Source organism: Suricata suricatta, chromosome 2, assembly GCF_006229205.1.
Source record: "Suricata suricatta isolate VVHF042 chromosome 2, meerkat_22Aug2017_6uvM2_HiC, whole genome shotgun sequence".
NCBI lineage: Eukaryota > Metazoa > Chordata > Mammalia > Carnivora > Herpestidae > Suricata > Suricata suricatta.
Window position 1 is genome coordinate 112,958,438 of NC_043701.1, and position 69,033 is coordinate 113,027,470.

Below are 69,033 nucleotides of genomic sequence, written 5' to 3' on the forward strand. Positions count from 1 at the left end.
TTAATGAAGTCACATCTTACTTCCATGATTTTCTAGTCTTCTGAGCCTCAGTGTTCCTCATCTGGAAAATGGAAAGCATGGCATGCCTACTTCATCTTGTTGGTGTAAAAATCAAATGAGATAGTCCACGTAGAGGTCAATAAATGCTGGCTCTTATTATTAATAATAATGATACTACTACAGGGATTTTGTGAGGATTGATGGAGAGCAGATGTGAAAGTACACAGAACAATGCCTGATATGGAGGAAACATTCCAAACACCTTTCCTTTCCCCTAACTAACAAAGTAAGCCAGTAGCTCTGGAGTTATCTGATGAAGTTTATTAATGGAGAATTCAGGAAAGAGAGAGAAACACTCTAAGTATCAGCACTTCACAATAATTTAGATGAGGCATAACTGAATGCTGTGCCTCTTATTACCATAATTTACTTCTTCCAAATCTAGAGGCTCATGTCTCCTCCTCCCCTTCGCCAACTTTGTCCCCCCACCCTCCCAGCAACCATTAGTTTTTTCTCTGTATTTACAGGTCTGATTCTGCTCATTGTTTGTTTATTTATTTGTTTTTATTTTTAGTTTCCACACACGAGTGGAATCATAGGGTGTTTGTTTTTCTCAGTTTGACTCATTTCACTTAGCTTTGTACCTTCTAGGTTCACCCATGTTGTCTCCATGGCACAATCTTATCCATTTTTTCTGGCTGTGTGATGTTCCACTGTGTGTGTGTGTGTGTGTGTGTGTGTGTGTACACATCTTCCTTATCCATTCATCTGTGATGGATATTTGGGCGTCTTCCATCTCTTGGCTATTGTAAATCATGCTGCAGTAAACATAGGGGTGCAAATATCTTTTCAAATTAGTGTTTTCATTTTATTTGGGCAAATACCCAGTCGTGGACTTATTGGATCACATAGTATTTTTATTTTTAATTTTCTGAGGCAACTTCACCACCTTGGACTAAAATTCCCATGAGATTATATTTTGTCTACCTTCTTTCACATTGTATGTTGTTGAAATCCATCTACGTTGCTTATATTAGTAGCTAGTTCGTTTTTATCACTGAGAAGAAGTCCATGGTATGGAAATATTAGAGCTATTTTTATTCATTAATCAATTGGTAAACATTTGGGTTATTTCCAGTTTGGGGCTATTATGAATAAAGTTACCTTCTGAATATTCATATGCAGTTCCTATGGGATAATATGTTTTGATTTCTCTTGAGTAATTACCTAGGAGTTGAATTGGTGAATTATATGGTAAGTATATTTTTAAAATTAATTTCATTACTATGATTTCAATCAGTAGGGATATTAATATTTCATAGACTTAAAAACATATATAAATGACATCAATTATATGGAGCTGATAAAAGTGTGTGTTTATTTTTATAAGATGTCTTAACTGTTTTCCAAAATACTTGTACCATTTTGCTTATCCACAGTGTGTGAGACATCCACATCCTCACTAAACTTGGAATTATCTGTCTTTTTAATCCTAGCTTTTCTGCGGGCATGTGGTGCTATCTCATTGTGCTTTCAGAATAAAATTCTTTCTTTTAAAAAATTTTTTTATAGTTTATTTATTTTTGAGACAGAGAGAGACAGAGCGTGAGTCGGGGAGGGGCAGAGAGAGAGGGAGACACAGAATCTGAAGAAGGCTCCAGGCTCTGAGCTATAAGCACAGAACCTGATGCAGGGCTCGAACCCACAAACTGCAAGGTCATGACCTGAGCCAAAGTCGGACGCTTAACCGACCGAGCCACCCATGCACCCCATAAAATTTTTTCAAGATAGATTATGTTGAGAATCTTTTTGTGTCTTATGACTTTCCATGATGTTCTTTTGTGAAATGTCTATTTATTTAAATTTTTTTGTATATTCATCATTGGTCTTATCTGTACATTTGTAAAGGTTCTCTTTATATTCACACACTTTTCAGAATAAATATTTTCTACTTGTCTGTAACTTGCCTTTTTGTTTTGTCAACAGTCTCTGTGAAGCAGAAGGTTTGCATTTTGATGAAGTCTGTTTGGTCAATGTTTTCTTTTATGGTTCATGCTGATTGGAAAACCTACCCAAAAAAACCTATCCCAGATTTGCAAAGATTTTCTATTATTTTGATTCAGAAGCTTTATGTTTATAGAAGCTTGAGTTAACTGCTGTGCATGGGGTGATGTAAGAGTTGAAGTTCATTGTTTTTCATGCAGATATTCGATGTTTCCAGCACCATAGTGGGAAAGACTTTCCTTCCTTCAGGTTTCCATTCCCCCATTTGCCTACAAACAATCGACTGTATATGTGTGTGGGTCTATTTCCAGACTTTATATTCTGTTCCACTGATTTGTTTGTCTGTCCTGACACCAACAGCATGCTGTCTTTATGACTGTAGCTTTATAGGAAAGTTTTTAATCAGGGAGCATAAGTCTTCTCACTCAGTCCTTTTTTCCAAATTGGTTTGGCTCTTCCAGAATTGCCATATACATTTTAGAATCAGCTTGTCATTTGCCACAGGCATCTTGTATCAAACATACATGTACATTTGCATTTATTTCTAGGCTATATCTATTCTGTCTCATTGATACTTTTATTTTTTTCTCATGCTAAGAATATACTGTTAATTGTTACAACTTTATAAAAATTTGGGGCATCCAGTAAGAACTGTCACCCCTTCTTGGTTTTGATCTTAAGAGTGTTTTGAGGACCACTCTTTAGCATCTTCATTTTTCACATTATCGTGTCAATTTCTAAAAAAAAAAAGTCTATTGATATTCTGATTGGGAGCACTGAATCCTTAGATGAATTTGGGAAGAATGAATACCTTTATGATAACAAATCTTTTAATCCATTGAGCCTGTTTTTTTATTTCTTCATCCATTTAATTCTTGTTTAATGATTTTGAATAAAAGTTTTAACTTTTCTCCACAAATATCTTACACACATTTGTTAGATTTATTATCCCCTAACCTGTAAACATTTTGGGGAGTTATTGCAAATGGATTTTTTTCCCTTAAAATTCCTGTGTTGTATAGAAATGCAGATGATTTGTTATTTTGATTTTATATTCAATTCAACTCCTATAAGGTCAAAGTCAAATAATTTTAAAGATTCTTTTGAGTTTTCTAAGATTCTTTTATCATATATTTAAAGAGATTTTATTTCATCCTTTCTAGTCTATACCCTTTTCTTTTCTTATTGCATTGGCACTTCTAATACAATGTCAAAAAAACAGTGCTGGAAGGCACCTTTGTCTTGTGTGTTCAGCATTTCACTAGTCAGTATGTTTACATATCCTTAGTGAGGTGCTGATCTAAGCCTGTTTGGTATGCGCAAGGGGTAGGACAGGTTACAGAAGCTGTTTTGAACCCACTTGTAGATAAATATTTGGCTAATAAATGTCTGTAATCATGGTGAAATCTGCTCTGAGACCTGCCTTTTTTTTTTAAGTTTATTTATTTTGCACGTGCACATATGCAAGAGAAAAAGGGGCAGAGAGAGAGGGAGAAAGAGAACCCCAAGCATGCTTCATGCTGTCAGGGTAGAGCCTGATGTGGGGCTCCCACAAACTGTGAGATCTTGAACTGAGCCAAAATCAAGAGTCGACGGCCCAACTAACCGAGCCAATGAGATGCCCCTGAGACCTGCTTTTTTTTTAATGGATATTGATTTTTTTTTCTAGGACTCTTTTTTTAACACTTAATATATACCAAAATTTTAATTAATAGTACATTGTGCTATTAAAAAATGCCATGTCACAAGATGTATCCACACACGCTACCACATTTTTACTTCAGAATAGCACACATGGGAATTCAAAGGGAGGGGAACCAGTATGCTACTCACTTTACAGATGTGGGTTTCTATCTTTTTTTTAAATTTAAATCCAAGTTAGTTAACATATAGTGTAATAATGATTTCAGGAATAGGATTTAGTGATTCATCACCTACATAGGACAGCCAGCACACATCCCAACGAGTGCCCTCCGTAATTCCCATCACCCATCTAGCCCAACCCCCTACCCCATCCAACACCCCTCCAGCAACCCTCAGTTTGTTCTCTGTACTTAAGAGTCTCTTATGGTTACTTCCTTCTCTGTTTTTATACTATTGTTGCTTCCCTTCCCTTATGTTCATCTGTTTGTATCTTAAGTTCCACATATGAGTGAAATCATAAGACATTTGTCCTTCTCTGACTGACTTATTTCATTCTTACTAGTTCCATCCACGTTGTTGCAAACGGCAAGATATCATTCTTTCCCATCACCAAGTAATATTGAATGGATATTGATTTTTATCCAATGGTGTTTCACATGTTCTGATGAGATGATTTTTCTCTTTTAATCTATTAAAGTGTTAAATTACACTAATTGATATTTTAATATTAATTTAATTTTATATTCTTGGGCAAACCTAACTTTGTCATTACATATTACTTGTGATTACTAGATTCAGTTAGATGAGAGCTTGTTTAGGTTTTTTACCTCTGTCCTCACGAGGGACATTAGCCTTTTTAATGCCGTCTTTCTGAAATATCAAAATCTGACTCCTCTAACATTACCAACACATCCTGTTGATGAGGTAAAGCTGACAATCTGATGAGACAACTGTTTATGGCCACAGCAGAGTCCCAGCTGTGCAGAGCTGCAGCAGTGTCCAGGAGAGGGGGAAGGCAAGTCAGGATTCACTGAACTGAAAGTTTTACAGAGAAGTTTTTAATCTGAAAGAAGATCAGCTATCAATGATTTCTTTCATGGATCACGCCTTTGGCGTCCTATCTAAAGAATCATCCCCACACCCAAGGCCATCTGGACTTTCTCCTGTGTTATCTTTCCAAGAATTTCATAGTTTTGCATTTTGCATTTATGTCTATTGTTCATTTTGAGGTGATTTTTGTGAAGAGTGGAAGATCTATGCCTAGATTCAATTCGCTCTTTTGTACATGAATACCCAGTTATGTTAGCACCATCCGTCCTATTTTAAGTTGAACTGTATATTTAAGAGGATGTTGGATATGTCCTGTGTTTTCTAGGTATTTTATAGTGGGAGATTGTTCAGTCTATCTCTTCTATCATGATGTCAGAAAAGGATGCGTCCTATAAATGTTTGTTGAAATAAGTAAATCACATGACTGGGAAAGTATAGAGAAGGTTGAGTCGGCTGGCAAAACAAGAGAGGTGAATTAGGAAATTCAGCAGTTTGTTAGTTTTCTACATAATTTGATTTCAAGATCGCGACAGCATATATTCTGTTTGACATGAAACCAGACTTGGTGTGGTATTACTTAACCTTAGCCAGTGGCATGATTTTCCTGGGTCAGATCCAAGCCCAACATCCGTGGTGAGTTCAGATCCTGTTTGTGGCTGATCTGAGGCAGGTTGCAAGGGTGGTATGGGGTCAGGAAGTGAGTGGCCACTTAGCCACTGAAAAAGAGAATGCAAAAGTTCTAAGGAGAGATTTCTCACTGCTAAAAGTTAATTTAATTTAATTTATTAAAAAATTTTAAATGTTTATTTTAGAGACAGCGAGAGTGAGAGAGCGAGAGCAGGGGAGGGGCATAGAAAGGGGGAGACACAGAATCCGAAGGAAGCTCCAGGCTCTGGAGCTCGACACAGGGCTCCAATCCAGAAACTATGAGACCATGACCTGAGCTGAAGTCTGATGCTTAACTGACGGAGCCACCTAGGCACCAATTTTAAAAAATACCAGAAAGCCATGACTCTCATAAAGATGGAAAAGTGAGCATGTGTGAAATATTTTATTTAACTCCTAGTGAGCGAAACACACTGACATTAGAACTGGTTCAAAGGAGAAGTCACAAAAGTACAAATTAATGTGAAATAAAGGAATGAGGAAATGAATGTACGTGAGGCAACACCACTAGCCTCTTCCAAGTCAGGGAGGGAAACCACCTAAACCTCTCCTGGACAGGACAGAATTTGCATGCCCCTAGACATAGCATTCATCTCTACCAGTTACTTATAATTTTCAGGGTTGAAAATAGCTTCTACAGACTTCCACTAAGATAGTCTGGAAAGGTGAACTATGAACAATGCATAGTCGTCCATTAAAGCATGAATTTCCCTGCACCCCCAACTCTGAGACAGAGACTTTGTCTTGGGACAGTTTGTCAATCCAGGAAATTAGGGTAATTTACTTAAAAAGTTAGCCTGTTCCAGCCCTGAGATTAAAAATTTCTCAAGTATGACTTACACAAACGCAGTGTAAGTAAACTGGAGAAGGGCATGAGAATATTGCCACATCTCCATGTTTCTCCTGCTTCTTCTGCCTGCTGGACTCTTGACCACAGAGTCTCATCCACCCACGTCAATATTCCAATGTTTTGGGCCACAACACAGAGTAAGTATTTTACATTGTAACACAGGGCAAAGACATCCATACACACCCAAAACTGAATCAAAAATTTTCCTACAACAAATCCTACCTTTATTATGCAGAATACCCTCTTGTATTTTCTTCTGCATTCCATTCCTTTTGTAAAATATTGGCTGTGACTGCCAAAATTGATGATAAGACCCACCCACTGACATAGTGGTTTACAACTTTGCACGTTTCCCTTGTAAGGACATAGACCTGAACCTAACAGACTCTGTGACAGGCCTCAAGATTCCCCTCTGAACTAGAAGGTCTAAGGTTCAGTTTCTCCGAAACTATTAGGCGGTTACTCATTACCCGAGGCAGGAGAGACCACCTTGCGGTATCCAATCAGGGAGGCAGGGGACCACCTTGTGGTATCCAATCAGGAAAGGCCAGCTACCTCTCCCCACATTCCTAAAGGTAGGCCTACAATAGAAACTTTAGATAGGACCCTGTTACCTAATGTTAAAGTTAACCCGATAGTCTCCAAACAAGACCCTGGGCTCGCCCTGTAATTGGTTGATTTTAAAGAAACCCTGAATGTTGTGATTGAGTCCTGCCAAAAGTAACGAACACTCTGGACAAAATGTATGGTTAAGGTTGCTGCCAATGTTGTTATACGGTAGTGATTGGGTCACTGTACTTATGTCACAGTTTCTTGTAACTCTCCCTTCCCAAACCCCATAAAAAACCCTGCTCAGCCCTTGTCTTGGTCTCCCTGGTGGTCTCTGGTCATTGAGGATACCGCGTTCTGGGCATTACACCCTCACTCAGAGAACTTTCAGAAATACTGATGCCTGGGTAGCACTTCCAAAGACTGATAGGAATGGGCTGGCCTGTGGCCTGGGCATCTGTGTTACTAAAAATCCCTCAGGTTGGGGTGCCTGGGTGGCTTAGTTGGATTAAGCGTCTGACTTCAGCTCAGGTCATGATCTTGGCTTGTGAGTTTAAGCCCCACATCGGGCTCTGTACTGACAGCTCAGAGCCTGGCGCCTGCTTCAGATTCTGTGTCTCCCTCTCTCTCTGCCCCTCCCATGCTCATGCTCTTTCTCTCTCTCTCAAAAATAAATAAACATTTTTTAAATTAAAAAAACATTTTAATCCTTTTGCTTCATTGCTTTTAGTGGATTGTTGGATAAGACTTTTAAATTATAACGAGACATAAAATAGGTACCAGGACACTTGACCCTCTCCGGAGCTTTCTCCTATAATTTCCAGGTGGTGCACCTTCATGGAACTTCGACTCTGCTTCAGTCACTATTTTAGGAACTTGACACCTCCCTCACCTCCATGATGCTCGTGATGGAACAGTAGAAAGGAAAACACCGGCAGTACAGGATGGAATCTGCCAGACTACAGCCTTGTTTCTGGTGCCAGCGAGCTGAGGGCATGTGGCCCAAGCTTTCTGGGGAGCATCCCTGATGTTTGCTCAGAAGCCTGCTGGGAGGTGGGAAGGACCAATCTGATCACACATGCTGGTTTGAAGACATGCCTGAGTGCTAGAGCCCAGCAGCAGTCAAGAGAATTTTCTTCTTTCTCATCACCTTTCTCTATCTGCTGGTGGAAACTTCTTTCCAGCCACTGTGTTTTCCTCAGAACCACACTGTAGCTTCAAACCACCGCCCAATGGTTCTGAACCACTATCTCCTTTATTTGAGTATAGTCGACACACACTGTCACATTGGTTTCAGAGATACAGTAACGATCCAGCTTCTCTATAGATCGAGTCTTTCAATCTTCGATTCTCTCAACAAACCCGAAATGCCTTTGCTGGCAGGGATAATGACTTCCTAAAGTAGGGGCATAGGGTGCGTGATCAAAATGCTACTTCTTATAAGACCGTTTCATGCCAGATGTTGTCTTTTGGTCTTCTACCCAGTCTAGGAGTGGCATTGAATCAAGCCAGATGTGCTTTCCCATAATAACCAGATTAAGTGTGGCAGACCAAATAGTAACGAAACTTGTTTAGACGGGGCTTTTATTTAAAGATGTAAGCAGTGACGGGGACAATCTATAATTATCCACAGAATGTAGTTCAGTTCTCTTCAGAGTATCTGTATTGGGCATGAGAAGGTTGGTTTTATTTTATTTTTTAAATTTTTTTAATGTTTTATTTATTTTTGATACAGAGACAGAGCATGAGAGGGGGAGCGGCAGAGAGAGAAGGAGACACAGAACCAGAAGCAGGCTCCAGGCTCTGAGCTGTCAGCACAGAGCCTGAAGCAGGGCTCGAACCCACGAACGTGAGATCTGACCTGAGTGAAGTCGGAGGCTTAACTGACTCAGCCACCCAGGCGCCCAGGACGTTGGTTTTAGAAAACTCATCTTTTCTGTATTGATTGGAGATTGGGAACCTTGGGGTGTCATTTGACCAGAGGCCTCAGATATAACTAAATCTTACTAAGTAATGAAGATTAAATTACAGCTGAGTCCCAAGGACAAGAAAAGGACAAATAACACTTATTATGAATCTTATTTCAAAGAGGATGTACAGCACACAATTTACAAAAAAATAAAATGTGCAGGACTCTTTATTGTAAATTCCATACAACTAACTGATTATCTAAGAATTCCATCACTGATTTTGGCCAGCCTCTTGTGTCTCCAGTCAATCTGCAGTTCCAATGACTGAGGAGTGTAGTTCTTTTTTTAAATTACTATAATTTATTGCCAAGCTGGTTTCCATATAACAGCCAGTGCTCGGCCGAACAAGTGTCCTCCTCCATGCCCATCACCCCCCTTCCCCTCTCCCCCACCCCATCAGCCCTCGGTTTGATCTCAGTATTCAAGAGTCTCTCATGATTTGTCTCCCTCCCTCTCCCCATTTTTCCCTTCCCCTCCCCCATGGTCCTCTGCTAAGTTTCTCCTGTTCCACTTATAAGTGAAAACATATGGTATCTGTCCTTCTCTGCCTGACTTATTTCGCTTAGCCTGACACCCTCGAGTTCCATCCGCATTGCTAAAAATGGCCAGATTTCATTCTTTCTCATTGCCATATAGTATTCCGTTGTGTATATATTCCACATCTTCTTGATCCACTCATCAGTTGATGGACATTTAGGCTCTTTCCATGATTTGGCTATTGTAGAAAGTGCCGCTATGAACATTGGGGTACATGTGCCCCTGTGCATCAGCGCTCCTGTATCCCTTGGGTAAATCCCTAGCAGTGCTATTGCTGGGTCATAGCAGAGATCTATTGTTAATTTTTTGAGGAACCTCCACACCTTTTTCCAGAGCGGCTGTACCCTTTTACATTCCTACCAACAGTGTAGGTGAATGCCTGTTTCTCCACATGCTCATAATCTCCTGATTTGTTCGTTTTAGCCATGAGGAGTGTAGTTCTAATAGGAATGCTTACTGATCTTTTCATAAACATTAATAAATAGGTTGAAAGTAAAACAACAAAGATACACTGAGAGCTCCCCCATTCATCAGTTACACGAGTGCCATTACTGAAGGGGATGCTGGTTATAGGATACTAGAAGGATAACTTTCAAGTTTGGTGCTTTTCACAGCAACTGCAACACACTTTTTTATTTTGAGAGAGAGAGTGAGTGAGATGGGGGGAGAGAGAATGAGAGAATCCCTAGCAGGCTATTTGCTGTCAGCACAGAGCTTGATGGGGGTCTCGATCTCACAACGGTGACATCATGATCTGAGCAGAAATCAAGAGTTGGATGCTCAACCGACTGAGCCACCCAGGGGCCCCAAGTTATGATGCACTTTAAGTTTCCTCTGCAGATGAACATCTCTCCGTTGTCTTCCTTAAGTCTAGAGCAAGAGTTGTGAAATTACAATCAAATCTATTCTACTGCTCCAGTCCACTTTGATTTTATAAAAACAAAATGTCTTATTGAAACTCAAACACACTGGTAGGTTTATTTCCATGTTGTGTGTGGCTGCTTTTAAGCTCCAGCTAGGGCTGAGTAGTGGTGATCGGGATGGCTTGAAGTCTCAGATATTTATAATCTGCTTTTTACAGAAAAACCGTCCTGACCTCTGATCTAGACAATCTAACAAAACAATAATAAATTGTACCCTCTTAGGTAGCACTTGCCAATTTCCATGTTGTAAGTCCTTGGCTCATGTCAAGCGAACACCACGACATCACTGAATGTGAAGCTGGGAAAAGAAACCTAGTCGCACACAATTATATAATCTCTACACCAGATTGGTGAAATTGGCATAAAGGATCCCAAGGGCTTGGGCAATAGTAAAATATGGCCAAAAAAAAATTATGAAGTGATGAGTTTTAAGGATTTATTATCTTTATCTTCAATATGGTTTATTTAATCTTATGTAATTTCCTTGACTCAGGTTTAATATCTGACTCACAAAATTCCTGAACATTTGATTATCAGCCCTCACGGTCTGGTGTAAAATGCCTCGGGCTCACCCTTCTGTGTGAGAACTGCTGGTGTGGGAAGTGGGGGGTGCCTGGTGTAGTGGGTGTGTTCTACACTTGTCTTGCTAGTGAGGAGGAAAGACTTCGAAAGGAGCAAGGTGGAATGTGGATTCCTTGAAGCATGGGTAGGAGTCTGAATAAATCGTTTTTATAAACATTTACTGAGGCCCTGCAGGTATTAGCTTAGAGCTGGAGAGACAGCTGAGTAAGACACAGGCTTGTCTGTGGAGTTCACAATGGTGGAACTCATTCATTCATTCAATAATTTTTTGCTGTCCTACCGTTGAGCCCCATGCCACAGATTTAATAGTCAATGAGAAACCACAAGTAAACAATTGTGATGCAGAGTGTTAAATGCCACAATGTAGACAAGGGTGTTTGGGGCGGGTAGGAAATGTTCTGAGAACATAGAGAAGGAAGGGATTAATCCCTCTGGTTAGGATCCTTTAGGGCACATTCTGCATTTGCATAAGACCATTTCCTTCCAAACCCATTGTCTCACTGCCTCTGAAAATGCATGGGTTTCTTACTAGACCATGGAAGACTTGACACTATGAACTAAATGTTTTTTCTGTCCCTGGTGCATGGCACAAATTTGGCTTCCATTATATATCTATTTAAAGAAGCATTGAGTCAGCTGTCAGTAAAATAAATAAATCAACGGACATTTTTCCATCCATGTGACCCAAATTACAACGTACATTGATAACTTCAGAAGGAAAAAAAAAAAAAAAAAAAAAGGAATGTAAAAGGAGAAGTGAAATTGAGCACTCAGTGGATTTTTTAACACGATCCAATGCTTTCCTGTGGTCATTCATTTTAGATACGTCTGTACCATTTCCGAGAGTCTCCGTGTACTTCAGTTTTCCATTCGCTGGGGATCCTTTCCATTTTTATTTCTATTGACTCCACTTCATTTATATTCTCTCTCTGCTGGAAAATAAAGCTAACACAAGGGTTCATCCATCAGGTTCATGCCTCCCATCTGTGAATGTTGGATTTCCAAGAAAATACTGGTGAGATGTAAATAGAGAACACAAAACAATAATACTTGACTTTCAGGGAAGACAGAGAAAAAGAGAGAGAGAGAAAGAGAGAGAGAGAGGAGAAAGAGAGAGAAACAGAAACAGAGACAGAGACAGAAATAGTTATTCATGTCTAAGGGAATTCTCAGGCACCAGATCAATCTGAGTTGCCTGCGGTGAGGGATGGAGGAAAGGGCTTATTCCCTAGAGTCACAGTATTCTTTTCCGTGCTAGTGCTTTCAATTGATGCACACACAGAAGCACAAAAAATGGGGACACCTGCGTGGCTCAGCTGGTTGAGCTTCTGACTCTTGGTTTCAGATCAGTTCGCTATATCATGGTTTATGGGTTTAAGCCCCATGTCAGGCTCAAAGCTGATAGCCTACTTGGGATTTTTGCATTCTCTCTCTCTCTCAAAATAAATAAATAAACTTAAAAAAAAAAAGAAACACAGATGTGTACCAAGAGCAGCCTTTATTAGGAGTGAAGACTTTTATACACTCCTGCTTACCATCTTTACATGGACATCAACTTTTAAAAGCTGACAGTGAGTTACTGATCAGGGCTAGGATTAAGTCACAGTACCACAGGTGGGAGGCAGGACTGTTCCCCTCAAAGTGCTTACATTCAATGCCCAGCACTTAGAAATACATTACCTTTCATGGAGAAGGGGATTCTGCAGATGTGATAAAGTTAAGCGTCTTAACATAGGGAGCGTATTCTGGATTATCCATGTGAGCCCAGGGTAATTACAGCGGTTTTTAAATGATAGAACGGAGGGGCGCCTGGGTGGCTCAGTCGGTTAAACCTCTGACTCTTGATGTCAGCTCAGGTCATGATCTCGCGGTCCTTGAGATCAAGATCCACATTGGGCTCCGTGCTGACAGTGTGCAACCTGCTTGAGATTCTCTCACTCTCTCTCTTTTTTTCTGCTCTCCCCAACTTGCTCTCTCTCTCTCTCTCTCTCTTTCTCAAAATAAATAAACATAAAAAATATATGATAGAACAGAGAAGCAGAAGCTTCAGCAAAGGAGATGGAAGGATGGAAGGAGAGGTTGAGGGATGTGTTTGTCGGCTTGAAGGACAGAAGTCAGGCCAAGGAATGTAGTAAACCCCAGGAAGCTGGAAAAAGCAAAGAAATAGATTCCTTCCTTAGAGCCTTCAGAAAGAACACGGCCCTGCCTAAACTTTGATTTTAGCTTAGTGTGACTCATTTTGGATTACTAATTCCTAGAACAATAAGATAAGGAGTCTTATTTGTGTTTTTAGGCCACTGAGTTTGTGGTAATTTGTTACCGCTGCCATAGGAAAGTACTCTACCACATTTTTGTCTTTCTTGGGGAATTACGATGACTTATTGCTGCTTATCTCCCAAGTACCTACCCTTCTGGCCTGCCTCCCAGAGCCCTGTCATCTGAATCTACTTCTCTGTCAGAGCCTGAGCACTGTTTATTTCTTCCAGTCAAATTGATGCCATTGCTGTCCCTCTAAAACCTCCAGAACACAACATGGGAACACACACACACACACACACACACACACACACACCATTCCAGAAGAGTCTATTTCCTTCTCTCCTCACAGCTACATAACCAAATCCTACCAGTTTTTCCAGCTTTATAGTCATTTGATATTTGATAACAAAATGAATGTGAGAGGGATGACACACATCTTATTTTTCTCTTGCAACTCCTTTGCTACAGAGCTAGATAAATAATCAAACTAAAACAAAACAAAGCAAAACAAACAAACAAAATCCCACCACTAAGCACTTAATCATCCTGACCGTGCTGAGCTGTCAAATTTTGGTACTCAGTTCCTTGTTGAGTCTCAGATCCTATTAAACTGTTACAATCTTAAGTGTTAGAAAGCAAAGTATTATGACTTCTAAATTTATCAGGTGACAAAACTAAGTACAGTATGTGGTTTCTAAAGAGCTTTGATTTTTGTATATAATTCTGAGTCCCAGGCGGTGGGTTTCCAGCTCATGGCAGACCTATTCCCAACATGGCTGTGGTGTTGCTCGGTATCATGGAAGTCCACAGTCACCCACCAATTCTGTGCAGACTGTGCTACCAAAAATGTTCGTTCCCTGTTCTGTCTGGATTGGTTGCATCAGCCTTGCTATCTCCCTAAAATTGACTGGTAATTCTCGTCTCGTTTAGTGTTGCAAAAGAGCACCAACTCGTTTTGCTCCTGAAAATAGCACTTTCCTTATTTGGAATAATGTTCTGATTGCACTCCACAGCTGGTGTTTCTCTCTCCGTCTCTGTTTCTGTTTCCTTCTCTCTCCTCTCTCTCTCTCTGTCCTCCATGAGAGTCAAGTATTATTGTTTTGTGTTCTCTATTTACATGTCACCGGTATTTTGTCTGAAATCCAACGTTTGCAGATGGGAGGCATGAACCTAATAGGTGAATCCTTATATTAGCATTACTTTCCAGCGGACTGAAAATAAGTGAAGTTGAGTCAATCGAAACACTCCCTGCTGACTGCCGCAAAATTATTACAGTAACCACTTCCTCCCTGTGATTTACAGAGCCTCTGTGCCCAACTTCAGCCATCACCATGTGGGATTCTACTGTCTCTTAAAGGGAAAGTAACTCTCCAGCAGTTTGCATCTTGTGATGGAACAAAACCCTGGCTTGATTAGATCACTCATCTTCCCAAAGCATATACCAAGGAAGCCGGGTTTTAATTAAAAGGATTCTGACCTCTTTAAAAGACACCAGATGCAGCAGTTGATTCAAAACAAGTCCTGTGTTTTAACAGGGGGGAGGGGTGGAAAGAAAGGGAGAAAATGAGCAGTCCAACCATATGGAGGTGGCATGGGTCAAAGGCATCTTATTTACTCATCAGCTGGAGAACCTGCTCTCAGGGACAGCAGAGCGAATCTGTCTGTGTCATTGGATGTGAGGGTGGAAGGAAGGGACCAGTTGGGTGTTCCGGAGCTTAACAAGGAATTTTATTAAGCCTCTTGTGCATAAAGTGATAGAAACTCAGTTCAAACTGGGTTCAAGAGGGGCACCTGGGTGGCTCAGTGGGTTGAGCATCTGACTCTTAGTTTTGGCTCAGGTCAAAATCTCATGGTTGTGAGACTGCTTGAAATTCTCTCTCTTCCCCTCCCTTGCCTATGCACACACACACTCTCACTTTCTCTCAGTAAAATAAAATAAAATAAAATAAAACCTGGATTCAAGAAAAATAATTTTAAAAGGGTTTATTTGGTATCTTAGTCAAAAAAATCAAGAGTAGGATTGACCAGACACACCTGAATATAGACACTGAAAGGGTATCACTGAAAAGTAACTCTACCTCTCAGCACTGCTTTCTTATAAGTTGGCTTCATTCTCAAGTGGGCTCTCTCCTCATGCTGACAAAATGGCCGCCCACTGAAAAATGGTTGCCCTCATTCCTATCTTTACAGTTCAGCAATCCTAGTGCAAGGAGAGCTTCTCTTTGTCAAAAGTTCCAGTGATGTTCTGGGATTCGGTCTCACTGAACGAGCATGGCCCCTGTGTCAGTATCTGAACCACTCACTATATGCAGGGAGTGAAATAAGCTTATTTCATTAATTATGACGTTCCATGCTGGGCCATCCTGAATCTCAGATGAGGCCAACTGAGGGTAGAAAGCAGGCCACTGTATCTGGGCCTGTTTGGCTGAGAGGGCTCCGAGCTTCACAGGTGCCATGGCAGCGTCTGGCTCAGTGCTTCCCAAATCTGTTCCTCTTCTTCCTAAACACTCATTCTAATTACAGTTTTTAGTGCCCCTAACAGTGGGAGGTGTCCTCATGACTGAGTTTTAGCCAATGGAATGTGAAAAGTAGTATGTATCCCTTGTGAAGTCCATCAAAACCTCCCAAAGCCAACGTTGGAGACCATGAACATAAGATGGTGAGGAGACAAAATGGGAGGTGTCTGGGTCCCTAAATCTCTACCACTTGGAAGAAAGTTGCCCAGCAAACAGGAACACCCAGTGTGGATAATCCCTTTTTATGTTGTTTTTTAAAAATTCTCTCCTTTTAAAATTGAGACGTATTTGGAGGGCCAGGGTGGCTCAGTTGGTTAAGTGTCTGACTTCGGTTCAGGTCATGATCTCACAGTTTGTGAGTTCAAGCCCCACATTGTGCTCAGTGCTGATAGCTGGGAGTCTGGAGCCTGCTTCAGATTCTGTGTCTCCCTCTTTCTCTCCCTACCCCTTCCCTGCTTGAGCTCGTGCTCTCTCTCTCTCTCTCAGAAATAAACAAACATTAAAAAATAAATAAATAAATAAAATGGAGACATATTTGACACACATTACACTAGTTTTAGGCATACAACACTATGGGGTGTTGGAATAGCAAAATGACCACCGGCATGAGTCTAGTTAACATCCATCATCACAAATAGTTGCACATGTTTTTCTTGTGATGGGAGCTTTTAAGATTTACTCTCTTAGCAACTTTCAAATATAGAATGTTACATTACTAATTAGAGTCACCATGCTATATGTTACATCCACAGGACGTACAGGTTTATAACTGGAAGTCTGAGTCTTCTGACCACCTTCACCCATTTCACCTACTCCACTCACCACCTCTGGCAACCACCAATCTGTTCTTGTATCTGGGAATTCATTTTAGATTATTTTGTTTGCTGGCTTCCTTTTAGGATTTCACATATAAGTAAAGTCATATGGTATTTGTCCTCCTCTGTCTGACTTTTTCACTTAACACAGTACTCTCGGTGTCCATCCACATTGTCACAAATGGCAAGATTTCTTTCCTTTCTATGGCTGAATAATAGTCCAGTGTGTATGTGTGTGTGTGCACACATATACCACATTTTCTTTGTATATTCATCCATCAGTGGACACGTAGGTTGCTTCTATGGCTTTGTTATTGTAAATAATGCTGCAATAAAATTGGGAGTGTCTATATCTTTTAGAGTTAATGTTTTTGTTTTCTTTGGATAAATGTCTAAAAATGGTATTGCTGAATCATACGGTAATTCTATTTTCAGTCCTTTGAGGGGCTGCCATACTGTTTCCACAGTGGCTATGCTAGGCCTCCTACTTCTCCACATCCTCACCAATACTTGTTACTTCTTGTCATTTTGATAACAGGTGTGAGGTAATATCTCACTGTGGTTTTGGTTTGTAATTTCCTGATGGTGAGTGATGTTGAGCACCTTTCATTTATCTGTTGGCCATCTGTATGTCTTCTTTGGAAAAATGTTTGTTCATATTCTCTGCCCACTTTTAAATCAGATTGGTGTGTGTGTGTGTGTGTGTGTGTGTGTGTGTGTTTCTTTTTGCTATTGTTTTATGAGTTCTTTGTATATTTTGGATATAACCCCTTATCAGATGTATCATTTGCAAATATTTTCCTGCTTTTGGCAAGTTGCCTTTTTATTTGGTTGATGGTTTTCTCTGCTGTGCAGAAGCTTTTAGTTGGATGCAGTCCCATTAATTTATTTTTGTTTTTGTTGCCTTTGCTTTTGGTATCAAATCCAAAAATAAAGTCATCACTAAGACAGATGTTCGTTTTAGGAGCTTTATGGTTTCAGTTCTTATATTCAGGTCTTTAATCCATTTTGAGTTAATTTTTGTGTATGGTATAAAATAAGGGTCTAGTTTCATATTTTTTTTGCATGTGGCTGTCCAGTTTTCCTAATACCATTTATTGAAAAGACTCTTTTTCCCCCCCTTGTATATTCTTGGCTCCTTTGTCACAAATTAATTGATCATATAAGCCTGGGATTTTTTCTGGGGTCTCTATTCTGTTCCTTTGATCTATGTGCCTGTTTTTATGCCAATATCATACTGTTTTGGTTACTACAGCTTTGTAATATAATTTGAAATCAGGAAGCAGGATGCTTTGTTTCATTACCTAAGATCCCTTTGGCTATTTGGGGTCTTTTGTGGTTCCATACAAATTTTAGGATTATTCCATTTCCATAAGAAATGCCATTGGAATTTTGATGAGATTGCATTAAATCTGCAGATTGCTTTAGGTATATTGCATTTTAATAATATCAATTCTTCTAACCTATGAACATGGAATATTTTTTCATTTATTTTTATCTTCTTATCTTTCTTTCATCAATACTTTATAGTTTTCAGTGGGCTTGATTTTAAATATTCTAGCAAAAAATATTGGATGGAGGATTAGATGAAAATAAGGCGTCAGGAAGTTAATAAATTTTGGATCTTGGTGATGGGTACATAAAGGTTCATTTTATTAGTTTCTCTACTTTGGAGATCTCAGAACTTTTCTATGATTTTTTCTGACAAAAAAGGTTTGTAGAAGGCCTTCTACTGTTAACTGCCCCTTTCTGAAATTTTACTTTCTCAGAGCTTTCTTCTAGATTTGCTTTTTTTTTTTTAATCCATCTACCTTCTCTGCCTAGGTGACTTGACTTCTATCTACAGCTTCTACCCTTCAGTTCAGTTCCTATCAGGATTATCTTAAGTTTCTCAGCTTGTCTCTTTGTTTTTAATCTGTAGGATTTCTTTTCTGAAGCCAGAAAATTTTTTTCTAAGACACAACTTATCTCATACATGCATTCTGTTCATCAGAAACATGGATTCAGATATGTGATCACAGTCACATTGAATGCATATATTTATGTTTAATTTTCCATCCCCCAAATCACACTATACCTGTGTGCCAACTCCTGGAACACAGAGTCTTACTAATTGTTGCACTTGATGTGGCTATTTCCTTCTTTCTGGCCACTCATCTTTTCTTAGGATATAGCCTTTGTTTGGGTCCCAGGAATTATCTTTTATTCCTGAGTACCACTTTCCTCAAACCAAATTCAGCCCAAATTCTTCTTACTACTTGCTTCTGACTCATTTTCCTTTTCCTCTGACTCCAGACATTTGAGTTTCTTTGCCCTTCACCCCCATTGTTCCTTATTCTTTTGGGGGTCATTAAAATTATTTCCTTTTAGTCTTGACGTGGCTTTTTATTCCCAAGTCCAGAAGATTTCAAGTTATGCCATTATGCTACTATATATGTAGTTAGCAATATGTTTGCTTATCTGTCTTCCCCACTACATGGACCAATTTCCTTGAGGTTGGGAGATGGGCTTTCATCTCCCCTATGTTTAGGGTGCTGGCACAGAAGGAAGAGTTCATTGAATGAATACCTTTTAGAAATATTCAGACACAGCACAGATCTACTTGTCAGATCTCTAAAAATTTGGTGAAACACAGTGGAAGCAATAATGAAATCTTAATATGGGTACACTAGGGTTCAGTGAATTCACAGTACTTACTTCCCAGAAGGTCTTTGTATGCATTATCCCTTAACATCTGACAGTTTCTCTCCAAATATCATCCATTTCTTCAACGCTTAGCTCAAATGCACCTTGGTTCCTCCTTAATCACTTTTCCCACCTAATCACTCTCCCACTGTTTTGAACTCCCATTACTTCTTGTACTACTTTTGTGATAATTTGAAACCTGTCAAGGAATCAAACATATGTCCTAATTCCTGTCTTTGGTGAACTCATTTTATTATAAACTCAAGGTCGCAAACTCCTGGTGTAGCACACAGATCCAGTTAGTTGACTTTTGTGTCCTGTGTCTGCCCAAAGATGGAGCATCAGTCTAGGGTAATGATGCCTGGATATTTGCTGAATAAATATCATCTAGATAGGCAAGTACAGCTATTGTACCTTGTCCAGATGACAAGCAGTGTTGAATTTGAGGACTGCTTCCATTAATTCTTATTCTTTCATTTTGTGAAGATAATAATGTATGTGACTGAGGGTTCTTCATCTCTTGAAATATATATTGTATTCTCTTAGGTAGGACTTCTGTCAGAGTCAGTTGAGGATCCATTAACCAAAGTCTTATAGTCCAATTTGGACATTTAGACAATGTCTCCTGAATGCTTGGCATTCTAACTGAAGGCTGAGTGTCTGATGAGTAGTTGAATGTCCAATATGCCTTGCTAGTTGGGTTTTCTAATGTTCATACCAATGTTTTAGAGTAGACACAGTGGGCTTGGTGGATAGACCCCACTTATGCTCTTCCTCTTCTGTGAAGTCAGCTTTTACTTGGCTACTGAAAGATAGAATGTTAGCTTGGGGGATGGAAGACACTATCTACATTAAGAACACACATTCTGGAGCCAGAGAAATTCAAATTCACAATTCTGTTCTGCCACTTACTAGCTATGTGACCACGGGTAAATGACAAATCTCTACAGGCTTCAAGTTTTTCATCTTTAAAATAGAAATAACCTGATACCCATTTCATAGAGTTTTGGTGAGAATTTATTGAGATAGTATAGGTAAATAGCACTGTGTTCAAATGCAATAATTATCTGCCATAATCTTAGTTCTTTTAGGCAGGGCAGAGAGTTAAGAGTAAAAATTTATTGAATGTCTATCACATTCCAGCCTCTGCACCAAGCACATGCATAGATTACTTCATTTGAATTTTCATTTTCATTTCTTATTTTAATAAAAGTTATCCTCTTTAGGAATATAACAATTCTAGGCCATTGTAATTACATTTTTTTGAACAAAAGTGCTCTCTTCCATTAAAGGTTGCATCCCTTTAGTATCCTCAGCTTACTTCCTGCTTGAGAAATAATATTTCAAATTAAAACCTAAATTTAAATTGGAATGTGTTGGAACTGGTGTCAAAAGATTTCTTTCAGTTTCTGTAACTATAGATGAAAGAGAATTCTCTTAGGACAAAGGCACATGACTCACAGCCAGTTTCCCTTTTGAATTTCAAGATCAGTTCTCACATGTGTGGTTCACTTACATTTAGACATATTTTTTCTTAAAGATTTCAAAGTTTTACAGCTTGGCGGGGGGAGGGAGGGCTTTAAAAACTTGAAAGACGTTGTCCGAGATCAGCAGAAGCCCTACTATACTAGAGATGAGTTTATGGCAGGAAAACAGAACCAAAAGAAACAAAGCATAACTCTTTCTTACAGGAAAGAAAAGGGAGTTGTGAAGCTACTAATTATTCCAAGCAGTTCGTGTGGAAAAGCAGAAGGGAAATAGGAGTACACTATCCTATTAATGTAAAAAATACCAGCCATAGCACGGGATGCATTCATGAGGGTAACTAGCCTACATTAACCAACTTGTGTGTGTGTGTGTGTGTGTGTGTGTGTGTGTGTGTGCGTGTGTATGCTTTAGAAATAAGACACAACTTTTATTTTGAAAAAACCACAGGGACTTAAATTAAATGACTTTGCTATTGATATTATTTTCTTAATTACTTTCAATTCAGGAAAACAAACAAAACAATGGGGCATGAATTTGTGACAGGCATTATACAAAGTTGAGGGTACAAAGTTGAATGAGATATAAACATGAAAGCTTGCAGTCTGGGGGATACGAGGGTCATGTTTCCTCCAGGTTTAGTGGGATAATCATTTTCATAAGATACACACAAAAATTATATCCTAAAGATATACGTAAAATGCTCCATGACTACAGGGAAATCTTCCAGGGAAGGACTTAAAGCTCCCCAATGACAGAAAAAGGTGTGCTATAAATCTTTGTATCTCCCGTTAATGAAGGCCTTCAAAAATGACCCTTAGACTGAAGTGGACACTGGTAGTGAAGAAGGGGGAGTTAAAGGCTTAGGCGCTAGAGATTAACTAGGGTTAAAATAAGATTTCAGTGGATCCTTCCACTTGGCACTCTTCCCCATTGATCCTTGTCAGCAAAATTGAACAAAAGTGTGACTATATTACTTGCTTGATAACCATCTTCTTCAAAGTTCTGTGAATACATGTTTTTAAAAATTTATTTTAAAGAATAGGAGGTCCCTCTGGCAACCCATCTGGCTCGGTTGGTGGAGTATGAGACTCTTGATCTCGGGGTTGTGAGTTCGAGCTCCAGGTTGGGTGCAAAGATTACATAAAAATAAAATCTTTTATAACAAAGAATAGGAAAATGGGTCCCACAGAAGGGAATAAAATTATTATTAAGATCAGACTTTCCATCACACCCCACTCCTACAAACTTAATTTACTCTCCCTCCTGACTGCAACTAACCCTGAAGGCTTACAGAACTTATATTAGAATCAGTGTTCTTGTTGCCTCAGACCGCGTATTCACTTGAACAGCTCAAGTAGACTTCAATTCAGATTTTTAAAAATTGAGATATAATTGACAGTAACATTGCATTAGTTTCAGACATATGACATAATGATTTGATATTTGCATACATTATGAAATGATCACACAATAGATCCAGTTAACATCCATCACTACACATAGATACAATTTTTTTCTCTTGTGATGAGAACTTTTAAAATCTACTGTTCTAGTAATTTTCAAATATACAAGACAGTATGATTAACTAGAGCTGCCATACTGAATGCTCCAACCCCGAGATTTACTTATTTAACAACTGGAAGTTGATACCTTTTGACCACCTTTACTTTAGCTTTGTTTTCAGTTCCAAGAAGATTTTACTTCTTAATTTCTTATTTTTAACTTTATTTTTTTCAAGTTTATTTATTTTGAGAGAGAGTGTGTGCACATGTGAATTGGGAGGGGCAGAGGGAGAGGGAGAGAGAGGATCCCAAGCAGGCTCCACACTGTCAGCATAGAGCCCAATGCAGGGCTTGGACTCACAAGCCATGAGATCATGACCTGAGCCGAAATTATGAGTCAAATGCTTAACCGACTGAGCCACCCAGGTGCCCCATTATTATTTTAAATTCTGAAACATTTAACTATAAACAGAAAATAATATAGTATGCACTGAGTTCAAATCCTTCTTCCTGAAATATATTCATTCATTGCCCTTTTAGCAAGTATATGTAAGTGATAAACTCAGTCTTTGAGAATGTCTATAACTTTCCTTCACTCTGGTACAATAGACAGTTTGGATGGTATTGAAGTCTTGAACACATTCATCAGGTTCTCTCAAAATGAAAGTGACCTTGCAAGTACCTTGACTCACATCCTCAAGCATGTGGACAGCATTTCAAAACACTGGGGTTGGAGTGCTTATTTAAGGAGGTATTTAATTAATTTACAAACCACATTATGTCCTTGCTCCATTGAGTCATTTACTTAAAACACTTGTTAGAGCGTTCTCTCTCATGTTTTCTTTATTTTCTCCAACTCTTATGATACTGACTCATGGACATTCATAAATGATTTGTTTTAGACACAAACAGGCCCCTCACTTAGTGAAATGTCAAAGCAAAATTTCCAGTTAAGTCTTTGTGAGAAGGGAGGATGGTATGGCAGAAAGGATACCAGGTGCAGCCCAGGAAGGCACCTGTTCTGCTATGTACAAGTCATATCAACATCAGCAAGTCTCTCTGGATGCGAGGTCCCATGGCCATGAGACAAGTGATTATGCTAAGTGATTCTGGACTAGTGTTGTATATTTCTAGGTGGAGGTTAAAATCTGACAAACACTAACTTCCACAGTAAGGAAGAAGATTTGGAAAGTCGGCAGATTATGGGTCTCTGTACACTTTTATAACAACTGGTCCTTGGTGTGTTCTCTGACCTTAAGTTGATGAGTGAAGATACACAGCCTCCCTCTTGCTACACATCCGTGTGCATTTGGGACACAAAACCATCAAAAGTCTGGGCTGGTCAAGGCTCAAGGACAGAAGGGGCTTTCAATTCTATCCACTACATCCAGCCACGACTGGACTCACTCCAGAAACACGAGTATGTCTTGGAGAAAATGGTGTATGTAAATGTGAACTGAAAGAGTTCTCTCACCAAGTTCTGGAGCACTCTGGTATTGAGACGGCTTTGCTGTGGATTCCACATGAAGGAGCACTGAGGTGGAGGTGGGGAGTGGAAGGGAAGGAAAAGCCATTTGAGGGGCATGGCTGCCTAAAGAAATTGGCAGAAATCTGTAATGAGGTCAGAATCAGCATGAAGCTTGATCAGACTTCTGCACATCTCTCTTTATCGTTGGCACCTGAGCTGGGAGCTGCTCTCAGTGGTGAAGTTAGGTTTCTGGCTACACCAATAGCCAGAATACAGCCATGGCCACTCCATGTGACTAACCCTACCACAGCCCATGCTCTGTTGGCTGCCTTGGTTTCCAAGGTCTTCAACCTCAAGCACGAAGAGGGACATCTGAGCTTACCCAGAGAGTAGCAAATATTAACCTCAGATGACACTTCAACATATATAGGTGGCTTTTAAGACACCCAGAGTATTTGAAGGGATGGGACAACAGAAAGGTGTGGATTTCCTAAAAGCCAAGCCAGGAATGAGGAATGAGAGTAACTACTGAGGTGATAACGTAAATGTCTTCTCATTTATCTTAATAAGCAGGCCACGCCTAAGATGTAAGGGTTATACTTCTATGATCCCCTGTAGTTATTTTTGGATCCATTTGTTACACTCCTGAGGTCAGCTCTATGTCCCTCTCAAAAAGCTACAAGCACAGATCTTAGTGTCTAAATGTTATATAAATTATTGAGATAGATTTATAAATACATTCCTACACCATTATTATCACAGTCCTGCCCACCTCCTCCCATCAACCTCCATCCTTACCTTGCTGCCTTGGCTAACTTCGGAGCTGTGCAGAAGGGCTGGCCAACCATATAAACATGGAGTCCATCAAAAGGGAGCCGTCTCCATGGCTGGTGAGATGTGAAGTGTCCATGAAGGTAGATTCTCTCAGCCTCTTCTTTGATCTTCCATACCCAAAGAAGAACAACAATGACACAGCTTTATTGGTATGGTGGGGTATGTAGCTGCTCACCATAATTATTCTCCCCCATTCCCCAGCAGTAGGATTGAAGGCAAACATACCCCTGCTCAGTAACAGTAAACCTTTGCAAAGGAATGTGGCCATGTCATTAAATTTCTGTCAAAGGAATGGGAACAGAATTAAGGGGCTACACCTTACCTCCTCTACACTGTTTTCCACTTTCCATTGACAGGAATCCATTATAAGAGTACCTTGACCATGAACATGATGGTAATGTCTGTCTAAGGGATGGAAGGAACCTGGTGTTTGACTAACACATTGGAGCAGAGCCAGACTTTTCTGTGTGAGAGATACAAAGTCCACGTTCTGGAAATATTACTGGGTCATGCGTTAAAGTTGCCTAGCGGTTACCCTAAATACTACAGTTGTCTTTCACTACTGTAGTACTATTGGGGGAAATTCCATTCTTACTTTAAGCTTCTGAATTCATCTGACTTCTCCAATCTCTCTCCAGAGCCTCCAAGCTCTTGGCTTTCGTTTGTGCCACGATTTTGCTTCTACTTGCCTTTCTGTTCTGTTGCAAAGTTCTGCCCTCAGCCAACAATAAGTCATCTTAAAATGTGACCTAAGCAGGAAAAAAAAATTAAAGTTAAGTTAGAAATTTGGATTGTGTTTCAGATTCTGGAGACAATAAAAAAATTCCTGCCACACCAGACCAGGCTGTTTGGATTAGATGGAACAGAGCATTCACAGCACGTGGTAGTCCTGAGAATACCAGCAGCTTGGAGCTCAGTTCCGGCAACAGAGCTGATGCACACCACGCAAAGGTCTGATCAAAGCACAGGTAATTCTTTGCAAAGGTTGGAATTACTTCTTAGTTTGATTAAACATGCATTTCCTAGTTTCAGAATCGAAACAAAATGCAGATTCGTTGTCTCTGAGTAAGTATTGCTCAAAAAATGTAGACTTACCAGGCATTATTAAACTGAAACATGAAATGGAATTTTGTTACAAGCTGGCTGTTGTTGGGAGGGTCTAGGATCCATAAAATGGGATTTCTGTAGGTTGACGTGGAACAGATGCTTTCATGGTCTTCAAGAATGACCCAAAAGATTGTTTATTAATTCTTTATAATGGAGAGCTCTGGGGACCCCACCTTAGCCTAGCGTTCACACTTAGCATTCCCAAAGGTGACACCATCTGCCACAATGTGGCTTCTGAAGTACAGAATATTTCTGCCAGAAAAGTTTAACTCGCATATAACCAGGAGGAATGCAGAATGTGGGACATTCTGTCTGTAAGTTGATATGAACTCTTCAAAACAACAACAAAAACCCACATCATGACTAGAGTAGCTGGGGCAGCTGATTAGATTAAATATAAATAATAAATATTAAATATGAAGCATGAACTCTGACTGGATCCTAAATTTAAAATTTAAAAACAACAAAATTACAAATTTGGAGAAGGCAATTCTGGGTTTAAAATTAGACTATTAGGGGTGTCTGAGTGGCTTAGTTGGTTGAGTGTCTGGCTCTTGGTTTCACTCAGGTCATGATCCCAGGATTGTGGTATTGAGCCCTGCACTGGCCTCCATGCTGAATGTAGAGCCTGCTTGGGATTCTCTCTCTCTCTCTCTCTCTCTCTCTCTCTCTCTCTCTCTCTCTCTCTTTCTCTCTCTCTCTCTCTCTCTCTCTCCCTCTGCCTCTCTCCCCTGCTCACTCTCTCTCCCTAACATATATAAAAATAAATAAAAAATGGAATATTAGGTGATATTGAATTAGTATTAATTTTCTTGGATGGGATAATGATGCTGTGGCTATATAGGACAATGTCCTTCTTAAGAATGCAGGTGTAAGCATTTTAGTGGTAGATGTAATGGTATCTGAAACTTTCAAGCTGTTGAACAACAGAGAAGTGTGTGTGCACATGCGTGTGTACAGAGAGGGAGAGATTGAGAGAGGAAAAGGAAATGTGGCAAAGTGTTAACGCTTGTTGAATCTAAGTAAAGTGCATATGGGACTTTATTTTATTTTTGAATTTTTTGAAATTAAAGGTTGGTGGAAGCTTGCAAGAATCTGGACATTGAATCTACCCACTCTTTGCAAAGGTTCAAGTGCCCCCAGAGGTATGTAGTTGCTCTGCCATCCAGACTTCTGACTCCTTGCCTTTTGCCTTTTTAAATATTTTTTAACGTCTATTTTTGAGAGAGAGAGAGAGCAGGGGAGGGTCAGAGAGACACAACATACCACACACACACACACACACACACACACACACACACACACACAGAATCGGAAGCTGAGCTGTCAGCACAGAGCCTGACATGAGACTCCAACTCAAGAACTGTGAGATCATGACCTGAGCTGAACTCGGACACTTAACCGAATGAGCCATCCAGGCACCCGTGCCTTTTGACTTTCTAATGCCCTGACAACTGAGTTTTGCTACCAGGACACTTAGCATTCACTTTCTGCTCATGCGATTGTTTGCAGACCCAGGTCCTGGAGAGAAAGGAATAAGGGTGCCTAGGAAGCAGGGCAGTTTGCTCTTGAAAACATGTTACCAGAAAGCGAATGGAAGTATGTGGCAAGTGAGTTTGAACCTAAAAGACCAGCTTTAGCAAAGAGGTAGAGAAGGTGAATTCTTGGTTAACCTTCCAAATATTTTCTCCTGCTTGAGCAGTCCCTCAGCTAAGAGGGGATTCTGGTGGCATCATTTGAGGTATTGGTGTGGGTAGGGTGGAGGCCGGTTAGAACAGAGCTTGCAGAGCTTTCTCATCACACAGTGGCCACTGTTCCCTCTGTTCCTGCACTATAATTGAGACTAGAACACCAGGTAAACATAACAGACCCCAGTATCCTGGTAATTCAGATAAGGAAGAGACCAGAAGCTCTGGAGAGAAAGGTAGCTCTTTGGAAAACAGAAGGAAGTTTCATATAAAGAAAAGTCTTTTGACCCAAAGACCGAGTGTGGGTGGCCATGAGCTCCCAGGCCAGCTGCCAGGGAAGCCATCATGCCAAACTCCTGATGTGCCCCTGTGTTTCATGGAATGGAGAAGAATAGGAGAGAAGCCTGACTTGAACCATTAGTAACCTTGGGGGAGACTATGTTTATATGAGTCATGTGGATGCAAGCCAAGAGCATGAAATTAGCGTTTCCAGCTAAAAATTAAACTTGTTCCAGAGATAAGGATGGTTATATATTACTAAGCACTCATTGTGTGTCAGGTATAAATGATAAATATTTTATTCACCTTCTCCATGAAGTAAGCATAAGTGGGTATTATGATGAGGTGAAGTAAATTTTCCATATCAGACACCTGGAAAATTATACAACTTATATGAAACCACATGGTGGTCCCAAAACCAATGCTATTCTTTCAGTTGACCCTTTATTTGTTCAGCATTAGGTTACCATTTAGTTGTGAAAACATGAAAATTATTAACTGACAAATGTTCCAAGATATTACCATACCTTCCTCCAACTTACCCACTAAAGGGTTCTGCTTCTTCAGTTCCTTCCCCTCAGGTCCAGAGATGTGCAGAGTGAAGAGAAGCACATCCTTGCTTGGATTTGGGAGAAATAATTCTGAGTTTAGAGGAAGGGACACAGGAGAGTCTGTGGTATGAGAGGGAGTTGGATGTGGGAGGAAGTGAGAATCATCATCAGGGTATTTGAAAGAGTCATTTATATCCACTAGAGTTCCTACGAAAGCTGGAGAGAATAGATTGGCCAGCAACTGCTCCTCCCCAAGAGAGAAACCTCTGGATGGGATCTGGAAACACATCCCAGGGCTACGCATAGTGGGAGAGTCTCCCCAAAAGAAATGTGGCCCCCACCAACATTCATGGAATCAAGAAATCATAATATGCTTAGTGATGTTGGATTTCCAATAGAAAAAGGCAAATTTACAATTTGTGTCCAGATCAGAAGTGCCTGGGCCTCGTGTCAACACAGAAACAAAGGTGATGACTAAATTAGATTAAAAATGTGTAGACATCATTAGGAGGGTGCTGGGTGAACATGGATTAAGACATTGTGGGTTGGATTCAAGTCCACCCAGAGCTAGGAGGGTCTTACATGGTAACCTGGCTTATATTTTGGAATCACAGCTGATATTGAAATGGAGGTGCACTTGCGTGCCACACTTCTGATGACAGCAGCTCATCACCTGGAACTCAGCCAGGTGTACATGTCCATGGTGACAAGGACACTGTTGGACATAAATAACTGTGTGGCCATGATGGTTGGCAGAATGGTGTGGAGCTTTCAGGGAGCCAATTAGGACAATGAGCCAAACTGGAAGTGACAGTCAGGCTTCCCCTGTCTCTCCGTAACAGCACCAGCAAGGGTCCCCAAAGGGAAACACCAGCTTCCTCCTTGTATTCCATGTTTTCCCCTGCAGAATAGCCTTGGATGGGAATCAGATGACAGGACACACAGTGTGGGTGGAAAAAGTCATTGCAGTGCTGACAGATCCCAAACTAAGGGCTCCTGCCTCTTTATGGACCGAGGAGTCAGAGGTGGGAAAAGAAGGAACAGCAATGAGCAAGAAAGTACCAAGTCATAGTGGAGAAAAGTGCCTTAGCCAGGACCCAAGGCCAAGGAGGTTTTGGTAACACTTAAGCAGTGCCTCAACTGAGGTCCCCATGAGGAAGTCCTGGGCTAGGATGCAGGTGTGAGTATAAGCGTGGGTGTCTTGAGGGTGAGGGTCGTGGCCTGAATCCTTCCCTGAAATTCTCTTCAGAAACCTTCAGGGCACTGCCTGAGCAGCTAGTCTGGTGCAGATGGAGAGTCCTGCTCTACAAAGCCTTGTAATCATCCACAGTTTTGCCTGAAGGATCCCACATGGAACTTTTGCCTATAGCTGAACTCCCCTAATACTACCCCAGTATTGGACAGAAGTTGTAGAAACTTCTCTGCAATAGCAGTTAGCCCTTGTGGGGAAGCACCATTCAAGAGTTGATGCTCCTGAGAGAGAATAAGGTGTAAGCATCATCATCACAGGGGGTAATAAGAATGTCCTAGCAGCTCACAAGACAAAGGAGTAGAAGTTGACATTCATTGTGATCTTCATGTACAAACCTGTTATTAAGGACCTGGGATCTTTCTTGATTGAGGACAGGAACACCTGTGTGGGTCCATGGCCTTTGTGCTTTTCCTGCCAAAGTAGGACTCACTGACAGTTGAGTGAACCACTGATAAAGAGAAGATGATCAATCGTTCTTTGGAATTCCTCATCAAGACTACATGTTGCCAGAAATCGTAGAGACTTGGGGCAATATAGAGATTTGGGATTGTGTCTAAGACACGTCCCAGACTTGCCTGGGGCATGTCTTAGTTGTCTTGCGTAGTTCTTAGAGCAGACCCATCGATAAGGGTTTAGATGTAAATCTCTTTTTGGAGGTGGTTCCCAAAAGCATTCCAATAGAATAGGAAGTGAGGCAGGGGAGGAAGAAAAGCCAATATAGGGTGACTTAAAAGCAGGTGACTGCTAAGGGTACCTGGGGCTCAATCCCACTAGGGACCCTTTGAGAAAGTGTAAAGAACACACTTAAGAATTGTCCAAAGAGAAGCAAGAAATCACTTCTTCCTCAATAGTTGAGTGCCATTCCTGAGACCCTACTTCCTGGTACTTGCTGCCTTTCCCAGGCACACGCCAAATGTAAGGTAAATGGGGGCTCCTGGGTAGAGGACTTCAGGAAGCCACTGCCCTGAATGGAAACTGTCTGTAGGTGTCATTTGTGGTGAGCAATGTATGGATGACATCTTCTCTAGAGCATGGACCTTAAAGATGAAAAAACTAAGGCGGTCAATTACTCCATGCCTTGTAGAGTCAGGTCTTAAGAATTATAAAGGTGTAAATGATTAAAGAGTAAATGGCTGTGCCTTTCTGGAGAAAATCTGGCAGCCCCTCAGAGGTTGTTGATGATGTCTACAGTTACTGAGATTCGCATGTCAGGTGGCTGGCCACACGTCCACAGAAGAGGGAAAGACTTTTATACAATTCTCAAGACTTCCACAAAGAAACGTACCACAAAGGATTGTGATATGTAGTTTGGGAGATGAGACCCAATGGGCCTTGGAAGGATCAAATGAGTATTTCACCCTCCATGTTCCCGTGGATTTCACAGTGAATAAAAATAATTCAAGGGGAAAAAACAAAGTGTAATGAAGTAATATCAGAGAACAAGACCAAAAAGGGAAGTCAGGTTCAGAGGTGTCAGTCCAAACTGGGATCTGAAGCTTGTGTGGGTGTGACTCGGCTCCTCGAGTTAGAGTTCCTCATCAACAGGTGCTAAACATTCGAGATGATCACCCACTTCTGGTCACGGACTTTCTAGAACAAGTGGTAGGTGATGTCTTTTAATTTGCTTCCAATTGTAATTTAAATTAATTTGGCTGGAGAGACAGAAGGAACAGACCCGTATGTTTGGTGGGGACATAGGGCGCAGGTTTTAAAACAAACAGGGACAAGGGGCACCTGGGTGACTCAGTAGGTTAAGCCTCAGACTCTTGATTTTGGCTCAGCCATGGTCCCACTGTTCATGGGATCAAACCTTGAGTGGGGCTCTGCACTGACAGTGTGGAGTCTGCTTGAGATTCTCTCTCTCTCTCCCTCTCTCTCTCTGTGTCCCTCCCCTGCTTGCATGCACACACACACTCTCTCAAAATAAATAAACATTTTTTTAAAGAAAACATGGACAAATGAAAAAGTCCTCTGCGAGGCAGGAACACTTACCCATCTCTTCTGGTTGTTAATGGGACTAGCTTTTGAGGCAGGCTGTACATGAGGAGGAAACTCTTTTGTCCTTCACAAAAATTCACAAAAGTTCGTGATCATGAACTGCTGTAAGGACTAGAGTGGTAGGCTGATGGAAGGATCCCCAGTAAATGTTGCTTCTTCCCAGATGGGAGGTCAGAGACCCTGGGCAGAGCCTTGGCTTTGATGGTACAGGAAAGGCGGCAGAAGAAATTCAATCTGTCTTTGTTTTTAGGTCACTTGGGGACTGATTCTTCCACAACTGATTCCTCCCCACAGGTCCCCGCCCTTTGTGTGGCTAGGTTAGAATGGTGGCAGTCCAGTATAAGGAGCAGAAGAGATGCTGTCCCCACGTCCAAGCTACCAGGCAGAGTAAGAAAATGCTTCTAAGTCTTTGCAGGCACAGAAGCCCCAGAGTATTTCTGTTTTAAATTAATCATTGCTTTCAGAGATGGGTAGATTGGCTGCTTACATCTTTAGCATCTCCCAAATTTATGGTTGGCAGTTTTTCATCCAAGCATGTTTGAGGCATCACTAAGCCTGTCAGAGCTGAAATACCTGAATTACACAAAAGGGCGAGGATAGAAGACTCTTAGCCTGAGCCGCAGTTTCCTGCCAACCTGGCTTTTCCCCTTGGATCAATCACAAAATTCACCTCCATAGGTTTCATGCACAAATAGGAGTCCAAAAGATCCATATAAAAAATCAGTTGGATGTTGTTGGTATCATTTCCTGTGGGTTCTTCTTTCCAGACAGGAAATTAGAGATTGGTTTTAGCTTTGTGTGAGTGACGAAATGTGTCTCCAGATGTGAGCGAATGCTTCTATAAACAACCTAAATTCCTTGGGAGAAGTAGATCCAAATGTTCTGTATTTAGTTGGAAAATCATTTGTTGCATTCATTTTAAAAAAAAATTTTTAAGTTTATTTATTTGGAGAGAGAGAGAGAGAACACAAGTGGCTGAGGGGCCGAAAGAAGGAGAAAGAATCCCAAGCAGGCTCCATGCCATCAAAGCAGAACCCGATGTGGGACTCAAACTCACACACTGTGAGACCATGACCTGTGCCAAGAACAAGAGTTGGACGGTTAACCCACTGCACCACCCAGACACCCCATGTTCCATTCTTGGCAATTAAGGTGAAAGTTCATGTTTTCTTGATTAAACAACAAAGAAAATTCTCCTTACGGAGGAAGTCGGTACTAAGAAAGTATTTTGTTCCATTTTTCCTAGTCCATTTTTCCTAGAACTGGGGAATTGAAGGTCCTGTAACCAGGAAACTAAATATCAAACTAATTGTACCAATATGTGAACCCAAATCAAGGCACCAGTGTTAGACTTTCAGAAATGAGATAATTTCCACCTGACAGTGGTTTCTCTTTCAGAAACTTTTTCTTTTTTTAATCTCATGTATTTTTAAAGAATTGGTTACATTGGTTTCAGTTGTGCAATATAGTGATTCAACAATTCTATACATTTCTCAGTGCTCAACATGGTAAGTGGACTCTTGATGCTCTTTATCTATCTCACCCATCCTCCCCCCCGCACCTGCCTTCTGAAAACCACTTGTTTTCTGTATTTAAGAGTCTGGATTTTGTGTGTGTTTGTTTGTTCTTTTTCTTTGCTTGTTGATATGTTCTGTCTCTTAAATTCCATGTCTGAGTGAAATATTTTGGTATTTGTCTTTCTCTGTTTGATTCATTTCACTTAGCATTATACTTTCTAGATCCATCCACATCACTGCAAATAGCAAGATGCCATTCTTTTAGATGGCTGAGTAATAGTCCACTATACATATACCACATCTTCTTTACCCATTCATCTGTTGATGGACACTTGAGTTGTTTTTTTTTAAATATCTTCCAATTTTGTCATTTAGTCACATACTCAGCAAATCTTTATTAATTAGTTACTATAAACCTTACTCCTTCTAGAAACGAGGAATCGAGTGGAGCAAGTCCAACTCATCCACAGTTGGTTGTCATGTGATTTCTTTAAAGCTCTGTAAGTGACTATTGCCAATTGTCTAGACAGCAAGCCTCTTATTCAGCTGCTCCCACATCGCACCCATCAGTTTCCTGTCCACGTGTTTACTCATCATTTTACAGAATGCCTGATCCTCACCTCACCCTTCAACCTCTGCCATGACTTCCAGACCCTGTTATGGCTTCATTTGCCACCCAGAGTCCTCTTCCTTAACCTCACAGTCCTGTGTTGACCCTTCCCCTTGGTGAGCGCTCACAGATAGCTCCTGTCAATTCCATCAGCACATGCTTCAGCCATTAAAGTTGTCTGAAGGAGGATGCCCCTATTATTTTCCATTAATTGTTTTTAACGTTTAGTTATTTTTGAGAGAGAGAGAGAGACAGAGTATAAGCAGGGAAGGAGCAGAGAGAGAGGGAAGCACAAAATCTGAAATAGGCTCCAGGCTCTGAGCTGTCAGCACAGATCATGACCTGAGTCGAAGCTGGATGCTTAACCAACTGGGCCACCCAGGTGCCCCACCCTATATTATGTTCTAATTGTGTCAGGGCTGTGTATCACATGGCTCTCATGCTAGATGATAAATTCTTTGAAAGTAGGAGCCAAGTTGTGTCTCTGCAAGCCCCTTGGTACTCAGCATTTCATCTGCTTGCTGGCTTCCGCATTCAATCTGTAAGCAGTCAGTAGGTATCAACTGTGCATGAGGCTGTACTGGCCAGACCCAGAAGGTGTGGGAGGGAGTGGGGCACTGAGTGGACACCCCTACTAGAGGGATTAATGAGAGCCACGCAGCACCAAGGTGCACAGCAAATGCTGAATCAGTGACGGTTGATTTGAGTCAACCACACTGCATAGAAGCAATGATTTCGTGGGATTCATATTACTGCTAAATCTGCGGATGCTCTTATACTCATGTATATTTGCCAAATTTGGTTCCTTTTTTGGACCTTCTCTGCTGACAATAGGTTACATTTTTCTTTCAACATTTGTCTCAAGTTCCACATTGGAGTTCTCCTAAGAGGTTTCGACCACAACAACAACCACCACAAGGGTCGAATAGGATGCCCAAAGTTTGGACGCACCCAAACCAACGGAATCGGAGTCTGTAAGGTGGGTCCCTGGCCTTGGTCACTAGTGTTATTTCTTCTTTCTTTTCTTTCTCTCTTTCTCTTTCTCTCTTTCTTTCTCTTTCTTCCTTTCTTCCTTCCTTCCTTCCTTCCTTCCTTCCTTCCTTCCTTCCTTCCTTCCTTCCTTCCTTTCTTTCTTTCTTTCTTTCTTTCTTTCTTTCTTTCTTTCTTTCTTTCTTTCTTTCTTTCTTTCTTTCTTTCTTTTCTTCAAATGATTCTCCTAAACAGCCAGGTAGCCAGCTCCGTGCTAAAGGTAAATGTTGAAATGAATAGGTCCTTTTGGCTCCAAAGCTTGTATTACATTTATTTCAACACTTTACTTTGCCCCCACATCCAGTCAAATAAAGAAGTCTGAAAGATGTAGGCATCCATTCCACAATACCCTGCATGACAGGGCTCTGCTCTTTCTACCAAGAGGAGGGATAAGGAAAGACATGGGGGTGTGAAGGGAGGGGACTGAATAGCAGATGCGAGGAGCATGTAGAGAGGGGCAGAGTGAGGAGACTGAGAAGTGTGTCATTGTCACTGTGACTTTTCCAAGCCATAAGCCAGCCTGGCTGTCCCTAGATGAAAATACACATACACACACACACACACACACACACACACACACACACACACACACCCCTCCACTGGGCTTGCTTCTGTGTTTCTGTATATGGCCAGAAGCAGAGTATCCTGAGAAGGAAAAAACAAGATAAAGAGAACATGATACAGGCTACTCTGACATATAGTTTGTAAGGTTTACCTTTCACTGAAAAAAATTTTTTCCTTTTGATAAACAAATTTCAGACTTCATCCAAATTGAGATGCTTTTCCTAATTAAGAAAGAAACTACAGGTGAATGAGTACTACTACTAAAAACAGTGTGTGTTGTTAACAATGTTGTACCTCCTGATGTCTTATACAGGCACACCTTGGAGATACTGCTGGTTCAGTTCCAGGCCACTGAAATGAAGCAAATACTGCAGTAAAGGGAGTCCAATGAATCCTTTGGTTTCCCAGCACATATAAAAGTTGTTTGTGCTGTAGACTATTAAGTGTGCAATAGCTTTATGTCTGAAAAACAATGTATGTTGCTTAATCAAAAGATACTTTATTGCTAGAAAAAGCTATCCAGAGGGGTGCCTGGATGGTTCAGTTAGCTAAGCATCTGACTTCGGTTCAGGTCACGATCTGATGGTTCGTGGGTTTGAGCCCTGTGTAAGACTCTGTGTTGACAGCTCAGAGCCTGGAGCCTGCTTTGAATTCTGTGTCTCCCTCTCTCTCTGTCCCTCTCGAACTCTCATTCTGTCTCTCTGTCTTTCTTAAAAATAAGTAAACATTAAAATTTTTTAAAAAAGAAATGAATATGCTAATGGTCATCTGAACTTTTGAGGACTTACAATCTTTTTGCTGCTGGCTGATCCTGTCTGGACGCTAAGGGCTGCAACTGATCAGGGTGGTGGTTGCTGAAGGTTGGAGTGGCTGTGACAACTTCATAAAACAAGACAGCAATGACGTTTGCCACATAGATTGACTCTTCCCTTCAAGAACAAATTCTCTGTAGCATGAGATGCTGTTTGATAGCATTTTACTCCAAGTAGAACTTCATTCAAACTTGGGGCCCATCCTCTCAAACCTTGGAGTATTGCCACCAGGAGTAGACTCCATCTCAGGAAGCCAATTTCTTTGCTCATTCGGAAGAAGCATCTCCTCATCTGTTTCAGTTTGATCATGAGGTGCAGCCATTCAGTCCATCTTCAGGCTCCACTTCTGAGTTCACTTGTCTTCCTCTTTCACCACATCTGTGGCTACTTCCTCCCCTGAGCCCTTGAACCCCTCAATGTCATCCACGGGGGTTGGAATCAACTGTTTCCAAACTCCTGTTGCTGTTGATGTGTTGGTCTCTTCCCATGAGTCACGAATATTCTTAATGGCATCTAGAATGGTGAGTCCTTTCTAGAACGTTTTTCAACAGATCCATCAGAGGAATCACTTTTATGCAGTGATCGCTTTACATAATGTATTTCTTAAATAATAAGACTTGAAAGTCAAAATGACTCCTTGATCCACAGGCGGCAGAAGGGACGCTGTGTTAGTGAGCATAAAAACAACCTTAATAGTGGGGTGACTGGATGGCTCAGTCGGTTCAGTGTCTGATTCTTGATCTCAGCTCAGGTCTTGATCTCAGGGTCGTGACTTCAAGGCCTGTGTTGGGCTCTGCGCTGGGCATGAGGCCCACTTAAAACAACAACAGAACAATGACGAAGAATCTTTTTTCTTGAGCAGTGGATCTCAACGGTGGACTTGAAATACTCAGGAAAGCATGTTGTCAGCAGATGTGCTTTCATCCGAGCTTTGTTATTCCGTTGACAGAACACAGGAAGAAGAGATTTATGATCATCCTTTAGGGGCTCAGGAGTTTTGGAATGGTTATGAGCCTTGGCTTTAACCTCGTGTCAGCAGCTGTATTAGCCCCTAACAAGAGAGTCAGCCTGTCCTTTGCAGCTTTGAAGCCAGGCATTGACTTCTCTCTAGCTAGGAAAGTTCTAGATGGTGTCTTCTTCCAATAGAAGGTTGCTTTGTCTACCTTGAAAATCTATTGTTGTGCATAGACACCTTCCTGAATTCTCTCGGCTACATCTTCTGGGGAACTTGCTGCAGCTTCTACATCAGCACCTGCTGCTCCACCTGGCACTTAAAAAAATTATTTTAATGTTAATTCATTATTAGACAGAGACAGAGCACATGTGGGGGAGTGGTAGAGAGAGAGGGAGACACAGAATCTGAAGCAGGTTCCAGGCTGTCACACAAAGCCCAACATGGGGCTTGAACTCACAAACCATGAGATCATGACCTGAGCTGAAGTTGGAGGCTCAACCGCCTGAGCCACTGAGGCACCCCTTCACCTGGCACTTTGATATTACACAGATGGCTTCTTCCCTTAAACCTCATGAACCAACCTCTGCTAGCTTCCTTACCTCTTTCAGCCTTCCCGGAATTGAAGAGAGTTAGGGCCTTGCTCTGGGTTAGACCTTGACTGAAGGGAATGTTGTGACTGGTTTGATCTTCTATCCAGACCATTGTCACTTCCTCTACATCAGCAGTAAGGCTGTTCCACTTTCTTATCTGTGGGTACATGGAATAGCACTTTTAATTTTCCTCCGGAACTTCTCTTTCAGATTCACAGTGTGGCTCCTGTTTGGTGTAAGAGGGCGAGATTTTGGCCCTGTCTTGGCTTTCATCACGCCTTCTTCACTAAGCTGAATCATTTCTAGCTTTTGACTTAAAGTGACAGACACGCAACCCTTCCTTTTCCTTGAACATTTAGAGGCCGTTGTAGGGGTATTAACTGACCTAATTTCAATACTGTTGTGTCTCAGGGAATAGGGAGGTCCAAGGAGAGGGAGAGAGACAGCAAAACTGTCAGTTGGTGAAAATATTGGAACACACGCAACAGTTATCGACTAAATCCACCGTCTTACATGGGTGTGGTTCCTGGCGGCCTCAAACGATTACATGTAACATCAGAGATCACTGATCACAGATCATCATGACAAATATAATGCAATAATAAAGCTTGAAATAGTGTGTGGATTACCAAAATGAGACACAGAGACACAGAGTGAACACATACTGTTGGAAACATGCCGATAGACTTGTTCGATGCAAGGTTGCCACAAACTCTCAATTTGTAGAAAATGCAAATATCTGTGCAGTGTAAGAAGTAAGATGATTTATCCTCTACAATGAATCCGTCAACTCAAATGGAGTAACATTAACATAAACACACATACACAGAAGTAAGTATCTTACCTATGACGCTCTTGGGTAGGTACTAGTTCCAAACAGCAGTTTCCAAACTTTGCTGTATGTTAAAATCATCATCTTGAAATGCCCAAGTCAAGCCTTCTATCCATTAAAGCACAATGTCTGGGAATGGCAACAAAAAATGTGCATTTTTTAATATTCTCAAGTGATTCCAATGTGCAGCAAAACTTGAGAACTACTGTCCTAGTAGATACTCAGCACAGTAAATTAATGTCTAGAGGATAAGAAGTTGGTATCTCTGTAACACAGACTATAAAGTAAATACAATGCTTGGATTTCTAAAGGATTTCTAGAGTTCACGTGTGCACTTTAAGGAACCAGTCTTGCCTCTCTTTGCATTTGTACTGAGTTGATTTTGTGTGTGAAAGGTGATTCCGACGAGTGAATGATTCCAAAGCCATTGGATGTGCAGTGTGCATCTGACCTTGACATGACGCCTGCCATTCTAACGAGGGTTCCAGAGACTAGGGTTCCCAAGGGGTGATTTGCACATGGGAAGCACCGTCTAACAACAGGGGATGGGATCCAAAGTGATGTGAGGAAGTAAAAGTCCACCTAGAAAAAGGTTCACAGCTGAAAGATGATAAAAATCAACTCGCAGGAGAAAAATTATGAGTTTTAATTAATTAACTTAATTCACTTAATTAATTCCTAATTAAATTAGGGTGATAGCAGAATATAAGGTGACACGTGATGTTCTGCACTGTCACAAAACCCCAGGACATGGCTCACTTATAAGCAGAAAGAAAAAGAGTCATGGGACTTAGCACCTGGTCACCTGCTATTACTCATCAGGCATTCTCTGCATGTTCTCATGATTAATCTTGCCATCCACTCTGGAAAGTAGGGATTGATTCTGTTTGACAGAGGAAGAAATGGAGGCTCAGGGAGTTTAATTTCCTAAGGGAATAAAACTACCAGTGGGAGAGGCCGGATTCCCATTCAGATCTGGGTCTGACATTCCTGTCCTGGGCATCGCCCAGAACCAGGAAAGCTGGTCCTTCCCCACCATGCCTGTAGCTCACCTGGCCGGGGAGTGTGTATGCTCTGCAGCAACAGACTGTGTCTTTAAGAGAACAGGGTTACTAATTCCTGTTGTTACCTGCCCAGCAGAACCCACAGCATCTGTCCCCGAGGCTGCATCGGATAGCTGGGTGGAGACAGGAAGAGATTGGATTTCCTACTTTGGAGGAAGCTGAAAAAGCTTAGTAAGAAGCTAGCACTGATTTAAATAAATGTCAATGACTGGAGATAATAAGAGCCTCTGACATCAGCGTCTCCCCCATGGAAAGCAATGGAGCCTTAGAATGTTCCTCAAGAGGCCAGAGAAGATGTTTGTTCCCATATTTACAGAAACACTGAGGGAAGGAGGAGGCATTCTGTCCCAAGTAGCTGTCTCCGGGACAGTCTCCTCCAGCCTTTTCAGGGCTTCTGCCGGCTGTGGCTGGGGAAGAGCTGCTGTGAGGAGCTAGCATGACTCATGGCTGTGCCCTCTGCTGTCCCCGCCAGCCACCCCACCCGCATCCTGGCTTTGCATCATCATTCACGATATTGGAAGGGTTCACGGAGTCAGCGCTCACTCCACTTTCCCCACAATGCTTCATGCCAGCAGTTTTTGGGCGAGGCTGCCTTTCACTGGGACAAGTCCCTTCTGCTCCTTGCTGCCAGCAGGTGCCGGCAGGCAGGGCAGAGACCCGTGTGAGGTGTGGAGGTGAGAAGTTGGCTGTGGGATTTCTCAAGCAGCTCCTCACTCACTTCACGGTAACTTTCTTGATACTCTCAACGGCAGTGGCCTCTGTTTCCAGTTTGCTTCATGTCCCTGTGGCCATTGCTGATCTTTCCACCAATGGGGACGCGTTCCAATGGCAGAAACTAGTCTGCCACTCTGATCACAGCCTCCTCTCCCTCCAGTTCCCTGACTCACACGACATCACTTTAACTGCCTCTTCTCCCCAGGTGTCACCCCTCTCCTGGTCGCAGGCCATCCCCATGCTGTGTCATTTCACCCACCAGACTCTCCTGTCAGAGTGGCCACCCTGCCGCGCTGTTTCCCCACCTGAACACCTGCAGGTGCCAAACCTCAGCATCCAGCTGCCTCCTTCTCTACTCTTACAGCCTCTTATTGAAGCGTGCACGCACACGCGCGCGCACACACACATGCACGCACTATTACTTATATCTGGTTTGAGCTGGATATTCAACACCACTTAACTTAACCCTTTTATATGAACAGTAGCTGTATGTTAGACATTATATTACTCCTCTGGAATTTGATGATATTTATTGGAGAATCACTTCTCCTTTGTCACTGCCTTCAGATTCACCCATAAACCATGCCCACAGCTTCACGGTCTTGTCTTCCTCCCCCTGTAATTTGAATATTTCCCACAGCCCTGTTTGTAATTCTCTCAACCTTTACTTTGTTCATTGTCTTAGGATCCATGGTAGCCAGTACCATCTGTCGGTAGCTGCAGCTCTATTTTAATCTCTGTGTTAAGCCTCGGTAGGGTCTTGAGTTAGTCTTGCATGAGACTGCCCTCTGGACTGGGAAAATGAAGGAAACAATAATAGCCACTTCACAGGTGCTCAGGGATGTTGACAAGATTGAAGGACATGGCTTGTCTGGAATGCAGCTGAAGGGCTGGATAAATGGAAGTTACTGCTACTGTTGTACATAGTGTTAAGTTCCTTGATTTTCCTTAATACAGACAACAGAGCCTCAGTGGTGTGATGTGTGAGACGGCTGAAGTGGGCGGAGAGAGACCTCTGCCTCTCAGTTGGTCCCAGTAGGTCCCCAATTCTGATGCTGAATGGGAAAAGCTGAAGTGCAAGGTCGGGTATGCAAGCAGTTCGAGCCTCATATCACACCACTGGAAGAGCGAAAAGGTGGGTCTACTATGTCCTTCGTTTCCGGATAATGTGTAGCCCACAATTTAACGATGGAAACACAAGGCATTAGGAAATGTTGACAGTTGTACTTAGATTTTTAAAAATGTGCATTCCAAATGCTTCAAGTGATTACAAAGTCATGATATTTAGCCATGGTGTTCATATCAGGCGCACAATCACTGAGGCTGAAGTGGCCAAAAAGATCATACCTTACTGGGTATCAGGCACAGAGTTTTATACAAGCTTTTTCCCCTTCACTGTTACTCACTATGAACTTGCTCTTATAAATGGATAGACAGCATCACTGACTGCCAAAAGACTTACCCACGAATATATAAATCTAAAGGAGCATCTGCTATGAATCTCTTCTTCCTTCTCAGACGAATAGAGATATTTTGCTGAAGCGGTCTGGAACCAAACCTGCGGTATCTCCAAGGTGTGTCTGTATTTCAGATTATAGTCAGGAACTGAAAAAAAAGGGGACACAAGCTGATGAAGAGCCTTCTCTTAATGGTTACAGGGGGTCTTGCGTGCCTTAGGGAGGGGAGAAGACAGGAGCTCAGGAGTTCATCCATTGGGAATGCAAACTGAATGCAGAATTCTTCCCAGAGCAAGTCACGTTATCCATGCAAGTAACGGAAGTGGGTTTCTGCCTGTTTCCATGCTTTCTATAGACTGCCAACATCTGCCATTTTGTATCAGGGCAGAAGAATCTGACAACATGCTGGGTGTTCACAAACCCTTGGACATTTGTCTGCACCTTTGCGTCCGGCCTCCCTTTATCTCTTTATACAGCAGGATTGACACTTGGCCTTGATATTGGATTGTTGACTTTCAGCCATTCCCCCACCCCATCTTATGTTTCGTTTTGGATCTCAATACCCCAGCTTCTTGATCTTGGATATCCTCTCGTGGTTCAGTAATTTCGTGAACAACCCTATCAATAATGACTTGTCTGCTTGTTACACAGGCAGCCCCACTGGCAGGAGCAAGGCCCTGCAGTGGGGACAGCCGCACCGGCATGGTGGTTGCCGACGCACCACAGATCATGGCCAGCCCGGTGTGGGCAGCCACTTGACCACGTTCCAGGCCACAAACCACACCCGTGAGCAGACTTTCACACGTTAGCCATTGTTTTCACAGAAAACTGGGCCTCTGCATGTCATACAGACAACATGAATTTGTGTCTACTTTTGGAAAAAATAAGTTCTAGCATGCACTCTACTGAAAATAGGCCAGGTGCCCGAGCTTCAGGCCTTTCCTTTGTTGTTCTGTGAAAACCTGGAGCAAATTATAAGTTCTCAACTCTTTTGTTATGGACCAAAAAGGTAAGATGTCTATAAAAGTGCCTCCCCAATATAAGGAGTGATGTGGGTTCTAGGAAGAAGAGAAGACCAGCTTCCAAGATGTTTCAGATATGCTCACTGCCATGTGCTCACAGGAGACCTTAACCTCTATAGTATTCAGCCAGAGGCAGTGACTATCCACAACATGTAGTACTTAGACATAATAGTAAGCTAGAGAGAATCACGCTGCCTTGCAGTCCGGCCCTTTCCACAACCGAGCAACAGATGGTATGGTCTTCCAAGCCTCGAGCCGATTCTTTCTTGCTCACAGTTGTACGCTGGGCACCCAACACCATGTCTGACACGATGCGTGCTCGCGGGAAAAAAAGTGACTGAATCTGAGTTTTTTGCTTACTGTTCATTGCTATTAACTCTTGTTTGTTAATAAACAATGTTGTGGAAGTGGCCATGGAGTGAGAGATAACCCTTGATAAAGCCAATTAACTTTGTTGTGAGACTGCCCAGGAAATGGAAGCTACTCCATGGATATGTGATAGTGTAGAAAGTCTACATGTAGACTCTATTTTTAGGTTGTATTTGTGAATTTGTCATAATTCATTCAAGAATTTCTTTTCCTTCTGGATGCTTCCTTCATAATAGGTATAATGCTAGGAAGTGGAGAGACAGTGCTGGGGCCATTGATGGCCTGTTATATTCTAAAAATTAGGGGCACCTGGGTGTCTCAGTAGGATCTGACTTGTGATTTTGGTTCAGGTCACGATCTCATGGTTTATGAGTTCCAGCCCTGTGTCAGGCTATGTGCTGATGGTACAGAGCCTATTTGGGATCCTCTCTCTCTATCCCTCCTCCACACACACACGTACACACACTCTCTCTCAAAATAAATACATAAGCTTAATTAAAAATTTTTACAAATAAAAGTAAAAATAAACCCTTTTCATTATGCTTAATGACTGACTACTATAATTGGCCATTAATCCACAGCAATGACCAGAGGTCCAAATGAACCAGGATTGTTTTCTACATCATTTGTCTTTGGAATGATTTCTTGTCCTCCTGGTCTTTCTCAGTTGAGTGCTCAGGGGACTTTTCCTCAAACTATCAAAGAGTAGATACCCCCAGTGGGCTGCTTATCCTCATGAAGAGGCCTCTGACCCGTGATCTTTGGCTTTGACCCTTGTCTTTTCACTGTCTCGGGAACAGCCACCTTCCACGAGGTCCTTCCCCCAAGCCCTCTAGGCAACCCCTGGTCTCCCAGCGCTTCATAGCAAGTTTAGGCTCTTCTCTTGTTTGAACTAAAAACAAACAAGCTGATTTTCTCTCCTTAAGTCTCCATTTTACCCCCACACAACCAAAAGCAATCCAGGCTATCCTAGTAAACAAATAACCCTATATAAACAGGATAGAACAGTGACTGAAATGTCAGCTTCTTGCCATTTTGGGAAATCCACATGACTAGGTCCATGGGTGTGAGCAGGATGAAAGAGGCATCGGAGGTTGACACCCTGCTTTCCAAAGGAGAATGGGAGACAGCAAAGGTCTTTCATTTCCACCCAGGTTTAGGTATGATACAAACCAGAAGTTGCCATTTTAACACAAATAAAGAGGTTATATACAAGTCTACACGTGGCCACTTTGACACATGGGTTATACGGATGACCAGTTTAACTTTGCAAACTATATGGAAACAGAGTAAATGTTCTTAAAGCTTAGCACTGCTTGGAGCTCCATGGTAGCCAGACACCAGCTATGCGGATGCTTTATTTAGCATCTGTGGCCTTGTTGAAATACTACCTGACAGGCTGGTGGGTAGACACTGTCTGGGCCTGAACACTTCTGTCACTCTGCTTTTGCAGCCCCCACCCCATGACCCTTCTTAGCTTCTTCTCATTGTCCGTTATCTCAAGAGATTACATCCAGAACTGGACTTTAGCCCCTGGCCCATGTCAATTTGTTGCTAAAGTTGTATTGTTTGTAAAATATATTTAAATATTATTCCTAAAAATAATTACTCTAATGCTGATAGCTTGACCAAACAATAATATAGAAGATACAAAAAAGATTGGAAGGAAGGGAGAAGCAAAATGAGTATAGATGAAAATAGGATCATTTCCCACTCACGAGGTAAAATGATGAAACGCCCATATACTATTTGAAGTCTCTTAAAAATATAACCTAGAGTGGTGCCTGGCTGGCTCAGTAGGGGGAGCATGTGACTCTTGATCCCTGGGTTGTGAGTTCGAGCCCCACGTTGGGTGTGGAGATTACTTGAAAATAAAATCTTAAAAAAAAATCTTACCTAGATTCCTGGAATAATCTCATAACAGGCATCCATCCAGAGTGAGTAAATCTGTTCACCACTGGCCCCACAGTGCCCAGGGCAGGGTGTGGTCTCACAACCTATTTGTTGAATACGTCAGTGATTTCACATGCATCCTTACAGGTATGATTTCCTAGGGCTCTTTGTATTCTGAGAGAATGAGAACACATTTTGTAACACAGATGAGATAAGTATTTATTAGGTTAGTTTATTTAAGAAGTATTGGGGCACCTGGGTGTCTCAGTTGGCTAAACATCGGCTCAAATCATGATCTTGCTGTTTGTGGGTTCAAGCCACACATCGGGCTCTCTGCTGTCAGCATGGAGCCCACTTCGGGTCCTCTGTTTCCCCCACCCCTCTCTGGCCCTCTCTTGCTCATTCTCTTTCTTTCTCACTCTCTTTCAAAAAATAAAAAACCAAAACAAAACAAAACAAAATCAACCCACAACAGCAACAGAAAGAAGTATTTATTGTTTTACTATAGGCTAAATGTGGAGACTACAATAACGTGGGCAATTTTTATTCATCCATCTTACAGACGACTCACTCAAAGGCAAGTGAGAAAATAGATCCGGAACCCCAGTGTTAAAGACTTTGTTAAAAGTATTCATGTTTATGGTTTTGTGTGCCGTGGCTGTTTATAAGTGATAAGAGATACACTTTGAATGCTTTCTTATTGGTTGGCTCATACACAGCTGTAGTCAACAAATGTGTTTCCAGTAAGTGCAATATAAACAGAAATTTTCTGAATTGAATCATGCTTTTAGTGTACAAAAAAAAAAAACATTTTGGGAAAGGTATTGTGTCTTGTTTGTCTTTTGATCCTTAGAACCTAGGACAGTGCCCAACTCGAAGGTGCTCCATAAGCAAGTACATTAATTTATTAATGGATATAGGCTCCCAAAAATCAGTTAGGGCTCCAAAGGGGCTTCCTTGGATGCTTTTGACTGCTGTTTTTGGGTATGATTTACTCAGGTTCTGAGAAGTGGAGGGTGGAGGTATCAGGCTGTGGCTCTAAGCCCTTGCTGCTGATATGCTAGGGATTCCCATTCAACGTTCCTGGCAACTCACGGGGCACCTTAGCTAGAGTGGCAAGTGCAAATATGGTGTAGACTGGACCCTGCTCTCAAAGAGTGCATATTTGGAGGTTTCATGTGGACTCAACTGGTGAAGTGTGAACTTGTGATGTTATAGCACTCAAAGAAAAGAATAGAATTCTGTGGTTTTCAACACCTCTGACTCCTACCCCCTTACAAGAACTTTGCCTCAGATTCTCCTCAGGTAGAAAGAGCTTCATTCAGATTTCTCTGGGATGAGGGAAATGCAATAAATATAACATAAGGACTCCTGAAATATGATTTTTTTTATCCCTCTCTCTTCCAAACCACAACCATTAATTAGGGACGGAAGCAAATTCCATTTTGCTTCCAGACCGATCCTTGTCCCAACCTTATTTCTGACCAGTAAGTAGTGGGATCAAGTAAAACTTCATTTCCTAGCAGCAAGGTGAGTTCTTTCCCTGGTCCTGTCCCCGGTCAGCTCTTCCAAGATCTACTCTGGCCTCCCGAACCTTACAATGCCATAATTCCTAGCAAACTTCTGAGGAATAAAAACCCTGACATCTTAACAGAATCCTTTCCTAAATTAAGTAACACTTACGAATGCAATAGAGTCACGTTCCAAAGAATTCATTCTCCAGTTTAAAAATTTCATACTGCATTTCTTAAAGTGAGTCACACATTGCGAATAAAAGGGCTTATTATGTGTTATTCATACTTCTGCACTCCATATTCTGGCCCAGAGTTAGAGAATGATCAGGAAGCCCTTTTCTGTCTTTCTCTCTCTGTCTCTCTTTCCTTGAAGAATTTAACCACCCACTTACTGATGGCTCTGCCAGTACTATTGGCGGACTATCTGATCACCAGCTCTGGCTTCCTTTGTAACTCTCTATTTGGACATAACAAGCAAACAGGAGTCCAAATCAAATTACCTTTCTCTGCTATTTCCTGTCCTCTAACCAAATGTTCTGACCATGTGTTTAGTTTAGAAGAGATAGGCCTGCTCCTTCATCCTTTAACAACTTGTTTTTTTCTAGAATCATAACACGTGTTCCCAAGGCCCAGAGTGCTGGGATGGTTTGCCAGATGTCACATGGAGAGCCATTACTCCATTGCCAGGGATGTGATACAAGTTCGGCTCTCGAGTCATGGATCATGTTTAAAACAATATTTTAAAATACAGGGAGGGAGATGAAAGGGTGGCATGTCATTTCAGTAAATGCTTTCTTTTTTTCCTCTAGCCAAAAGCAATAACTTAGACCAGGAATTCCAGGCCAATTTTTTTTTTTTTTTTACCCTTCAAAGTCTCCATGTTAAAGAAAAGAAATCACAGCAAAAGTTTTATATTGTAGCGAATGTTGAGGGCTCTACGGGTCTTGCCCAGGCATCCTTGCCTTGGCTGCTGTCCCTCGTTGAAAGGCTCTGATGCTTTTGCAAGACTTTTTTTTTTCTGAGCCTGACCCATGCCTTTTAACCTCCAACGTGCTCTCTTAATGGCCCTCATCACTGGGCTCCACTCACGGGAAACTGCTGTGTTTTTTCCTGGAGGTGAAATTTCAGTTCCTGTCTCCATTTCGTGAATCAAGCTACCCATCTCCTGGGTTCTTCCTCCAAGTCCACTCTTTGAATATTCTCTGCCACTTGCTTTCCTTGCATTTAATGACAATACGTAGCATTTATTAAACTCTTAGAGGGAGTTCAGCACTGAGGTTAAGACCATGGGTTTAGGGGCAGTTGGTTGAGCATCTGACTTTGGCTCAGGTCATGATCTTGCGGTTTGTGAGTTCAAGCCTCGTGTCAGGCTCTGTGCTAACAGCTTGGGGCCAGAAGCCTACTTCAGATTCTGTGTCTCCCCCTCTCTCTGCTCCTCTCTTGCTCTTGCTCTCTCACGCTCTCTGTCTCTCTCTCTCAAAAATAAATAAACATTAAAATTTTTTAAAAAGACCATGGGTTCAGATGATCAGGTTTGAAGCCTGAGGATGCTACATGCTAACTGTGGGGCTTTCTTAGACTTACTTAACCTCTCCTTGCCTCAGTTTCCTAGTCCACTAAATGAGGGTGACTATTCTGCCACCTTCACAGTACTGTGTGAGAACTGAATAGATCAAATACACAAAATACTTTTCCTGGCAGATAGGAAACCATGTTAAATGTTACCACATTCAGGTTCTGTGGTGGCCGACCTTTAAAATGGCCCCACTCACCCTGGCCTCCTCTGTTATCTCTTCTTCTTGAGCACAAGCAGGATCCAATAACTTACTTCCAACAGACAGAATACAGTTAGAGCAATGAGATGTCACTTCTGAGATTGCATTATAGGAAGTCCGTGACTTGTTCTGAACTTTCATTCTAGATGCCTCTTGGCTTGCTCATTCTGAGGGAAGCCAGCTGCCCTATTAGGAGACAGCACCCACAGAGGCTCCTATGAGAGTGTGAGAGCAAATCCTGGGGGTGACTGTCGCTCAGCTGACACCTTGCTTGCAGGATTGTGACAGACCCAGCCTAACCGCTTCCAGACTCCTGACTCACAGAACTGGTGAGATAATCAATACTCCTGTTCCCAGCTGTTATTTTCTGGGGAAATTTGTTACACAGTCATAGGTAACTAATACAGGTACTATACTACTCACTTCACATAAAATATCTTCTTTATCTTCACAGGCACTGAAAAGGATAGGAAATGGTTTTTTTTTTTTTAAGTTTATTTATTTATTTTGAAAGAGAGATTGGGGAGGGGCAGAGAGGGACAGAGAAAAGATCCCAACCAGGCTCCATGCTGTCAGTGCAGAGCCTGATGCGAGGCCTGATTTCATGAACCACGAGATCATGACCAGAGCTGAAATCAAGAGTTGGACACTCAACCAACTGAGCCATCCAGGAGCTCCAAAGATAGGACATGTTACCCAATTTATAAATGAAGCAATGGAGGATCAGAGAAGTTAAGTCACTCAGCCACACACAGAGATATGTGGAGGAACCCAAATTTGAATGCAAATCTTCCTGCCTGCAAAGCTTGTCCATTAGGGTCTATTGCTTCTCCTGGGAAGCAAATCAGTTCTTTCCACTTTTCATTCATTCAATCAACCAATTAATCCATCATTCATGGATTCATCATTCCAACATTCATTAATCATTCATCTGTCCAACAGTGATGTGCTGGGTACCACTCTGAGGGTTACAGTGATGAGTAAAATTAACAAGATCACTGTCCTCCCAGAGCTCCCAGCCCAGCAAAGACGTGGAAATAATAATTTCATGTTATGGGAAGTGCTATGGCTCACATAAATGGTGTCTCAGGACAAAGATCGGTGGGGGCAAAGGGAAGTGGAGTCACGTGGTTTGGAAGGTCAGTGACATCCAGACATCTGAAGGGCAGGATCACGCCAGCGTGGGAAGGCTTTCAGAGTCATGTAAGAGAATGGGCTTCCTTCTCCTTCATTTCCTATTCCTTGGTTTTCCACTATATTTTTACTGGTTCTTTAAACTGAAACCCTCAACCTCAGAACCTGTCCTACCTGTCCAAGCTTAGAGCTGCCTGCTTCTCAGAGCCACATTATGTTCTTCTCTGATGAGTTCAAATCAGCCCTTCAAGGCTGTTCCATATTCTCTTGCATGAATTTGGAAATATTTATCCAATTTAAAAGACCACAATATTTCCCCAAGCCTTGTTTTCTTTCCATGTGTACCAGCTCCCCCAGCCTCATATTAGGGCTGTCCCCTCATTCGTAAAGCGATTACAATTGTCATATTACAACAGTAATGTGCATTTCCTGGCATATAGAATGTTCTAGAATGACATGTTAATGTTGATAAATGTAAAGACATTTGTTACCCACTCATTAAAGTTCATGATCAGATTGTATCTGAATGACAGGGGCAATTAAAATATACATTGAATAGTAAGAAATAACTTCCATGGGTGCTTACATTCTGGCCAGAGCCCTAGCTGTCATCCTAACTGTGAAAATAGCATATGAATTAGAACATATTTTAGCTAACTTTCCATTCCCTGAACAGTCTTTCAGACATGGTCTTTCTGCTCATAATGTGGTGTGTTGTTTGAAATATGGATAGCTTTATTTTAATTGCTTTTAAAGTGAGGCTAAGGGGCGCCTGGGTGGCTCAGTCAGTTAAGTGTCCGGCTTCGGCTCAGGTCATGATCTCACAGTTTGTGGGTTTGAGCCCCACGTTGGGCTCTGTACTGACAGCTCAGAGCCTGAAGCCCGTCTTCGGATTCTGTGTCTCCCTCTCTCTCTGACCCGCCCCTGCTCATGCTGTCTCTCTCTGTCTCTCAAAAATAAATAAAAAATATTTTAAAAAATTAAAAACATAAATAAAGTGAGGCTAAGAGAGCCCGGTGGTGGGGGGACACAGGGAGGAAAAGACACGAAAGGAGAGAAATGATGGAAGGAGCAGTAATTCAAAAGGGTCTTGTGGTGAATCACATTCTTGTAGCAGCAAAGACAGATGAAGCTGAAAACAAAACATGGTTGCCTTCCAAACACATTTTACACATTGACTCAATAAAGAAACATTGGCCCATTTGCAGCTTTAATATTACTCATGATCTACATGGGAATTCAGCTGTGATGTTCAAGTTTAATTCCTATACTCTGTGGTCAGGCCTACTGCAGTAATTGAAGACTTTCGGTGTGTATATCAGATCTTTCCCTGAGAAATGTTCCGTGGGCTACAGCACTAACAAGACCGAATGTTGTCCTTAACACAAACTGAGATATTAGAAAACGGTTTATAAATGAGGCTACAATGTAAGCAATCTGGTCTGAAAGTAACCATTATGGTATTACAGCTCCTGAAGCAATTGTGTTAGCTGGGCTCCGCAGCTGGTCTTTTAATGGCTGGAAGCAAAGGATTGGGTAAAGAACTCAATTTTAAATTTACTAAGTTTATCTGTTTAACCACAGCTGAGAACAGCCTCACACTGAAATTGTGGGATTTTCAGTTTTCATTCAGCAAACTTACGTCCAGCGCGCTCACAAACGGCAGGGAAAGTACTGGGCTTCGCACAGTGACGTCCTGTTATTTGGGTGCCCTAAGAATTTAGACATATTTGGGCCCTGTTAGGATTGATGACTGAGTGTATCAGTCAAGATTCATCAGAGAAACAGAACTGTGTGTGTGTGTGTGTGTGTGTCTAGAGAGAGAGAGAGAGAGAGAGAGAGAGATTTTAAAGAACTGGCTTATGCACTGTGGGGACTGGAAGGTCTGAAATCTTCAGGGCTGTTAGATTGAAACTCAGACAAGAGTTGAGGTTGTAGTTTGGGTCTGAAATCCATAAATGAGACGAGCAGGCTGGAAAGTCAGATCGAAACTCAGTCTCAAGGCGGAATTCCTTCTCCAGGATAACTCGGACTTTTGCTTTGAGTCTTCAGCTCGCTGGCTAAGGTGTGGTGCCATTATCAAGGGCGATCTCCTTTACTTAGTCACTGATTACAAATATTAGTCACGTCCACAAAATACCTTCACAGTGAGATTGAGACTAGTGTTTGGCCAAGCAACTGGGCAGCATAACCTCGCCAAGGTGGTAAATAAAATTAACCACCACAGCTGGCCACAAGAACTAAGACCCTAAGTAATCAGGACACTGTGGCTACGTCTTAACCCCCGAGTTTAAGCACCAGGTGGAGGGGAGGCTCGTTCCTCAGGACCCAGGGAGCTTGCTCCCACACTGTGACCCTCCAGTATCCCAACGGAAAGTCCCCGAGGTCACTTCCCACTGCTGGGTCCCACATTCCAGGTGTCTTTTCAAAACATGGAAAGCGCCCAAACCCCTCTCTGTTCCACAGAGGCATTCTCTTTCACTTCTTAACCTTCCGACCGGAGACATCCAGATTGTCTTGAAGATGGGTCAATGTCTTGGGGAGAAAGGCAGCACAGCCCTGAGATCAGTCCACCAGCCTTTCCTTCTCAGAGGATCCCTTGGCACCCAAAGTCTCTAATTCTTGTCTATCCAACCCAAGGAGTCACCCAAAAGCTTTGCAGCTTTCCCTGTCTCCTATGGTGGCCCGAGGCTTCTGCCTGCATCCCAGACCTCTCCCGGTAGCAAACTGAGAGGGCAACGTGGATGCCGGTTGGTGGCTCATCTCTTACTCAGTGTTGCCTCTTTCTATGCAGCTTTGTCTTCATAGGATCTGGCTGCTTGGAAGTTATCAGGTGCTGTCAAGCAAACGGTTTCTACTAATTTATCTCTTTTCTATTTGTCTTCAAAGTGTTGGTCAGTTGTAAGCATTTCCACCCTACCTCGTCTTCCTTTCTTCTGTAGCCACCAACATTCTATTGACATACATTGAATTCTTTAGCCCATCTGGAATATATTTTGTTGCAGGGTAAGAAAGAACATTTCCACCCTCACCCAAGTATCTGAATTCCCCAACACTTCGGCTCCCCCCATGCAACAGCTGTAGTTACAATCCATAGGCTCTGTTATATTTTCATTAACTTCATATTCTAGATATTCTGTGTCAGAAGGTAGAGGATTTTATTTTATATTTTAGGGTGATATGCTTCCCCCCCAGCTTTGTTATTATGTTTTAGTTTCATTGTATTATGAGCCTAGCATGCTTTCTGTCCTATTTCTACCTTCTGGAATTTATTGATGTCATTTATAGCTTAATGTATGGTCTATTATTGTCACAGTTCTTTTTTTAAAAAATTTCAACGTTTATTTTTGAGAGACAGAGTGAGAAAGAGCACGAGTAGGGGAGGGGCACAGAGAGAGGGAGACACAGAATCTGAAGCAGGCTCTAGGTTCCACCAAGCTGTCAGCACAGAGCCCAACTTGGGGCTTGAACTCAAGAACCAACGAACTGTGAGATCATGACCTAAACTGAAGTCGGACGCTTAACTGACTGAGCCTCCCAAGCGCCCCGTTAGTTTACAGTATTGCTAGGTTTCTTATGTGAGAGCATGTGTGACAGGGACGTGAAATAACATCAGCATGTAATAGGGACTCGTGGTGTCCCAGTTCCCTTTCTATAGGCAAACGCCACCTGGACATCAGAACAGAATAACCAACAGTGTTCAATACCTTGAACACTACTCGGTGTTTACTGAAGATCTCTCTCTTCCATTTCAGTTTTTAAGGCCCCAATAATTAATATTAGGATTTTCCTCAAATACTGTGTGAGATGCCTATATTTAATACTTTCTGAATTATTTCCTACTCAGACTTGCCAGGTTTTTTTCACCAACTACAACAGCAAATTAAAGCAGCCAGGTCTATAACAAACTTTTAGAATCATTTGTTAGAGAAATTGACCTGTATTTTTGTGTGTGTGCCAACAAGGACAGTTGACCAAATACAGACTTAAACAAGAGGTAGGGTGCTAGGATTATTGAAAGGTTTTCTTCTGTGACAGTAGAAAATCTTAGTGAGTTTTTGGGATGAGACAGTGAAATACTCAGCAATTTTCAGTTGAATAGCAGTGTCTGATGAGAATCAGATCCGTCTTGGTCAGCAGGGTCTAAAGTTGAGCTTCGCAAAGTGTGGGCTGGTGTGGAAGCTACGATCTGTGACCCCCAGAAAGAGTATTTCTTTGTGCAAATTATTTGTCTTTTCTGAGGCTTAGAGTTGAAGCAGACTGTAGCTACATGATTCCTATGCACTGTCAAGACAGAACCAATCCACCCAGACCATTGATTATTTCTTCCTTACAAAACTGAAAAAAGGTGTTCTTTTAATTATTTGTAATACTCCTGTTTAACCCTCATAACCCAGTTAAATAGGTATGATACCCTTATTTTTCTAGGGAACTAGGTTCAGACAGGTTCTTAATAATCAAACTAGAGCTAATGCAAAGAAATGCCACACTGCTTTTAAGACGGATTCATCCAGTCCTAAACATAGACCAGATACTAAAAACGAGGACTACCCCCAGATCTTCTGATTTTTCCCAGGGTAATTATTTATACTTTAAACCTGTTTGTTTCTTGTCATTCATTCTTTCATATTTTGTTTTACTCTGTTTTTAATCTTTTATCCCTTGAATGTAGTAGATTCCTTCTATATATTACCTGCTGTGACAAGTTCTTTTTAATCTGAGCCAGATGAGTAATACTTATTATATCTTATAAAGGGTGTCTAACTCCCCTCCTTGACAAGGTCTTGAGTGACTGTCCTAACTGTATGGTTAGATTTAATGGGATCATCCGTATTCTTTCATCTTTTTCAGTGCACAGCATCGACCAGGACGAGTGCTGCGAGGTTCTGAGAAGTGTCCACACTGCCGTGGTTTCATGTTTGAGGACTTCCTCCATAAAATAGATCCTTTCACATTATCCATTCCTGTTCTGACCTTTATAAGTGAAGGCCATATCACTTTCAGGCTTTATCTTTGCAAAATAAAACCTTGTTGGCATTGCTGTTGTTTTAGGCTATTGTTTTATTAATTAATTCTGAGCTTATTTTCTTAGCTATAAAATAGAAATACATTTCTTACATATACAATCTTATATGCTTATTGTGGCCATTGCATTTAATTAGGTGACTTCTTTAAAACGTTTACACAGTGGTCAAACTTATAATTAGTACTTCACAGTATCAACTAGTATTATGATGTCCCTTCATCGAATATATATCAGGGTTACACCATGTGCCAGATGTGGTGCTAAGCCTCACATATACAGAGATGAGTAAAAAATACTAACACCCTTGTGGAGCTGATAGTCTAGGCGCGCTGTCCCACAGACTTTCTGCATCGAAGGACAGAGCGTATATCTGAACTGGCCAGCACACTAGTCACTAGACTCCCTGGCTTTGGAATATGTGAACTGTGACCAGCATGACTGAAGAAATGGAGTTTCAACTTCACTGAATTTTAATTAATTTAACTCAGATAACCTCATGTGGCTTGTGGTTGGGCCCCGCAAATCTACACCCCGGAGATGACTGTGTAAACAATCTCAATAGAGTAAGTTGAGTGCTGTGTTAGAGGCATATGGCAACTGCTATGAAACACAGAGGCAGAGTGACTATGTCTCCTCAGGAAAAGTCAGGAAAAGTTTCACGTAAGTGATGACATTTAAGTTGGGGGGTCAAAGGATGTGTGGGTTTTTTTTTTTAAAGAGGAAAGGTGGAGGGAAGGGCGTTCTGGACACAGGTGACCCCATGTATAAAGAAAGGCACAGAGCCTAGAAAGAGTCCGGCATACCCAGGACAATTTGAGTTATATTGATTGAGTCCCAAAATACTTGTCCGCTTTGAAAGAAGTCTGCAATTTTGCTGCCCACTCATCAGTGTAGCAGTCTTGCTACATAGTGTTCATTCTCTGTCTCCATATTTGCTACAATACTAAGTGAATGACCAGCAGACGGGGGGCTGCTCCAATCTGCAAACTTGTTTCACTCCTCCAAATCATATACAAGTTAAATAACAGTGACCTCAGGCATGATCTTTATGGGACTGCAGTTCTTTAAAAATTTTTTTTAATGTTTTTATTTATTTTTGAGAGAGAGAGACATAGAGACAGAGAGAGAGAAAACACGAGTGAGGGAGGGGTAGAGACAGAGGGAGACACAGAATCTGAAGCAGACTCCAGGCTCTGAGCTGTCAGCACAGAGCCTGACAGGGGGCTCGAACTTGTGAACCACAAGATCATGATCTGAGCTGATGCAGACACCTAACTGACTGAGTCACCCAGGCGCCCCTGAGGGACTCTAATTCTTATCCTTCGTTTTGCTTTTTCCTTGCCTTTTCATAATGCAATTCTATCCTACCTTTGTTTGCTCAATATCCCACACCCAAATTAATGCTATGACCCCTTATGATGTGGCATCATTTTTGAATCCCCCACCCTACCCTCATATTCACTACACACCTCTTCCAATCATAGCAGCATGGAAACTTTGGTGTGGTTCACCAGATGCCAAGTTCCAGAGTATTCTCTTGTTGTTTTAGACCACTCAGATCACGGAAGCCTCTTCACTTCGGCTCTGGCCTCATTCAGGTCCTGTTGTGGCACCGCCTAGGACTTTGGATTAATGACTGTGGGAAGAGATGCTCTCTGGCTTCGGATGTGAGCAAGGAAGCACAAGGCCACAATTCTGTGGTAGCTCACTTGAGGAATGGAGGAGGGCACTACTGAAACAAGTTCAGAGAAATGGGATTGGTGCATTGATCAAAATGTGCCTAAAACCTGATTATCCACACTGAATTTCCCTTTATCTCAGGACAGTTTTGAGTTGGCTTTTCTATTATTTTCAATAATGGATCCTAATAGATATGACTTCTTAACTTGACTAGCCTTTATTTCGTAATTGACTTCTGGATAAATTCCCCATGGATAGGTCTTTTCTAACTGGTCAAGTGGTCAGTTTCATCCTTGAAATGGGCAGAAGTTCCCTGATTAAAAAGTTAGCAAGCCCAGATATTAATCCATGCTTCTTATTCCAATACCTTTTTCTCGATCCTGTCTCAGAGTTAGAGAGTCTCAGAGGTGCAAGAGAGCCCAACAGGTGCAAGAGATCCCAGAAGTCATACTGATCAGCATGGCTGACTTGGACATTCACCACTCCTGAGTTGGTCTTGATCTCAGTCTGGTAACTTTTCTTCCTTTTCCCCACAGACTTCTCTAGAAGAAGAATCTGTCTTCATATGATGCAAGAATTAAAGCACTACTGAAGAGTTTATGTAATAACTATGAAACAGTGGTAAAGTTTAGATAATATGCCATGCACTAATCACCGTTGTAAGCCCTTCATCTAACTCTTCTAACTCACATTCAATCTTCAAAACAATCCTTGTAGAAGGTACTGTGATTATCTGCACTTTACCTCTGAGGGAATGGAAACACAGAGGCTAAATGACTAGGGCAAGGTCACCCAGCTAATGAGGAGCAGACCCAGGAGTCAGAGTCTGACAGCCCAGTTCACCACTCTTGCCTTAAAAGTACCCTCATCTAGTAAAAAGGACTCTTATTGCAAGTACTGGATGATGAATGTTATGGAGATACCTTTGGGAAAGTCCCTAAATTTGCATTTTCTGATCCTGCCTCATGTGGTGACCCAGCTCCATACTCAATTCCTTAGCACTTGAACAACTTCTATTTACAAGGTTACTAGCAAATACTGGTGCACCACTTCTGTCGAGGAAGAGACTTACTTTGTGAATAGCTAACCACCTCCTAGGTGGCCTCAATGCAGCTGAGCCGTGGCCTCAAACACTCTGCAGCTCACAGCTTGGCTGTGATCCGATGTGTTTGAACTTGGTAAAGACCATATAGGCAGCTCATCCCTGTAGGAGTTTGATTCTTGATCCTCAAGTTTATCTCTCAGATTATATTTCTTCACAGCTGGGATGGTTTATCACTTTTTATTACAAATAAATTTGTCCTAAAATACATGTGGGATTTCCATATAATAACAATGCACAATCAGAAGAATGGCGCACATGGAAGAGATTGACAGGACCAAGGGTTGATAAGGATGTGGACCAAAGAGAATTCTCATACACTGTAAGGGGTGTGTGTGTGTGTGTGTGTGTGTGTGTGTGTGTGTATTTTTGGTATGCTCACTTTGGATAGCTTTCAGGCATTATCTACTAATGCTAAAGATATGCTTATTTTTAAATGTTTAAATGTCACTTCGAGGTATATAACCAAGAGAGAAGCATACACATGCTCACCCAAAAACAAACACTTAAATGCCCATTGATTGAAGCTTTATCTGTTAAAGCCCAAAACCAGAGGAACCTCCCCATATACAAATATCCATCAACAAAGTAAGTCAATAAATTGTGATATACCTACACAATAAAATACTACATTGATCTGCAGATATTTGCAAAAAATACAGGTCAGTCTCACAAACATAATGTTGAGCAAATGAAACCAGGCCATAAAAGAGTAGCCACTCTATGAGTCATTTTATGTAACATGTAAAAACTGGCACATCTCTATGCTATCGGGTTATTCCTGGGTGGGCAGTGTTGGGAAGAAGAACCGGGGGGTTTCTGAGATATTGGTGTCATTCTGTTTTTTACCTTGGATGCTAGTTGCATGAGTGTGGTCAGTTTGCAAACTGCATTTGAGCTGTGCATTTGCCCTGTATACACTTTTTGTAGGCATATGTGAAAGAGCCTTTATTTATTTATTTATTTATTTATTTATTTATTTATTTATTTATTTTTTAGAAAGAAAGAGAGAGAGCATGAGAGAGAGCGTGAGCAGTGGAGAGTCAGAGAGAGAGGGAGGTACAGAATCTGAGGCAGGCTCCAGGCTCTGAGCCAGCTGTCAGCATAGAGCCCGGCGCGGGGCTTGAACCCATGAACCATGAGATCATGATCTGAGCCGAAGCTGGACACTCAACCGACTGAGCCACCCAGGCGCCCCAATCAAAGAGCCTTTAAAAAGAAAGTACACAGAAGACAATGCTCCGTCTCAGTGAATAGTACAGGCTCTTGGGCTAAGACAGTGAGTGGCTTTCATCCTCCTCCAAGGACTGACCCTTGATTCTAAGAAAAATTCCTGGCCAGATCCCAGAGTCCTTTAACCAGATAGAACCAGGAAGACCAACGCAAATATTTAAAGTGTAATCAACCTATTTTTCAGATTTCTAAAATGTTTGGATTAAAATATATAAACAGGATTTTCAACCAGAAAGATGTCCCATTTTGAACTTTGTATTACTTGTCTGAATAGCTGGATTTGGAATTTCAAAAACTTTTATGGGTTTCTTTGTGGGGGAGGGGATGCATTTGAGTTGTCCTATGATGGTGTGTCTAACAGCACAATTTGGAGCCTGCATCTTTTCTGAAATAAATGATATGTGCTTAGTTTCTTAGACTCCTAAAGCATTCAGGCCTTTTTCAAACCAAGAGAAGGGTCGTATATTGATAATTCAGACTTCCTGTTTCTTGGAACTTTGTGACTAGCACATAATTCTGTGATCAATGTTCAAGATGCCATTTCTCTTACAAATTCATATTAAACCATCATCTATTGGAAGCTTCCTTTGCCCAAGGTGCCATTCTGGATGGTTCTCATTCCTCATTTCCTTAACCTTGTATTGCAACTAGGTGATGTAGGTATCTGTCTCCATGATACAGATGAAGATGAAGAAGAAGACTGACTGAAAATCTAGGACTTCTCCAGCACACCGGTGACCCTCAGAGATTCTCTTCTTCTGGTGACTGTCACTGCAGAGAAATCTAGGAGACAGGGCACCTTATGCTGTGCTCACGGAGGCAGTGCCCTATACTCATGAATTAGCCTCGAAGAAATGGGCATGGTGAAAAACTATGAGCCTGAGAAGGTTATAGGCAGACGTGAACATTTGCTAAGCATTTCTATTCCTTTCTAATGATGATGAAGGCTAGGCCAACAAAATTCAGTCGCGTTGTTTTGTTTTTTCTTTTTTTTCTGAATCAGACACGATTTTGACTACCTTAATACAGGGAAATCTAACAATCTTGTTTCATCCACACAAAATGTTGATAAGAAGGAATAAACCATGGGGACCTTTTGTTCTATGATCTTGACCTTGGAACTGATGAAGAATGTGTTCATACTTCTTTGTCACAAATGCTGCTGGAACTAAAGAGAGAAGAAGCTGATGTCTGTAAACAAAGTTCAGAAAGACGCAGTTTGGTTCCAGGAAAGGATTCGTGTTGGCTTTACACTCAATCTGGGTTGAACTGGCAACTTCAACATCTCTGGGAAGCCCCTGCGTAGCTTGGACAACCAAGGCTGCATAAAAGGATAGTTGCTGTCATTTGAAAGAATTAATGTTTGGTTTCATTGGGTATTATTGTGAGAAGAAAAGAATTTTTTAAAGATTGGCTTGTATATGTAAGGAAGAAACTGGACCACAGAGACCCTCATCCCATTAGGAAAAGTAGGGGGAGAAAAGGGCGATGGGGAGGACACACATTTTATTCTTTGTGCCTCTCCCTTTAAAATAAAAAGCAGAAGAATAAAAACACACCTGGAGATGTATTAAATCCTGCTCTGGGATCTCTCTTTAGCTCTTAGAACCTTAGCCCTATTGCTGTTTCTACTTACTAATGTCACTCTGCATGGATTCTCTCTTGTTTAATCATTTGGGTCTAGTGAGCCTTTTTTCTGTCTTCTGTTTCTCTGTCATGAGTTTGAATTGAGCAATGACAAGACTTCAGTTTGAAAGCTCAGCCTTCTTGGGGTGCCTGGGTAGCTCAGTTGGTTAAGAGTCCCACTTTGGATCAGGTCATAATCTCATGGTTCATGAGTTTGCGCCCCCCATTGGGCTGTCTGCTGTAAATGGCAGAGCCCATTTTGGATCCTCTGTCCATCCCTCTGCCTTTCTCTCTCACACAAATAAATAAACTTAAAACAAACAAACAAAAAAAGGTTCAGTCTTCAGAGGCCTCTAATTGCCCTCTAGACTCTATGACTAACCCATGACTAAACACCATAAAAACTGATGCCAAAAGTGATCCCAGAGATGGGGGTCATGCTTCCTGATGTTCAGTCCAGGCCTGTCATTCAACCAAAAGCTTTCTTGGTTTATGGATTTGCTTACATTTGGTTGTCCATTTGAAAATAACTGAATAAATCTAACTGAACCAAGTTAAACCAAATTACATGTGGGAGACACTGCTCGGTAAATGTTCATTGGGTGAATGAACAAATTGGCTTACCCTCCTAAGCCTGCTTCTGTCTCTGAATCTAAGAAAAAGTAGCTGACCTTGACTCTTCCTTGCTTGGTCCAAAACTTGCACACAGCCCCAGATCTGTAGTTATCTCCTTTGTCAGTATCCTTCTAGAATTTCCTCCGACAAGGGATAAATTTGATGAATATGCAAATAGATCATGGAAAAGTTACTAACTAATGCTTTCTGGGCCAAATCCAGACCCAAACACTTCGGATTTTACTTTCATGGTCTTTTAAATTTAAAAAAAAAAAATTTAATGTTTATTTTTGAGAGAGAGAGAGAGAGAACATGAGCAGGGGAGGAACAGAGAGAGAGGGAGACATAGAATTGGGAGCAGGCTTCAGACTCTGAGCTGTCAGCACAGAGCCAGATGCAGGGATCGAACTCATGAGCCTTCAAGCTGTGAGATCATGACCTGAGCTGAAGTCAGCTGCTTAACTGACTGAGCCACCCAAACGCCCCATAATTTTTTTTTACATTAGAGTTTTCAGGTCAGGAGATTTTAGATAAGCATATAGGTTCTCTCTCCTCTTGCACCAGGTGTATATTTTGCTACAGCATCATGCAGGTGGAATAGAATATCAGCTATCACTTGTACGTAGGACGTGAGCCATGTGCTTACTCCAGTATGTCTGCCCTAAGAGGTGCTGGCATTAAGGATTTTATTTGCACAGTTACCCTTCATATGTATAATAAATGCATGTTTCTCTGTTCCACAAATTTAGACTGACAGTTGCATAATTTTAGAAAAAAAATGGAAGGGAGCATATGTTTTTCTTTTTGTGGGAAACAAATTTTTACAAACATTTCATCATGTTTCATCTGCCTGGCCTCTCTGGATGCTTTACTTTTCAACTCGTGCCCTGCTTTCTTTTTTTTTTTTTTCTCTGTGTTGGACATTCTATGTTTTTCATTTCTAAGAGCTTTACAAAAGCCAGATGGAGAGCGAGGAAACTAATTCTGCAAAATAAATCTTGGTAGTTTTAGTTTTCTTTCTGGGGTTTATCTCCATAGGGATTTCATCAACTCAGATTCTAAGTTACCAGAGTCTGCTGATGTGAAGGCAAACATTGAAGAGATGAAACCGTAGCGTGAAGCCAGTCCAGGCGATGGGGACCTGGGCTCACTCAGGAGACGGAGTCCAGGGCACTGAGGCAGGAAGCCGAGGACTGCGCACCAAGATAAGACTGCTACCCAAAGGGGCCGAGCCAAGAACTTACTGGAAGAGCTGAATCAGAGCTCAGGAAACTTCAAGAGGAAAAAAGTATTTGGAATCTGTGTCCTGCCTGGATTTCAAGACTTCCACCCACAGAGAAGCAAGACTTCCACTCACAGAGAGGCTTGAGGCCAACTTGGGTTTTTTTTGGTAACTAGGTTTACCTTTAATCTTTTAAAATCTTTTAAATGTATTTTAACTCACCCTTCCACCAAATAATATAATATACAAATAGCTTCTTTAGCAACCTTTGTTAAAATATACATTTTGTGAAAGTGTAACTCATGTACAAGTGTTTAGCTTATTGGTTTTTTAAAATAAGTGAGCGTACCATGTAACCAGCACTCAAATAAAAAATTAAAACATTATGCACATCTTCATGCCCCTTATGAGGCATTACCATTCTAGGGATAAGTGTTATGCTGGTCTATACCAGACAGATTACTCTCTTCCTGTTTTTAAAAAACTTTATAGGGATGGAACAATACTTATATACTGGCTTCTTTTGTTCAGTATTACATTTTTGAAAATCACCTACATTGTTGCATATAGCATTGTCTTCCTTATATTGTATGAAAACATTGCCATTTATATATCCATTTTAATATATCTTGTATATTTGAGTTGGTTTCAGTGTGGGGCTATTGCAGATAATTCTGTCATGCACATTTTTGTACATATTCTGTGGTGACTATAGGTATGCATTTCTTCTGGCTGTATTTTCACACACAAAAAAATCTCTGGGTCATAGAGAATGCTCCTGTTCAGTTTTACTAGGCATTGCCAAGTATAACACCAAGCACTTACCCAACATGCCCGGTGTGAGTGCAGCAGACTTCCAGTCGAGCTGCCCTGTCCCCACGACAAGGAAGTGCTTGCCTTTTTCATTTACTCATTCACATAATTTAAGTTGTTTTAAATGAACATTTCCCTAATAACCTACAAAGTTGAGCACCTTTTCTTGTGATGATGGGTCATCCGAATACCTCCTTTCTTAAAATGTCTTTCTTTTCTTTTTATTAAAGTAGGCTTCTGTCCCGGTGCAGAGCCCAATTCAGGGCTTGAACTTATGATCCTGAGATCAAGATCTGAGCTGAGATCAAGAGTCGGACGCCTCCCTGACTGAGCCACCCAGATGCCCCAAAAAGGGCATTATAATGCAGTCTTATGTCTCTTTTCTACAGTTAGTGCTTTTCAGTGGATTTCATTTTGCAAATCTTTGCCTATCTCACAGTCATAAAGACATTCTTCTATACTTTAACCTAGAAGCTTTATTATTTTGTCATGTCATCTGTCTACCTGGAATCGATTTGTTTGGCAGTAAGAAGTAGGAGTAAAAATTCTTGGTTCGTATGGACATCCACCTGACCCGTGTTTATGAAGACAATCCTTTCCTTTTCCCCACAGCACTGCAGTGATCAAGTGACTGTCTAGGAAGGGGTCTGTGTCTGGAAACTTCTTTCTGTTCCTTTGGTCTATTTGTCTATTCTTGTCCTGGTACCACACTGACTCCACTTAATGGTTCTATAGCAAGTCTTCGAAGCTAATAATGTAAGACCTTCAGGTCTGCTTTTCTTCTGCAGTATTATTTCAGCTATTCATGGATCTTTGCATCTCACAAATTACAGAGACATCTTATTAATTCCTATGCGTGGACACTCACACACACACACATGCAAGCATGCTTAGGATTTAACTGAATTTGCATTATTTATAGATCAATTTGAGGAGAAGTGAAATTTTTATACGTTACAATATTGAGTCTTTTTTCCCCCACTAACATGATTTTAGTGCCCATTTTATTGGGCTTTCAGCTTTCTCTCAAACTTGCTTTTATTTCTCAAAAAGGCCACATCTTTCCCAGGAGATTTTAAAAAATTTTATCACTATTTTATTCATATACACTTTTTCTGATTGCATAAATAATAAGTATTTAATGTACAAAAATCTTGTAATTATAAAAAAGAGAAGTGATAAATCAATGATTTGTTCATGATCTTAACCATTTAAATATCATCCATATATGCCATGAAATGGAGACATTATACACTTTCTTTTGTATCTTTCTTTGTCTGCTGACAATATTTCAAACATATGGTTTCACTTGAATAAGCTTCCAGTTAAATACGATTTAAAATTTTTTTTAATGTTTATTTTTTCAGAACAAGAGAGAGAGACAAACAGAGCATGAGCAGGGGAGGGGGACACACAGAATTCGAAGCAGGTTCCAGGCTCCAAGCTGTCAGCACAGAGTTCGACATGGGACTCGAACTCACGAACTGTGAGATCATGACCTGAGCCGAAGCCAGACATTTAACCTACTGAGCCACCCAGGTACCCTTTAAATGTTATTTTTAAGGCAACTAAGTAGTAGTATTTGAATATACTGAAATCAAAGAAACTATTTAACAAAGTTCCTATTATTGGTAATACAGGATTTTTTTCAGATTTTTTTATTCTGAGTCATATTGGAGCAAACATTCTTTTATTTTTAAAAATTTTTTAATGTTTTATTATCCATAAAACATTTGAGAAAGAGAGACAGAGTGTGAGTGGGGGAGGGGCAGAGAGAGAAGGAGACAGAATCTGAAACAGGCTCTAAGCTCTGAGCTGTCAGCACAAAGCCTGACTCGGGACTTGAACTCATGAAATGTGAGAGATCATGACCTGAGCCGAAGTCGGAGGCTTAACCACCTGAGCCACCCAGGCCCCCTGAGAATAGTATCTTTAAATCCTACATGGCAATTCCTGATGTATCACCAGGATGCCCAGGAAAGACATGTGACCTGAAGGTCCAGTGACTTCCTTAGGGTCACCCACCCATCAGAGGGTTACCCAAAGTACCCCATTCTGGGAGCAGACAACGTGGGTTCCAAGCAGATGAAGCAGGTGCACATGTTCCACGGCAAGGCTGTGGTGCTGATGAGCCAGGACACCATGTCCTGCAGTGGCATGGAGGGCACCTGGGAAAAAGCCCAGCTCCCCCACTTCTCCTGTCTTCACTAACACCAAATGTTGGCACCCCCTGTGATGTTTTCTGCAGAAATACACAGTCCATTTCTCCAGGCTCTCAGAGGTTCCGGAAGCGGTCCATGCAATGCCACGGGGACTTTTAGGAGACGTTGCTTTATATGGGAAATTCTTCTCTAGTGAGTTTCTCATATTAGAGGAACATCCTCTCTCCCCCCACCCTTTTCTCTGGGAGGAAAAAGCAGTGGGGAGGGGCAAAGGAAGTGCACAAGCCAAAGAGACATAGGGCAGCTGTGGTCAAGAACGCCTGGCTTTGCATAGAATCCGGTTCTCATCTCTGTGGGAGTTTGATTCTTGATTCTAAAAGCGCCCGTCTGATTACACTTCTGCTGGGTGAGGATGACAAGGCTCAGCATCCATTCAGGGCTGCTCTTCTGGGAGGAGGGATCACTTAGTTATATCTCATTCCAAAAATTGTGGTGGAAGGATTTGTCTGCAACGGTATAGATTTAATGCACATATCAACTCGCCTAGACTGGGAAATGGCAACTGGAGAACTAGCTGGAGAAACAGACTGCCGGCTTAGAAGGAAAGGATGCTCAGAATCTTGATCAATATCCATCAGGGATGTGTGCTGGGGGGTCCGGTTCTGACTGAGGTCATGTGTTCTTACTGGTTATGGTGCTAAAGTAGAGCAGCCATGGGAGATTGAGGATAATGACCCTTCTAAAATATCTAGAGGTAAAAGTTGGTTGGAAAATATTGGCAGGAGCTCCTGATTGGCACCTTGGCTGACTGAACCTAATGATGTTCCCTTGAACCAAAGTATTCCTCATGCCCTGGAAGACCCTTCTCTCAGCCCTAAATATGTGTCCTTAAATGGCTTTTGAGTTTCTCATAACTTCATCTCCACTTTTATCCCTATTTCTCTTCTCTCTTCTAAGAAGCTTACTTTCAACATGTACATTTGGAGAGGGTTGGGGTGCAAATAATAATTTAACTCAGGGTAACTTATTGAGTGCTCAGTTCAGTTGAAGTCCGACCAAATTCCTGTAACTATAAGTTTTAATTTTTTTTAATGTTTATTTATTTTTGAGAGATAGAGAGACAGAGCATGAGCAGGGGAGGGGCAGAGAAAGAGGGAGACACAGAATCCGAAGCAGGCTCCAGGCTCTGCGCTTCTGAGCTGTCAGCACAGAGCCCAACGCAAGGCTTGAACCCACAAACCATGAGATCATGACTTGAGCTGAAGTTGGATGCTTAACCGACTGAGCCACCCAGGTGCCCTGTAACCATAAGTTTTTAAATCTGCAAACTCTCACTGATTCATACAAGGCACGTAAACTAGCAAAAACCACGGCAATGCTCCCCACCACTAAGGGATTGCATTATTGGCTGAATAGCGTCACTTCAAAGTTTGCAGCAAGCAGCCTTCAGTAGACAGACTTCTGAAGTTTCACTTGTTTCGAAGCAGAGAGTATTTGCCATGTGTGAGGCACTGGGGGAGCAAAGCTAAGTGTCGTCACAGTATCAACTGGTCATGTCAAAATAGAAGATGACTAATATCCAACAGGGGACTGCGTATCCAGAACTGTGAGGGGGAAGCTGAGATTTTACCCTCCTTACAAGCTCACAAATGAGTCTAACACAGGTTCGTGGCGGCTGGCAAGTCCTCAGCCTTCCGGGTCAAAGACACAAGCATCAATATCATGTGTACCTCACTTTCCCTCAAGCGGCTCTTCCCGTGAGGGTGACACACAGGGACCCAGGTGTGCTGTGGGAGCAGTGGGCTTGCTCCACGGTGGAGGAGGTCCTTCGAGGTTAGGAGTTAGTCCCTTGGATGAGGCCATTGTATCTATCTTCCAAGCCTGCTTCCAGCACCTTTGGGATATCTCATACTGTTTCCCTCCATCTTTGAAAAGACAATCAGGAACAAAAGGACAAGTGAGTGCCTCCCTCACAAATCTATAAAGTCACAAGAACCCGACAGAGCATAAGCTTTGCCTGGGAATCAAGGAGGGCTTCCTGGAGGAGTTGTCTAACTTGAAAAATAAATAGGAAGTGACCAGGTGGAGAAGTAGGAGAGGAGACACTTGAGAGGGTAGAAACTCAGGGAGTAAAGACCCAGAGGCAGAAACAGCGAAGGACAAGGACAATTTGAGTTACTTGAGAGGGAAGGATTGTTCTCAGCTTCAAAGATTGAACCAAATTTTGATAATCATTTAAATTTATTTTTGCTACTGTTGATGTCATCTGTGATCACAGTGATGTTTGTGACAAATCACTGAGCTGTTGGTCGGGGGACAATGTGCCGGGATAAATGCATTGTATCTTCCAGAACGGCACAGAACCAATGTCCCTCTGCCCACCCAAGATACGACTGAAATGCAACAGCTCGAGCCTTTGGGTCTTTCATTCCCTCCGCTCAGATCATGGTTTTTAAATCGTTCACCATCTGCATCTTTTTTGGGACATATTCCAGAACACTTTAAAAGCATGTCATGCTTTCAGACCTGGACAGAATTTGTGGGTCTTGAGTCCATCCTGTGAACTCCGAAGAACCTAAAGGACAAAATCTGCTTATTGCTTCTGGTTCTACTAGAATTAAAGTTGCCAAAGCAACCAACCAAGCAGTGAAGGTACCACTTGACCAGCCCGGTTAGTGTTTGATGTGGCTCTTGGACCAACCTGGCCCTGCCAAGGAGGAGCTGACCAGTTTGGAGAAAAGAAGTCTTAGTAGCCCAACGATTCTTCCTGAATTGGAGCCAGAGAACCATCTGTATCAACTGGATGAGGAGGGAGAGTTATGGATGGGCCGCAGCCCTCATAGATTTGTCTCTCAGCAAAAGGGCCCGGGAAATCTGCATTTTAAAAAATAATTTGTTGTTGAGTTAGCTGACATACAGTGTAGACTGTATTTTTATGTTTATTTATTTTTGAGATAGAGAGAAACAGAGCATCAGGGAGGGAGGAGCAGAGAGAGAGCGAGACACAGAATCTGAAGCAGGCTCCAGGCTCTGAGCTGTCAGCACAGCACGTGAACCATGAGATCATGACCTGAGCCAAAGTCGGACACTTAACTGACTGAGCCACCCAGGCGTCCCTAGTGTAGTCTGCATTTTTAATAAATTCCTTCAGTGACTCTTATGCACTCAAATTTTCCTGTGTGCTCAAATATTAGAAAATTCATGCTTAAGAATGTCCTTTAGAAATGTGTCCTTCTGGGGGGTGGAGCCAAGATGGCGGAGAGGAAGGGAGCTCCGTAAACTCCGTCCACACCATTTATCGAACTGAGAAGGATATTACATTCATCTGAGAGAGCGGAAGGAGAAAATACGAACTCCAGAAGGAATAGAACCTCAAGGATATCTGAGTGAGTGGGGGTGAACGGGGGAGATCCGAGGACGGGCCAGCCCGGGACGGGCAGGGGAGGTAAGATCCCCGCCCAATGTGGTGCAAGTGCACGGCACCTGGGAGACAAAGGGAAGAGACAGAGTCGGAACAAGCTCATAGAACTGTCTCTGGGGAAGAGGTATAGAACTCTTGGCTGCGCTTGGAGACAGAAACCCACTCCATAGATACCGCTGGGTAGCAGGGCGCAAGAGAAGGAATAGCCTCCAGCCCTAGGCCATCTCGGCGGGGAATCAGAGGCGCCTGTGGCTGTGAGAAGCGGCTGCTCTGGAGAGGCGCGCTCCCCGGCGGGAAGCGGCCAGAGCGGCAACTGCGCCAGGCGCGAGCAATTCGAACTTGGTTTTGGGAATGGGACCACGGACCGCATTTCCACAGCACACCTCGCCCCCTGCACGAACTGCGCGAATCCCGGGTCCCCACAGGGAAAAAATAGGGCGCACACCGACGGGACCCCCAACAAAGAGTCGGTGGTGGGTGGAGGCCCGGGGCGCGCTTAGAAGGTAGGAGCTCCCAGCTCATTTCCAGCAGCGCACAGCGTCTTGAGCAAAGCTATCGGAAACTAAGAGAGACTCGGTGTTTTGCTTTTTGTTTTTTTCCTTTCCCCCATTGCAATCGCGATCCTGACTGGGGGTGTGGACTCCACAATTGAGTCTGTGAAGGTGCGCACTTCACCTCCTGCTGCTCATTTCGCCTCAGGCAGGGGCGGAGCCTCTGAGAACAGACTCCCAAGACTAATCCCATCAAACCATGCCTATCCACCAGAGGGAGCTGCTGCCTGCTTTTTTTTGTTGTTGTTTTGTTTTGTTTTGTTTTGGTAGTTTGTTTTTTTAATATATAACAAAAATTTTTCTTTCTTCACTAGTTTCGTACTTATTTCTTTGTCATTATTACCTTTTTTTTTCTTTTTCATTACTCAATTCCTTTAAATTTTACTCCTTATATTCCTTTCTCCTTTCTCCCTTACTTTTTCACCTTCTCGCAACCCAGATATATTCTCCTGTATCTCATCCTTACTTCTCCCCTAAACTGGTCATACACTTTTAAGCGGTCTACTGTCCTTTG

General features: G+C 41.8%; 1 pseudogene; it reads right to left on the minus strand.

Annotated features, from left to right (window-relative positions):
- Positions 1-35,721: 35,721 nt before the first annotated feature.
- Positions 35,722-39,296, minus strand: LOC115275747 (annotated as a pseudogene).
- Between the last annotated feature and the right edge of the window lie 29,737 nt (positions 39,297-69,033).